Raw genomic sequence first — 72,089 nt, 5'->3', positions numbered from 1 at the left:
TCCTTGAGATTGCAGGTAATTTATGTTAAGAATACAATAAAAAAGACAAACCATTAAGATATAATGTTTTTGTATTTGTGTAGAGTCTGTCTGATACAAAGGAGCATCAATCTCTCGGCACCCTTTGGGCCTTACTTTGATGCAGACAATAAAACAAAATACTCCGCTTTTGAGTGTAATAGCAGGAAATAAAAATTGCCTTTGGATAAAAATAGTTCCTTTTGATTGTGCATTTTGTCCTCGTGTGTTGCCTTCAGGCAACCTGTAACAATTTTGGGACCATTTAAACCCCCCTCGGGTGCTGTTATCTAGATGTTCACCTTTCTGCCAGTCAATATTTGTAATTATCTGTCTATCCATTTGCCCTGAGTCTCAGAAAAGTGAATACAGGAGCAGGCAATCACTGGCAAGACTTTTCCTTGCAAGCCCCACCTGAGTTAGGGTCTTCAGACAGAGTGATGAGTTGGCATTACCAGGGCCTTTAGGAGTGATATTTTCTTCTGAACTTTTGTATTTCACTCTCATTTTTTACAAACTAAAGCTACTGCTTAATAGATCTGCTTTTTTATTCATTTAGATTTGTTTCCTGCTCTAGGCAGATTACTATAGATATCTGCAGATACAACTATAGACATGATGTACATATAATCTACCTTCCCTCCCTCCCAGGAGCCACTTCATCTATCACCTGTAGGTAAAATATTAAATTGATGAACAGATGTTTGAAAGCACACACACCATATTTTGAGTAAGCTGTACTAGGCCTATTTATAGAACTTACATTTCACCTGTACTTTTTTAAAAAAGACCGTATTGTAAACTGCTTTTTGACATCTATGGTGAAAAGCTCAATAAATATTGGAGGGGAAATATGCGTAAACTTGCTGAGCAACTGTGATGCACTAAATCTCCCTGTGGAATGTGCACTTGGTGGCAAACCTCAGTGAAATATATGCAGATCACCCCGATTTATCACCAACATAGCCATGCGTAATATGGTTGGATGAGAGATGGTGACTTGCTTTCAGTCATCCAGTAGTTTTTGTGAATGAAGGACCAAAAGCATGGTTCCCTACGAGGCCAGCTCAAGACATTTTGCTGCCTGAGGTGCATCAGCAGATGCCCTTCGCCCTCCTGCCAGAGTCCGTAGTACCCAATGCCAGCCAAGTTGTTTTGTCTTCTGAGGTAGACAATCCCACACATGCCTCTTCCTCTCTGTGACATAAAAAAAACACAACAATACAGTGGTACCTCAGGTTAAGTACTTAATTCTTTCCGGAGGTCCGTACTTAACCTGAACCTGTTCTTAACCTGAAGCACCAGTTTAGCTAATGGGGCCTCCTGCTGCTGCTGCGCCGCCGGAGCACAATTTCTGTTCTCATCCTGAAGCAAAGTTCTTAACCTGAGGTACTATTTCTGGGTTAGCAGAGTCTGTAACCTGAAGCGTATGTAACCTGAGGTACCACTGTAAATGAAACAACTTAACAAATGGCTACCCTTTCATGACACCCAAAACCAGCTGCCCAAGTCTTCTGCCTAATGGTAGGGTGGCCCTGACTCTTCTGTATCCAAAGCCCGGAGTTTCCTAAAAGCTGCTCCACAGCTCATAATGCCAATTCTTTTGGGTCTCACTGTGCTGTTGGAGGCAATTACCTGGATTCAGCATCCGTTTCAGATATAGGGGCTCAGTTGTGCACTTCATGCACTCTTACCCACCAGGGCTTTTTCATTGCTTCCCTTCCTCAGGGAGGGGGCAGCCCTGCTATCATAAATAGATTTGTGGTGGTAGGCGCTCTGTTTAGTGAAGTGAATGGGGTACATACTTGAGATAAATGGGCATTCTGTGATGCAAACCCCGGGATTCTAGATCAAAGTGTTAACTGAGTCACTTGAATGTAGCTGTACTACATAAACCACTTGTAGTTCTCAATTAATTCTTCCTGACCTTAGTGAAGACCCTGCTGAGTCAATCATTTTTTTAATGAGCATGGCAAAATACGGTATTTTAGGTATGCTACTCAGACCACAACTTTTGTGACTGGGAGATCCAAGAACACGTAAGGAGTACTGTCCCGTATTTTCTTTCCTTGTTAGCATCTTCTGTTCTTAGCCGGCAAATATATTTTGAGAGAGGTAGAAATCTTCTCATGCGAAATGTGTTATAAATGGGACTCTGCCTAGCTCCTCTAATCTGCAAGCTGGTGGCTGTGGAGCTGACACAAAGAGGCAGGAGAGGGCACAGCTGCCTTGCAAAACTCTGTTATTAGCATGCCTGCATCAGCAGAATGTGCTCAGAGCAGGTCACCCAGCTGGATTTTAACACTACTGTGAGCTCTTGTTTCCGAAACTGGTATTTTTCTTCCCTTTATAAAGGAGGCGTGCAAAATAACAGAGCCAAGGAAAATGTAAATGTTTAGGGGTGGTACAGGGCGAGGAGAAATTTTAGACCAATTGGCCTTGGCACCAGCCCCGTGGGAAAAAAATTACTGGTGGTTTCTGTTTTCAAAAGACCTTCAGTCAGCCAAAGGCAGAACGGCCAAGACTGTTAATGGAATGGGCTAATCCAGGAAGTCCTGAGTGCTTCATATTAAGGGGCCTAATCCCTTGGTTCCCACTGAGAGCTGTTTATAGAAAGCAAGACAACGCATTGCTATTTAAACTCAGATGCATTTTATTCAAATGGCCCCCTTCGTTATATGTTTCCACCGACCCCCAAAGGAAACAATCAGACCTAAGAGGCATGGCCACAGTGTCGTGATATTTTGCGTCAGTACCCAGAATGCACATTGCTTCTGCTCAAGAGATTCTGCAACATGGTGTCATATTCTCAAGATCAAACGGCCACTGAAAATCATGAAGAGTGTGGGGAAAGCAGAGAGAATGACACTGATTCTTGTACTCGGGGACACCCAATAAAGCTGTCCGATGGTACATCCAAGACAAACACAAGAGCACAGAAAGAGCCCTGCTGGGTCAGGCCAAAGGCCCACCTGGTCCAACATTCTCTTCTCCTGGTGGCCAAACCAGAGTCTTGTGAGAAGCCCACAAATAGGAAATGAACTCTCGCTCACACTCCCCAGCTAACACAGCTCACACAGAGCTGCTGATGGATAAGAAAGGGCCAGGATTTATCTAACCACTACATAATACTGTCTCTTTGCATGTCACAGAGGAAGGCCACCACCTGCATAATCTACTTGTGAGTGCCCTGGGGGCATCTAGTCAGCTTTTGGGGGGGAACACTAGATATAGACTTTGGTCTGATATTGTCCTCTAAGGCAGGGCCTGTGGCTCAGCTGTGTGTTCACCTTTTTTGCATCCTCCTGCTAAGATTACTGAGTGCTTTAGGCCAGCTCTAACGCTGGGTGATGGTACATCCTTTTGAGATATGAGCCCATGATGGAGTGCTCACATGACCCTCATGACATTGTAATATGGAGACCCAAAATATATGTTTTGCCAGAGGTAGTAATGGGAACTGACCTTCATGGTGGTACAGGGTAAGTCTTAGTGCATTTCCCTCCCTATTCACCCCCTCCATGTTCCTCATTTGTCAGATGAAAATATGTGTGTGTTTTACATTATATACTTTAAATACCTTTGCTGGAGGTATTGAAGCAGATACTGGGCAGCACTTGGACATGGTGTGGTTGCATCCTGCACAGTAGATCCTATGTTGAGCAGAGAGTTGGACTAGATGACTTTTAAAACCCTCCCAAATTTGAAATTCTATTACTATATGAGAGAATTCTTCCTTTCCATAGTGAGGAAAATAGTGGCATGAACATCTTTTCTTGATTTTAGAAGATGGCCTTTTCCATTTAAAAATATAACCACATAACAACTCTTCACTTAGATACAGCTCCTTCCTTGGTATGCAAGACTGATGGATGGCAGTGGGAGAATCCCCTTCAGTTCACATTAAAAAGTGAACCTACCCTTTTCAATTTGCCCTTTTCAAAACAATATGCAAATCAAAACACAACCATTACACTTCTCTAAATTTTGCAATGTGGTTCTTCAGCCGATTAATGTGTGCAAAAAGTCCATATACTAAAGTGTGCCCATAAATGCATACTTTGGGAAAACAATGTGCCAAAATTCACTTTAATAAGGGGAAATGCTTTGCAAAAATGTATCTGTTTAGGAAAATTGCATACTACATGTACCCTAATATGCTGGTGAATTTTCATCAGGACTCTTTTTTAGTAGAAAATCACAAACTAATGTGGAAGATTGAATTTAAGATTGAAAAAATGGGAAACTGAGAGAAACCACAGTTGACATCGTTGCTCATCCCTATGCAAGAATCATTATTTTAGTAAGCCGTAACGATTCTATCCCCCACATAGTACGATTTCCAACCTTTCAAAGTCAGGCTGCAGTCATAAGCATAGTTAATTGGAAGGAAATCCACACATACATGCCCTGTCAGCTTTTACTAGCAACATTGCTATGTTCAGTCCTGAAGGTGAGGGAAGGAAAGGGTATTCAACCAGTCCAATATGTACATTTGCTTGATAGACTTCAATTGTAGATGCAGATTTGAGACACACCAGTCACTGGTATATACATAGGTGGTGAGGACAGAACAGGTACTGTAGATTATCTAATTTTGAGTTAAGATCCTCCTGCACTCCCACTGAACTGGTCTTGCATTTAAATTCTAGCAGCTTATTTCCTCAACACATCATCCAAAGGATAGTTAATGGGTTGTTGCTTTTTTGTGACATAGAATTGATGGAACTGCGTAGGCAGATGGTTTGTTTCTTTGCACTTGCTAGGACTCTGTACATGAGATAAGTATGCCAATGTTTTGCCCAGAGATCAGTCTTCTGAAGTTTTCCATGAGGGGCTGGGGAGGAAAGGAACTCAGCTGTCCCAGTAATCATGAGATTAGAGTGACAATGTTCTCTTTTCAAATAGATTCTTCTTCTGATCAATTCTTCTTATTTTCTTTCTTGGGAATTATGGCTATTTCTCCTTTTTTAGCCCAAACTCAGTGTAAAGCAGTAGTTAAATTAACATGTGGATACATTATAGAAATCAACATCAGAAAATGAGCGCTGGTTAAGACTTTTGGCCTCTAGATAAATCAGCATGATAGAGGCAGAGTTGAATGAAGCATAGAGCTGGTTCAGAAGGTCTAATCCAGGTGTGAACAATCTCTTCATCCTGAAAGGGCCACATGCTCTCTTTCTGGGGCCACTTGCCAGCAGCTGCACAGACAAAAGTGTTCTGGATTAACTAATCTGGAATAAAGATCGCCCTGCTTTGAGTTAGGATTAAATTCCCCATCCTATGCAGGTCTACTCAGAAGTTAGCACCGCTTGGTTTGCTGGGGCTAGTCTTAGATGCAGAGAAGGAATATGATAATGATCATTAATTTGCAACAGGCTAATACAGCTAGCTACTGTTCTGGAAAGTAAGTGACAAGTAATTCCTTTTTTTACTTTAGTGTGCGACACACGCACATGGCAGAAGCCTACCAATTTATTCTCAGACAGCTGTGGAAGGGGGGGAGGTGATTTTCTTTTCCCTAAGCCAAAAAAAAGAAAGAAAGAAGTTTTTAAACCATCAATTTATTTCTGTCAAATCAAATACTGCCCCTTCCAATTGTTCTGAAACTATTGGAAGAGGGGAAATGCATTTAAAATAACTCTGAAAAATATGAAGCAAAGGTACTCCTGTGAAATGGGGGGGTAGACTACTTAAAATTGAGGCTGGGGGCTGCCTGTGACCCCTGGAATGCTGATCGGCCTAATCTCTGGATTCTTTGTGGAGAATATCTATCTATCTATCATCTATCTATCTATCTAATCATCTATCTATCTATCATCTATCTATCATCATCTATCTATCTATCTATCTATCTATCTATCTATCTATCTATCATCTATCTCTATCTATCTATCTATCTATCTATCATCATCTATCTATCTATCTATCTATCTATCTATCTATCTATCTATCATCTATCTCTATCTATCTATCTATCTATCTATCTATCTATCTATCTATCTATCATCTATCTATAATCTATCTATCTACCTATCTACAGCTGCACTAGTTGTGTCATTTGTGCACTGAATCCATACAGCAGAAGCACACAGGCTGGAGACAAAACAGCATTTTCAAAGAGCGTTGTCTGAGAGGTACGCTGCTTCCCTTGGTGTACACACATGCGCAAACACTTTTCTAATGGCCCCATTTATCCAAGGCGAATATGGAATTGAGTGTACACTTCACAAGCACCAATCTCTCCTTTAAATTGCTTCCAACTCTCTGGCGGAGGGCAGGGAAAGATAATCTGTCTCATGCTCCGGAGCCTCTTCTCAGGAACTGTAAGCAACTGTCCTCTAGAAATTCCAGGAGGAAGCACTCCTGAGATTGACCAGTAACTTGCCCCTATATGGAGGTGATTACTTAAATATAAATATAAACCAGCTTTCCATACAAAATGTACTCCCCGCAACATGCACACTGTTTGAAGTTTAAGCTATTCACTCTGGTTAAATGGAGCAGTTTTAGCTGACTGCCCTACAGAAATATGTCAGCTTGCCAAGCATTGTGTAAACATTTGGGTTGTTAGTCCTTGGAGCAACAAGTATCTCCCCATATGTGTTAGCAGCGCACTGGCAATGAGGTCCCAAGTGAGCCACCGGAATGCTATATTCTGCAGACAATTAAGCTAATGTTTTGCTCTTTGCGGAAGTTATACACTATAGGAAATCTATGACCTAAATGCAGAGGCCAACATCCATTACATCATCTCTCTGGTTTGTTTGAGAAACTTGATTATAATGGACAATTGCTGGACCTCATTAACCTATTAATACAAGGAAGCCTCGCCCTGTTCTCTACAGAGGATGCAGAACTTCCATTACCCTTCAGTTTTGTCTTTTTGTTCCCCCACTGGTACTTGGTTTTAGAGGAATTGTGATTATAATAATAATGCTATAATAAGCCATGCACAACAACATAAATGCTTCCCTTCAGGTTTAATTTTTATCCTCAGGGCAGTGGAGGTTCATCTGTTGGGCAAAGCATGGTGCAACATCCTCCTACGATTCTGAGCCCCTCAAAACCTCCAAGGCCATACATAGTCCAGTCTTCCTCCTAGCACTGACAGTCATTATTAATACATTTTTCACTGGCTGCGCAGCATCCTAGATGCTTCTGCCAATCTCATCTGCTTAGCCAATCAAAATGTTTAGGTTGGCAGCCCCCCATGTCTGCATCTGGTCCCAATCACTGCTAGCACACAGCCCCTAGAGAAGGTTGCATGGGCTGAGGAAAGGCTCCTCACTTGTGGACTAGAGGGACAAGACTAGAAAACCAGGGAGGAGTCTGTTGGTTGTGGAGGAGCAAACAAGACAAGGCTAAGGTGATTCAGATGAGGAACTTCAAACCCTTTGGAAGCTGTGGTCCAAGCCAGACTGGAGCTGAAGGGACACAATCACGGCCCCTCAAAATATTAGTGATGTTAGCTAAATTATTAAGATGAAGTTCTATTTTTGTTTTGCACTTCGCCAGCTGTCCTGAAAGAACCATTATCAATGAGTTTGTTTTTGTTTCCAGGCATAAACACCCAGGCTATTGAAAATTAGAATATTATGTGTTCCTCAATTCCTAGTACTGTTTGTTCACTCAAGTCGCTTACAGTATTCAAAGTACTTTTAGGTTTTTTGGGAAGTTAATGGGAAGGAAAATTGTCTTTCTGTCAATAGAATGAAAGCAATTGGTTTCCATCTGGGTAATACTTACTTGCAAGAGCCGTGCGCCTGTGACATTAGGAACATGGGATGCCACCTTGTGCAGAATCAGTCCATGTTACCATCTAGCTTCTCTATACTGACTGGCAACAGCTCTCCAGGGTTTCAGGCAGGACTATGAAAGGCAGCTTCCATGTTCTGCTACTGTTTTCAAATCCAAACAAATAGTTCCAATAACTCTAAGACTTTCAAATGAGCATTTGCCTGTTTCCAGGGAACACCCCTCTCCCCAGTCTTTATTGTTTTTAATAACCACTCTCATACCAAACCCTTTATCTAATTCCCATAATGTTTATTATCAAGGTGCATAAAGCTCCAGAAAACCACCAGCAATATTCTGTACTTCTCTAAATAAAATACTTGTCCTATGACTGGCTCCAAAAGCAGACTTGCAGTGCAATTCTATGCATGCCTAGCCTAAGAGGGTGGAGGTTTTGTCCTAGGCCCTGTGCTATTCAAGGTTGTTGTGGTTTTTTTTAATAAAAAACAAAAAATGTGGATGAGGGTATAGAGCAGGGGTGGGGAGCCTTTTCTGGTTGCAGGGCCGGATCTTTATTTCCCACCCTGCTGGGTCAAATTTGAAAGGTGGACAAGCCCATGAACTTGTCAATCACTGGGCATCACTATGGCACCCAGCAAAGCTGTGCTTTGAAGCTCCAATTGCCAGGACTTCAAAGTGCAGCACAGGGTCTTTGAAAGCCCTTTTACAAGCAGCCTCATGCTGCTCTTTGAACCTCTGTTTTTCAGAGGTTCAAGGAGCAGCTTTGGGAGGAAGAAGCGGTTTGTATTGAATAGAAGCTGCTTCCCCTTCGTAGAATAAAGTGTGTTCCCACAACCCATCAGTCCTTGTGTAGTGGGAGCATGCAAAGGAACAATTAGGAGTTGACTTTCAATTCTCAGTTGTTCCTTTCAAGACTCGCCCTTACCTGCTCCACACATGACATCATCAAAAGCCTTCAACAAAATACCAAACTTACCTGAGTAAGTTTGACAGTCATGGAATAAGAGGAAAGGTCTTCTTGGGATCAGGAATGTGTCAAGGAACAGGAAGCAGAGAGTAGGACTAAATGGGCAGTTCTCCCAGTGGGTGAGCAATAAGTCAGCCAAACAAAGCAAAACAAGATTGCAAAGAGCTCTTATCTTAAAGGACCTCTCCCAACTGAGTGAACCGGTAAAAAAATGGCAAATGCAATTCAGTGTAAACAAGGGTAAAGTGATGCATGTCAGGGCATTAAAAATATTCATTTCACATATTCACTCATAGCAGCTCACCAGGAGAGAGAACTTGGGGGCATAGTGAAAAGTTTGATGATAGTGTTGACCCAGTGTGTGGCTGCTGTAAAAAAGGGAAATTTTATGCTACGGATCATTAGGAAATGAACTGAAAATAAAACTGCCAAAATAATAATGCTGCTATATGAAGCTGTGGTGTGACCACACTTGGAGTACTGTGGTCGGTTCTGGTCATCTCGCTGCAAAAAGGATATTGTAAAGTTGGAAAAAGTTCAGAAAAGTCACAATCAAGGTCTGATGAAGGGATGCAGCAACTTCCCTATAAGGAATCATTGTAGCATTTGAGGCTTTTAAGTTTGGAGAAAAAGGCAACATGATAGAAGTATATCAAATTATACACAGCATGGAGAAAGCATGGAGTAAAGGTTTTGTCCTTGTCTCATAATACTAGAAATCATGAACATGGAATGAAGCTAAATGTCGGAAGAATCAGAACAGACAAAAAACAAACAACCCCCCCCCAAAAAACCTGACTTCTTCCCAGAGTGCATGTTAAATTCTCTCTCACAAGGAGAAGTAGAGCTTTCAAGTCATGACATCCACAGAGAAAATACAGAGCAAAACAGGCGTGTCCTGTTTGTTACAATGATGGGCATGGGGGGGAAAACAATGCAATTTTTACCAGATCTCTCTCCCTGCTCCCATCAGTAATCCTATTACCCATATGAATCAGAACTGTGGGTGCTTCCAGACAACCTTTCTATTGAGCATTCATCCAGATTTGAGCCCGGCCTTGGCTGGGGAGGTCGGGGTATAAATAAAAAATTATTATTATTATTATTATTATTATTATTATTATTATTATTATTATTATTATTATTATTATTATTTGATGTTGCATCAAACCAATGTATTCCTTATCCTAAAGAACCTGGTTCTTTGGGTAGGTTGCCCAAGAGCTAGAAATCAGCTTTAACTACACAACCTGAATTTGCCATTACGTAGTTGAATCTCACCTGAAAAAAACGACAGTCCGGAAGTGTCCCATGAAGCTCTTGCGGCTGCTGCTGAATACTGATTACATTATAAAATTTATCCATCCACAAAATGGTTGGCTTATATAGGAAAATATGTTACTGAACCTACTGAACCTAGACCTCTGCTTGGAGCCTAGAGTGACTGTTCCTGCTTCATTAAACAGACTCCTTGCCTTACATACACTTTGGCGTTGGTGCTTTTTGATCCCTTCTGCCTCTCTGCTTGAGGCCTTCCGGAATCTGCATGCTCATGGGGGCGCTTAACCCCCTCTCCTCCTTAAATATCCTATATTTATATGTCTCAACTGTTTTCCTGGGTGTGCAATTAATTTATCTCAAAGTCACATAATACAAAGAAGCACAAAGGTTTTTAAGCAATTTTAGGAGGCGGAGAGTGAAAAAGGCAAAACAAAGAGTTCGGTATAAAGATATGCTAATGATTTCTAAATAAAAGCTGTGAGATGATCTGAAGGGATCTGCAACAACAAAACTGCTTCCTCCCGGCTTCTGATAATTCCCTAGAAAACTAGGTGTGCAGAAAATAACTGGGCAGCTTCTGTTAACTGATAGCACTACATTTTCATGGGTAAATACACAGATCTCTAAACACTATTTCATGCCTTGTACATCCTTCTGAAAACAGCCAGCTTCTCCCCTCAAATGCACAGTGGCAAGCATCTTAGTATACATTAGCTGGTCAAAATTATTGGCCTGTGAGATGCTGAATGTTTGGCCCATTGTACATTTTTAAGATCAGCATGTGGGCCTCTTATTATTGATCTGCTGAGTTATTCAGTACATCCCTTTGTTGGTGTTGCCTTTCACTAGATATTTTAAGTATTTGATTAAAATACACAGAGACCCTATGCAGAACCATATGATAAGGCCCCATTGCCTTCTGATTAATACAGAGCCGGTCGGTCTTAAACACTCGGAAATGAGCAAAGGTCCTGCCTTGCCTGCTGCCTTTTAGCATGTGTGGTCATTCTGCTCTGCAGAGCACGATTGGCACATGCTCCACAGAGAGGTGCTCTCAGATAATCGCTCTCCAGCAGAGGCCATTATAACTGAAGCTCTGTTCTGCTCTATGGCATTCTTAGCATACTGATTAACCCAAATCTGTTTTCTTGTGCTCTGTCCAAGGAGTGTTAAAAGCCTTTAGTGCCATAGGCCCAGAAGATGGACACAAACCGTTGCTGTAAGAATGTGCTTGGGGTTATTTCCAGTCAAAACCTTTTGCTTCCACTGGCTTTTCTGCTTTGTAAATCATTAAGGCTGTAATTCTGTATCTGCTTACAACTCAACAGGAATTACATTTTGGTAGACATTTATAAGTTTGTGCTGTAAACATTGCAGATAGATGTTGAATTTGTTCCAATCAGTTCTCCCTCACCACCCAAATGCCTTTTCTTCTTCTTTTTAAAGTCTTATTTCTGTGAAATTAGCTAGTGTAAATAAAGTATGGCCAGCATTTTTGGCATTCATGGCTAGAAAACTTCATAATTTATTGTTATTATGTGTCCTACTCATAATAGAAACAAGAAAACTTATTCTCTTGCATCACTTTATATGTTTTTATTGCTGGCAAGTATGTTGTATTTATGCATTAGTTCCATAAAATGAGTATATTGGGCCCTTTATTCCAACCTTGACTTTGCTATACGTATCCTGGACAAAATCTTTGTTAACTTGGCCAGTTTAGATTAAGTATTTTGGCAAAAGAAACAAAACGAGAGTACATTCTGGTGTCAGCACAACCTACAAAAGTTAAAAAATGTGTGGGAGGTTTTTTTTAAGGCTATCATCCTCCATGGCTGGTGGAATGTTGAAAGTGCTGGGGGTGCCAACAGTGGCAGACGTACATTTTGGGGGGCACTGAACTGTAATGGGGGCTCCTTCGCAACCAGCAACGTGATCTGAATACAGGGCTGTTCCATGACAGATCAACACACGTTTACAACATCTGTGCTACTCTCAAACTTTGATTTTTTTGTTGTATGTATTTCAGCTATCCCAATCAATTTGAGTCGGGTCAAAATGATAGGTGGGTCCATGAGCTGGGTGGAATCATCTGAATTGCTGATAGTAGGGTCTATTGAGAAACTGTGATGATCTGTTTCTAAATGTACCTGTATTCAATTAACCCAAGGCTCTCTCTGAAGCCAGTGCAAGGTTACCTGCTAGATTAATGGGGCTTTCCTCCATAAGATGTAGGTCTTTATTCCCTCTTGTTCCTGACGTACATCTTCACTCACCACCCCTTCTTCGCTGGCAGGGGAGGCCCCACCATTTTATTGTTCGCCTCAGGTGCTGAAATGTCTTGGGCCGGCCCTGTCCATTTGGCCAGCAGAGGTATTGGCGCTACACTGAAGTCCGCACTGTATGCTTATCTCCCCTCCCCGGTGTAAGAGTTTTCTAATTAACTTTTGAAAGCACTGGTCTGCTGGGCTTGAAATCAGTGTTCTACTTTCACAAGAGAGAAATACATTCCCTCAACACAATGCACACATCAGCTGAAAATGCCACTGGGTTCCCCCCTACTTGGAAATACGGAAGCTGCCTTTTTTTGCATTTTGTGCTTTTTATCATATTTTTATGTTGTGAACTGCCCTGAGATCTGCGGATGAAAAGCAGCATACAAATTTAATGAACAAAATAAATTAAAAAATGCAATTCCCAGTCCTACCTGGAGCTGATGCGGATTGAACTTGGGACCTTCAGCATGCAAAGAAGATATTCTACCACTGAGCTATGGCTCTGCCCTTAACTTACCTCCACCCGCCCCCCCTCCACCTCATCCTACAATGTTTTTTATCCTTCCTTTCCTCCTGAGATCTCTACAGTGCAAGATCTGTGCGGCCATTCACCATGATACATGGTAGGGATGACAGTGTCATGTTTAGCTACACATTTGAATGCGAGGGGGCAGCTCAATCTTCCCATGTTTCTTGTGGGTTTCTTGTACGCAGCTGTGTACCGTTTCCTGCAGATGTCCACTCGTAAGCTTCAACACAGTGATGACAAGTCAAGGCAGAATGTGCAAGCAGAGACTGCAGGAGGATGTGTGTTTTGGAAATGCCAGGACACATTCAGCCCATAAAGCACAGGTGCATCCTCTTGTCTGTGTGAGTCAGTATCTTTTAAGGTAGACAGGAGACAGAGTACATCATGCACAGAGGTTGATGTGGTAGCAGCCAGTCTTGGGTATCTCTCTTGGGGCCATGAGCCTATAAGACAGAAGGAAGACAGGCAGACTACATTTGTAGCTTCTATCAAGCTGGGCCTGCCGCAAAGTCTGCATCACTTGCCCTACATTTAATCAGGGCAGAGTTAAGCCAGTCTCTCCCTTTCTATCTTGGGCCCATTAAGGGCTCAGTAGCTCTCCTGGCTCTAGGGAGAGGAAAAGAACAATACTGAGCTAAATTTGTGATGCAACACTCAACCAGACACACACCCAGCACAATTTTTCACTCTGCAGCTCTGCATAGGTAGTAGCTCTTAACATGATCACAAGCCTTTTTGATGTGCGAGAGAAACATGGTATGTGGCATGGCTGTCGCACTGCAGATTTTGCCCCTTGAGCACTAGTCCAGGCAGTTTCTGCTTGTGACAAGCAATTATAAGGATGGCTGGGCAGCATGAGTGACACCCAAGGCTGTTCAATGAACACTAAGGTCAAGCAAGGATTACCACGTTCAGTCTCAGAAGTTTCTCCACAGTTGTGCCACATTAGCTGCCCACAAACACCTAATCCAGGGATGAGGAACCTCAAGCTCTGGGGGTGAATGTGCTTTTTCCAGGAATCTTTCTGGTCTTTGTGACCACCCCCAGGCCATACCTCTTCTCTCCAGGCCACACCTAGTGAGTACCAGCCCTGCTATGTGGGCAACTGAGTGTTTCTGCCCTGCTGGAATCTGTTCTTGAACGCTGATCATGCTTCTTGGTTGCCTGGATGAGGGACAGAGAGAGTAGGGGAGGTGTAAATTAACATTTGTTGCTCCACCCACCTTTGCTTCTGTCCACCACTGGCATGTGGCCCCTGCAAGGTTGCCTAGAAGGGAATGTGGCCCTTGAGCTGTAAAAGATTCCTCACCCTTGATCTAGCCCAAGCAATGCACTTTCAGTCATGGATGAGCCAGAAGGCAACTTGGGACCCCTGAGTGTCAGTGACTTTTGAATGTGCATAACATTCCCCCCAAATTTTACCTGATAGCAGGCTTCACCAACCTGGTACTTTCCAGATGTTTTGGACCACTGCTTGGGAGAACAGACTGTGGCCCAGTGGCAAAACATCTGCTATGTATATGAAAGTTCCCAGAGGTTCCATTCCGAACATCTACAAGTGGGTCTGGGAGAGACCTGGAAAGCCACTGCCAGTCAGTTGATAGATCACACTATTAGACAGCTTTCTGTGTGCCTAACTCCATTCTGCTCCTTCCAGCAGAACCAGTGTACAGGGACAATGTGAGTTGTAGTCAGAAACATCTGGAAATCACCAGATTAGAGAAGACTGCCTTAGATGGTGCTATCCTAAACAAGGAGAAGGTTGAGAGCAGAAATCTTGCTTTCAAAGAGCACTGACCTACTCCTGAGAAACCTAGACTTCAAAAGTAAAAATAAAATAAAATAGTAAGTGTCTTGGTAAAGCATCTGGTCCCAGGTCCTCAGCATCTCCAGGAAGAGCTGCGAAAGACCCCTGTCTGCAACCTTGGAGAGCAGCTGCCCATCAGGAGACACAATACCGAGTTACATAGACCAATGGCCTGACTCACTATAAGGTAGTCCCATGTACCTACAAAAGAAAGAATGTCACCCTGTCCCTCCACATGACCAGTGACTCCAGGAGCATCGGTGCCACTGTTTTGAGAGCCTCCCCATCCAAAGTGTCACAATTTAAATTACAGTAGTGGGTTTTTATGAAAGCAATAGCGAGTGAGGTTCTTTGTATATAATTCTCACCCACATTGTGTATTTGCATGCAGTCAAAAATGTACTGAGCCTGTAATGTAATTGTACACAGTTGAAGAGTGCTGAAGATTGACTGTGAAAGGTCATGTTTCCCCCGCCTGACATAATGGGGGGAAAGAGCCTTTTCAGGGAGGAGGAGGAGGGGGGGGGTCTATTTTCTATGCAGTTGTACAGACAAGCTGTGCTTATTAGACTAGCGCACCTTCATATAATTTGGCCTTGACAATGATTCTTCACAGAGCAACACTGGAAGACTGAACGAAATCATAACAAAAGCAGCAGCAGCAAAATATCCTGCTTTTTTCTGTACTTTCTACTCAAGGACTTCAGAGTGCTATACCATTATTGTTAATCTCATTCTTCTGTAAACCCAAAGGATTTATTCACACATCATTTATATTTGTATTTATTTGTTTAAACAATGTTTATGCAACTTAAGTCTTGTAATCCAAAGATACAAAAAATAAAAATAAGTTAAAATGATAAAATCAAACTACAATTAAAATAAAAAGTCTCCTGAGGTGCTAAAAGTTCAGTAGGGAGGGAGCCTGTCTAACTTCAACTGGAAGGAGTTCCATGAAATTGACACACACACCCCGTACTAATAGTTTATAGTATTCTGGAGGAAAGCATGGCTGGCTGGCTGGCTAGGACCCTGCAGAGTAACATTTTCATTAGGAGGCAAGACTCTATTGCATGTTTTGTTGCCGGTCCCACTTGTCCTACCTATATTCCTTCCTAACACACCAAGAACTTTAGAGATACAGTGGTACCTCGCAAGACGAAATTAATTCGTTCCGCGAGTTTTTTCTTCTTGCGAGTTTTTTGTCTTGCGAAGCACGGTTTCCCATAGGAATGCATTGAAAATCAATTAATGCGTTCCTATGGAAACCGCTTGCCGGGCTGGCGGTGCGGAGAAGGGCTTTTCTCCCCACCGCAAGCCTTCAGGACAGGTCCGGGAACAGAGGGGAAGGCGCGCTGCGCTTCTCCTCTGTTCCCGGAGCTTGCGGGGCTTGCGGTGAGGAGAAGGGCTTTCCTCCCCACCGCCAACATTCAGAACAGCATTCTGAATGTTGGCGGTGGGAAGGAAAACCCTCCTCCCACCGCAAGTCTTCAGGACAGGTCCGGGAACAGAGGGGAAGGCGCGTTGCGCTTCTCCTCTGTCCCCGGACCTGTTCTGAAGGCTGGCGGTCCACCGCCAGCCTTCAGAACAGCCATCCAAAGGCTGGCGTGGGGAGAAGGGCTCTCCGCCCCACCGCCAGCCTTCGGAGGAGGTCCGAGGACAGTGGGGAAGACGCGCTGCGCTTCCCCGCTGTCCCCGGAGATTTCCCTATGGGCTTTCGTCTTGCGAAGGAAGCCCATAGGGAAATTCGTCTGGCGAAGCACCTCGAAAAACGGAAAACTCTTTCTTCTTGCGAGTTTTCCGTCTTGCGAGGCATTCGTCTTGCGAAGTACCACTGTAACGAAGAATCCTGGGGTGGAATAGCAATCACCCAGCACCTCACTCTGCAAAAGCAGACTCATGGCAATTCCAGTAACCTTGCAGCCCACCAAGCCAAACTAAACCCACAGCCCATTAAAGAAAGGGCAAAAGAAACCTCCTCTTTTTGCCATCTAACTGAGGCAGGGAAAAGGAGATGGTCAAAAACCTGGCAAATCACAATAGGCGATTGGTGGCTCTACCCCTTGGTGAGCTACAGAGTAGTAAAACCGCTAGTACAAAATCAAGGGTAGGCCTCCCTTGTTCGTCATCAATCACTGCTACATCAGGGGCAGGGTGCTGTTGGACTCAGACTCCCATCTGCTCCAGTTAGCTTAGCCAGTGTGGAAGGGTGATGGCAACTGTAGTCCAACAACACCTTAAAAGTCCCTCTCCCTGCACTAGGTCAATGGGATGTTGTGAGGCTGCAGCAATAGCCTCCTGGCTTACTGGGAGGCAGAGAGGCAAAGTGCTGGCAAGGCTGGGGCTGTGCGGATGCACCAGTGGAGCTCATACACCCCTGGATAGCTCAGTTGGTTAGAGGATGGTGCTGATAATTCCAAAAGTCACAAGTTCAATTCCCGTATTGGATAGCTGCATATTCCTGCAGTGCAGGGGATTGGACCAGGTGGTCCACAGGATCCCTTCCAACTCTATGATTCTATGATTTGGCACTCCATCAGGTGCCTTTTCAATGCTTCGCTCCTCACCCTCCTTCTTCTGGTAAGTGGCAGCACAGCTGCTGCCTGGAGGCTATTGTTGTGGCTCTGCCTTACTGAGCAAGCTACTCCCTATAAGAGCCTGAGCCTGGAATGAAAGAAGCAAAGCTGGAGCCATTGTCCTCTCAATAACCTTTCCTAGGAACTAGGTTAGAGAGCAACCAGTAATTAGATTGATCCCTTGCCTCCAGCTATAGTTGTCTGATTGACTGACATACTTCTCAGTGCAGTAAGCATCTCCCAACATCCTACGAAACACTGACCCAAATTTATCCCTCTGTCCTTAGTCAGCCATGACGGCCAAGAATGATTCTTGTGAGGAGGTCTAAATAGAATCAGGATTTGGTGTGAGACAGACCAAGATACACAAAGGGCTCATTTGACTCTTGAGAACTGTTTTGGGGACCATTTGGCAGCAAAACTCTTCTGGGTTTTCTTTCCTCCACAAAAGAAGGCAGAAAGGAATAATCAAGCAACGAGCAATGGAATATTCTAATGGTGTTTTCAAACTGTCCTCCTCAGTCAGACTTCAAACGCACTGAAATATTTTCCATGCCCATTTCTTTGCATGATTAATAGCCAAAGCCAAAATTACCTTCTTCGTTCGTCTGTATACTCTCATAAAGCAAATAAAAGATAAGCAAGGCCATCATTCTGTAAAAAGAATTCTACCAGCATCTCTTGCCTTAATGTTTCATACCTTAAAGATTATCTGGTAACCAAGGTGACCTGTAAGGATAACCAGCAGATGTGAGATGCCTAAGAGCTGCATCATCAAAAATAGCAGAGCGCATCCAATTCAATCTTGTGGTCCTAGCAAGATGACCACTGTTGCTGTACAGTATCCATTTGTAGGAGCCAAATCATGCCCAAGATCAAAACTTGATGTTACAAGGTATATGCAGCTGCCACTGACCTGTCATCTGGTTAAAGATGATGTCTGTCATGATGTCAACATGCTCATGGTTTTTCTGCATTGGCTGGCATTTGCACACACACAAAATGCATCCTAAATCTGTTCTTGGGTTCATCCATCCCTTATATTTGTTATAGCTCTTACTTGTGTCCTCTAATGTCAGCATTAAAAAAAAAAAAAGGAATTGGAATGCTAGGTTGTAAAACAAACAGCAATAATAGTAAATGATATTGCTTATTTTGTTTTGATAACCTGCCTTTCCATCAAATAATTCTCAAGGTGACTTGTAATCGGTTGTAATAATACAAAACAAAAACACCCCAAACAAACACTCTCTCACACACAAGCCAATAGCCCTTAGGCTAATAGATGGAGCTCCCTTCTGCTTTGCAGTCTCAGGGCAATTGGTTGTTGTTGTTTTGGTTTCAAAAGAGAAAGAAAAATTTCCTGCAGCTGCTCCTTCTCTGGCCAGGTCTTCCCCTTGCCATAATATTCTTCCTGGAAGGCAGGGGGTGAACCCTTGGTCCTCTAGCAGGGACTGGAGTGTGCCCCCCCCCGGGCACACTTCATAAAGCCTTATTTCCTGTTAACTTCTGGGGCTTTTGCTTGCTAACTGCTTCACTCTGTTATTCTGTTCTCAGTCCATATTTGTTCATTGGCATAATTGATCATGTCAACAATAACATAAATAACTAAAAACTATTATAGTGAACATAATCAAGTTTATTGTTTTGCAGCCTGACAATGGACTAAGGCCATTGTGGCACATGCATTTGCCATAAACCAGGTAATTTTCATCCATGCAGCAACAATTCAAGGTGCTAGCTCAGCTAAGGTGTGCGGAAGAGAGACAGATACAAATTATTTCCATCTGAGAAATTGGTATTGAGGGTTGTCTTCATGCATACAAAGAACAAGGAAAGCAAATGTGAAGAATAACCAACAGAAACGAAACCATGGTGTGTGCATATTTATAACAAAATAAATCTACATTAGAGTTGTTGTTTTAGTTGCAGGATACATTTTCCCCCTTTTTTGTGGTTTTGGGTGATCTATATCCATACCTTTGAATTGATAAACATGTCTTAAGTTTGCTTCAGAAAATGAAGAATTCACAGCTCCCCAAACCCATTTGGGAAATTTCTTGATACTGATGTTTATGTAGTCATGAGGCGCAGTTTAGATACATTCTGGGGGAGGGGGGTTTTTTGCTGTACAAATTTTATGAAAAAATGATCTACACGCAGCACTCTTCTCTGGTGCTCAGTGATGGAGGGGAGAAACACATGTTAACAAAGGGGAGGAAAAACGCTTCTCAGTCAGCTCATAATGTCCCCTGCTGTTCAATTGGGATTGTGAAGGGTATGCCTTAATGAAGGCAGGTGAGAAGGTGAAAAAAACTAATGAGGGTGTTCCCTCTGCATTGAAAGATCACTTAGGAGCTGCAGGAACTTCTTTTGTGTTAGGAGAATGCACAAATTAGGTCTGAAATCATCACACGCACACCGAGGTCACAAAGGCCTGACTCTTGGTGCAGCAGAGTCCCTTTCTCTCCCTCATAACCAATTTTGCACCTTGTGCCATTATTATTTTTTGTTCCTCAAGGTTTGAATTTATGGCGATCTAGTGAAAAGGGACCTAATTTTATTGTCCCTTTTTTTGGTTTGCTTAGTGCATAAGGAATGTGGGAGAGAAAGTGTTCTCTACTGCATGCTTTGTTAAAGGAGTAGCTCTGACTAGCCAGTAGCCTGTGCAATTTTTAAACTCCTGGAACAGTCCCCAGGGTGAGTCACACCGATACACCGATTTAAGATACAACTTAAGATACCTTAAAAAGCAGTTTAATTGGCTTTGGCCACAGTGCAGAAGTTTCTGTTCTTTAAATGGCTCATAAGAACAGTGTAGGGGCTCTCCCTACCCACCACACTCACAGATTCCAAAATAGAAAACATATAGAAAATCAGTTTTTCATGAACATTGACTTTATACAGGCAGTGACTGCTTTGCCCTGCGGTTACGTTCCTGACCTCCATGTACATTAGCAGTGCATGCATAAGCCCGCCTTGCCTCCTTCTCTGGCCACTTCCCTGTCACACACAGTTGCGCATCACTTGAACATGCGTAAATCAGTCACTGCCTGTACAGTGGTACCTCGGTTTACGAACTTAATCCGTTCCGGAAGTCTGTTCTTAAACTGAAACCATTCTGAAACCGAGACACGCTTTCCCTAATGAGGCCTCCCGCCACCGGTGCCCTTCTACCGTTTGGATTCCGTTCTTAGACCGAGGTAAAATTCTCAAACCAAGACTCTATTTCTGGTTTTGTGGAGTTCGTAAACCAAATTGTTCTTAAACCAGACTGTTCTTAAATTTAGGTACCACTGTACTGAATACTGTTTTCCCCTATATATATTGAAACTCATGGAACATGGAGGGAATGAAGAGGAGCAGACAGCAGCACTGCCTCAGAGAGAAAATTTGACAACAGTTTCCTCCTCAGAATCAGGCACCCTCTGAAATATTCCAGATAAAAATGTTCCAAGTGGCAACCTTTTCATTGTTATAAGAATCAATCCTAATTCCTCTGTCTGTCACTTGCCTTCAGATATACTTTCTCCTGTGTCAAAGAATGGGGCATTTGAGGAGAGCGGTAAAAAGAAGAGAAGAAACGATTAGCCTCGCCATCAAAACAGCAAAAGCAAAAACAAAACAAGCCACTCGTAACCTCTAATGCCACCCATTTAAAAAGTAATAACTAAATACAATAAATACATTGACAGATGATTATTCCCAACACAATTGGATCAGCTTACCTGTTAACAGTTCTGCCAAGAATAGATTAAAAAAAAATATCAGTTAACTATACTCCATGTCTTACTCATCTTGGTTTCAGTGAATGCACAACCCAAATTATCAAGAATTGCGGCTAAATTGGTGTACTGTCACTCAGGTCCAATTTAAAAGGACAAAGCAGAAAAAGAAGACAGGAGAGAGGAATATTGGGGGGACGGGATAGCTTCAGGGTATAGTTAATGATAGGAAAGAAAGGCTTTAATGCCTGCATCACTGGTTTTAATTTGTTTCAGGTCAGTAGCGGTAGGAAGTCATTAACATATGATAGCTATTCCTTTTCCTGTGAGTTTACTGTCTCAGCCTTTGTCCTAATAAACTGATATCCACATTACAAAAATCGCCAGCCTAATTGGCACCTTTGTGACAGCAACAGTACTCAAACCACTAGATATGTAGGCAATCCACCTCAGTATGTGCTGCTTTTGTACCAACCCTGCTAAAAAGAATATGAATAGCAGGTGCTTTGTGGATTTCAACCTTGAACTACATCCCTCCCCACCCGTAATCTGAGGAGCATTGGGTAGGTTGGAATGGCACGAGAAATCCCTCTGAAACACTGGTTGGGTATTTATCTCAGGGTTCAACAAATTAATGGAGCACTTTCAACAAAAAATAAACTTGTGCAAGGCAGCACAGAGCACTTCAAAACACTTTACAAAATGCAAATGGTTCCTTATTGTCCAGCTCTTTGTGCAATTAAGTTAGGCAATTAAATTATTCATCAGGGCAACGTGGGGTCACTCTTTTTTCCTTCTTCATTTTGCGGGTGTGCTTCTGGCACAATGGATGACAGCGGAGTTAGCTCTCAACAGATCTGTTTGGTAATGGCTTCTTCCAACTCTTTCTATTGCAAAACGCTGTTCAAGATAACACCCAAGAATATAGTACTGAAGCAGGAACAAGAAACAAAGAGTCCAGATTCTAAAGAGACAAAAGACTAGGAGGAAGAAAGTGTATGGTAGGATTATTTCTGATTTTCAGACATTAAGCAAAAGCAGCTTCTCCAGTCTTAAGCATATTTATTCAGAAGTCCCATTGATTCCAAGCATGCATGCTTAGGATTGTGGCAAATTCTCAGTAGACCCAACCGGTTTCTTAGAAGGGGTTCTGAGCACTGCATTGTGAGCATGGAAAACACAATGCCATTGGGCAGAGTTTGTTGAGAATGTTTCTTATTGCAATCCCCAGGGAAGGTTCACAAAATCATTACTCCGCTATGTTCATTTGAGCGGGGGCAAGTGCTGGAGAACTGCCTAATGGATTTTCTTTGGGAAGGAGCTAGAGGGGAAACCAACCTGTCATGAAAAGGTGTCTGGGAGTAAGGTGCAAGGCATTCTCGCCTACATTCCCACATGAAATCAGTACCAGGAAGAAAAGTGTTACAGGGCAAATGTACGAAGGGGAAAAGTAGACTACCTAGAACCAACACATACCTCACCGTCTCTTGCTGTCTGTTGCCATGACAGTTGCAGTTGTCAGCCCAGATACTGAAGAAGCTAACTGTTCACTGTTTAATGAAGCGAAATATTCCTAGTAATTTTCCTTCGAAGGACATTAACCCCGGGGTCCAAACTCTGACTAGATTCAGCAGAGCTTGTGTTTGCTGGCAAATGGATCACTGAAAAACATTGTTCCATTCAGTTGACTTGGAAGAATCTCTTCATATATATGACAGCTAGTTTCTCTATATATAACTCCCCAATGGCTTCTACCACTGGATCAGTAGTAGCATGAATACTTTGGGAAGTGGAACTTTTAAGAGTATATGACATACACTTTAACTGACGGCTACAATGTGCACTCACTAGTCTTAGAAACAGAAGTTGGTAGCCTGAATAAAAATGAGTGGAATAAACCAACTAAACACTAATCCTATGGACATTTGTTTGCAAACTAATCTCCTTGAGATTAAGAATGATTTGCTTCTGAGGAAGTATCCACAGGATGTTCAATATAGGTAAGGAAGGGTCTGGTGCTGAGAACCACAAGGGTTGTGTCTGCACCAATGTTAACTCTTACATTGTATGAGTACTGGCATACAGTAACCCCCAGACTGGTGTTGGAACAGCACAACTATCTGCACTGCTGCAAACGTGCACTGTATTCAGGCATTGTGCACTTCCCCGGTTAGGTACAACCAAGCTTCCAGCCTCCTCGCTTCTTCTCTTTTCTTAGCCTAGGAAAAACACTGCTGCAGGCCTGTGTTAAGAGCCCGGCAGGGCAGCTGTACAGATTCCTGAAAAGAAACCAGCTACCAATGTGGAGCTTGAACTCAGTGGCCAAGTTTCAACAGTTGAGGAAGAGACAATGCAAAGCTGTCCCAGGCCACAGGGTTCAATCTTTCCTACCTGAAGACGGACTATTTTTTCTCAATCAGGGGTGCCAATCGAGCCGATGATGTGGTACATGCATACCATTTGGATGGCAGTGCCTATTAACTTGAGGGGGGCGCTCAAATGTTTTATTGGGGAAACCGAAGAGACCTTGCCTCCTAGGAGTTGACTTATGCTTTCAATGTGCTAACAACAGTATCTAGTAATACTTTGCCTCTTTTAGAATTATCTCCTGTGACTGTGTTATGCTAAACTAATAAACAAATTCAGCTGTTAAGGGGGGAGAAACTGCTGAGATGATAGATTTCTGCATTGAAAAGCCCTTTGTTGATGTATCGTTATTTAGAAGTGGGGGGGGGGAGAGAGATAATTATCCTGCTGTTGGAATCTGTTCTACTAGTTGAGGCTAAGCTTGTTTAACAAGCAGTAAACATGGAGGAGGGTGGGCCAGCGAAGGAGAGAAGCACCCTAGAGCATTCTGTGGGCTGGTTCTGGTCTGTTGGCATTTACACAGAGCATGTTTTACCTTAGGAAGGGGGAAAGGTGGCCTTTGGTGAGGAAAGCAGGGCCTAACGGGTTTTAAATTAAATTAACAACAACAACAAACCCCGCAGGTGAAAACAAACCGGTCCCTTTAGGAAAAGAAATGTAAAAACCAAGGAAATCTGTTATGATTTACTGCAGTATAAAATGAAGGGTGTTTGTTTGTTTGTGTTTTGTTTGCACAGCAGCTTCACTGAATTTTCAGATATACAGCAGATACTCTTCTTGGGCACAAATGAGGTAACGCTCCTCTTTCCTCCAGGTAGCGAAGCCATTTCTAAAATAAATATGCTTCTCTCTTCATTGCACTTTTAATAATTGGATTACCATCAGCAAGAGGCTTGGTGGGTAAGAAATACATGTAGAAAGCTAGGATCAAATAGACTTAGCAAGCATCTCAGAGTCAGTACTAGGAAGTCTCCAGCACAGTTAGTCTTCTTGATTCTGAATTGCTGTCAATCTCAAAGGTGTTAATGTATTAAAAGGGAGGGGGAGGCAGAACAGGCAGTTTTGGTCTCTTTCTTCTTTGAGAACGTAGTTGTTTTCAGAGGGCAACCATTTCATGCAAAAGGATACATTTCTGGCTGCTGTAGTAAGTGCCAAATTCTCCTTGACCTCAATGTTATAAATATGAATGATTAATAATGATTTTATAATATGAATCCCCAATTGGAATAGGAAAAACTTAGCCATCTTTCTCTTTGTTTGCCCTTCCACAAAATTTACTGCTGCTGGGGCACATTTCTTGAAATTTATCAGTGAAAAAGAAATTGCTAGATTAATGATATCGTCTAGGGTACCAATGAAAGCTGTCTATCATTATCATTATTTAATAAATTTATATACCACCCGATACCTGCAGGTCTCAGGGCAGAAGTTCCATTCAATGCAAGGTGAATCCTAACCCACATTTATATCTCTGACACAGTGATGTGCATATTTACAGTGGTACAACAGTGGCTTCAAGCACTCTTGCCATTAAGAGCCAGGGCTTTTTCAACTAGAGCCAGGGCTTTTTCGGCTGTGGCTCCGACCTGGTGGAACACTCTGTCACAAGAGACTAGGGCCCTGCGGGACTTGACATCTTTCCGCAGGGCCTGCAAGACAGAGCTGTTCCACCAGGCCTTTGGCCAGGGCACAGCCTGACTCCCTCCCTCGGCAATCTTCGCGGAGCTCTGGCCCAATGGTGGCCAGTGGCTTGAATTTAATTAATTTTATAATGAATGATTTTAGAGTGTTGTTTGTGTTGTACTTTTGTATTTTTTATTGTTGTTAGCCACCCTGAGCCCGGCTTCGGCTGGGGAGGGCGGGATATAAATAAAATTTATTATTATTATAAATTTATTAAGAATGTAACAATAGTTTCACTGGATCAGGCTAGTGGCCCATCTAGTCCAGCATCCCGTTCAGTGGGCAGGCAGATGCCTTTGGGAAGCCCACAGGCAGGACCTGAACAGAACAGCACTTTCCGCTCCTGCAATTTCCAGCAACAGGTATTCAGAAGCATACTATATCCGACCATGGAGGCAGAGTAGAGCCAGTTAGTCTCAACCTCTATGAATTTGTCTAAAGCCATCCAAGTTGGTGGCCATCCCTGACTGCTGCGGGAGTGAATTCCATAGTTTAGCTATGCTCTGTGTGAAGAACTGCTCTCTCTTCTTTGTCTGTCCTGGTACATTACTCATCTAGGCATCTGTGCAACTTGCCGCTAGTGGTGTCTGGTAAGGTGGAAGGCAGGGAGGTGAACAGTAGGTGGCGCCAGAGCCAACGACAGGCAGAACCAACTAATTACAGTGGTACCTCTGGCTGCAAACAGAATCCTTTCTGGAGTCCCGTTTGCAACATGAGCAGAACGCAACCCGCGTCTGCGGGTCGCAATTCGTCACTTCTGTGCATGCATGTGAGGTCATTTTGAGCGTCTGTGCATGCGCAAGTGGCGAAACACAGAAGTAACCCTTTCCGGTACTTCCAGGACGCAACCTGAAAAGATTTAACCTGAAGCAAACGTAACAAGAGGTATGACTGTATTGTGTTGTCCTCATCATTCTCCCTACAAAGTCAAAACTGAGACTAAGGAGGAGAAAGCTGCTCCCAGGATTGGTAGCTGTAAGAAAGAAGGCAGGTGGGGATTAACAGAGGACAGACTGAGGTTGTTGGGGACAGTGCCTTATTTGCCCTAATGCACTAGTCTCCACTGCTGCTACTTCCTGGACAACCAACCCTTACTATCAGAAAAGCCTGGCACAAAGTTGCATACGATAAGCTTACCTACATCTGCCAGGGGCAGAATGGCCTTAGGAAACTGACCGAGAGGACCTGCCTTTTCCCCATCCCTGGAAGTGTTGTACACATAGAATCATATTGTAGAGTTGGAAGGGACCCTGAGGATCATCTAGTCCAACCCCCTGCAATGCAGTGATATGCAAGTGTCCCATACAGGAATTGAACCTGCAACTTTGGCATTATCAGCACCATGCTCTAACCAACTGAGCTACCCAGACTTGGAATTCCCCAATACAGCCTTGTGCCTTCATAGCAATTCCAGGCACTCTAGTGATAGGTCAGATAGATCCATGTGACCAGACCGCAAATCCAATGTTTATTTAACACTGTTTAGCATTATCACTCATTAAATCATTGTGTAATATTGCCATTATTATAGAATGGCATGCATGAGAAAAGCACTGCAGCATTTATAACATTCCATGTATTTATTTTCATTTCAAAAGCTCTGTGTTGGTTCCATTGGGTTCCCAGTGGCTACTGGTTGTCTGCACTCGCTTCCCTTCAACAATGCAAATTACATTAAGAGCTAGTGCAGCATAATGCTAATACTAAGAGACCTGAGCTGCAGACCTGGAAGTCTTCTTCCAAAACGTGCCTCTGACATAATATGATTTTGTTATTTCTTAAGGCCATTGGAGAAAGCAAGATGCTGCCCAGTGTAAAACAGAATGAACAATGACAATGCCAGCGTGTTGTTTAAATAAATGAAAGGAAGGAAGGAGGAGGTAAGGAAAGACAACGGAGGAGGCTTATTTGGGAATAAGCCCTACTGAACACAGTGGGAGTTACCTCCAAGAAAACATGCATACCAATTGCATTGCATATTAAAATCTCAGCAGGCCAGGGAAAACAGAGATGTTTTAAGGCGACACTTAAAGAAGTGTGTGGACCAAATGCTGTCACTAATATGAGAAAAATGATACAGCCTTGCCAGGTTATTGGAAAGAATTATTGAAATCTGCCTGCAAAATGTTTTGCACGGAGAACTCTAGAAGCACCATATAAATACGGCCTGTCACGTGCTTCCCAGTCTATTCCCTGCATAACAGATCATACGGGACTGGAATATGCGCCAAAGTGTGGGAGGAGGATTCAGTCTAAATGCGTTGCAGTTATAGCTGTAGTATTGATCACTGAAATGGGGGTGGAGAAGGGGGGGGGGAGACGCTGCCGGAGACAAACATAAAAACACCACCACCTACTCTGCGCTCCTCTCGCCCCCTCGCGAAGAAGGGCAGCCAGATCTGCGCACATGGAGAGCAGCAGAGGCCCGGCGGCGGCAACTGCGCCCGGCGGCTTTCCTTCGCGCCTTTCCCGCGCCCCTCCTTGCTCCGGCTGCTGCAACAGCCTGCTCGTGCGCTCCCAGAAGGCGCTGGGAGAGGAAAGGAGCCGGGTCCTCTCCCGGGCATATCATCCCAGTCAGAAAACTGAGCAATGGTGGGGTGACAAAACCCACCGAGCCTGATTTGTTTGTTTATGGGGTGGGTAAGAGGGCCGCGAATAACCTCGCCCCGAGGGGTGGCTGGGCAGGGCGGGAAAACGCGCTCCCTGAGGAGCCACCCGTGTTATGCAGGGGCCGGGAGAGAAAAATAATAATTTGTAATTCCAAAGAGAAACCTGCCGAGATGATGAGGGGAGTCAAATTAGTATGAATAATGCAAAGCCCCTCACTGGATGGGTGGGGAGAGCGGCTGGGCAAAGGAGAGGAGGGGGCCGGAGTCGTTGCTAGGCTGTTGCCGGTGGCTCCGAGCAGAGGTCTCGCCCTCGGCACGAGGAGCCTCAGGTCACCTTTCAAGATTGAAATAAAGCAGGTCTCTCGTGAAAGGCCTCCCTCGCAGCTTAACTTTCCTTCAACTCCCCGCCCCTCCAGCGCCCTTGGTGCCTCGAGCCGGAGGGCATCCGCCTCAGCCCGCCCGCTGTGCCCCGCGCCCCACGAGCTGCGCTGGGGCGCCCCACTGCGCCGACCCCCTCCGGCGCTCACGAGCGCGGCTTCGAAGCCCCCTTGCCCAGTCCATTCCGCCTTCGCCAACCAACGCACGCAGTGGCAGCAACCGGTATCTTTGCGCCGGTGCCAGCCATCGAAACGGCCTCCCGAGAGTGCGAGCGCGGGCGAAACGAGCCGCACGCTTTGCTTTCCAAGGAGAGCAGCCGAGGCACGAATGCCCTCGCCGGCCACCTCGCCCCACAGGGGGCTTCAGCCCCTTAGCAAGAACAGCAGCGTGTCCCTCAGCACTCCAGAAACGGCCCCTTTCCACTGACCCCCACTCCCCCTGCGCAGTCCCAGGAAAGAGCCCTGTTTTCTCGCCCCGCCGTCCCTCCACACGCGCGCGCACAACTCAGCGCGCCTCCCTGCCCGCCTCATGCGTCGCACTCGCGAAGTTCGGCGCTCTTGCTTGGTCCCCCACCCCCCACGCCGTCCTTCCTTCCCTCCCTCCCTCCTTGCCTGCCTCCCTCCCTCCGCGCTAGTTACTGTTGCCGCGCTTCTGCTGCCGCTGCTGCCAGCGACAGGACAAAGGCACATTAACACGTGATGGCAACTGAGCTTCATAAATGGGACCAGGAGGGAAAGAAGGGGTGTGCGGCGAGGCAAGCTGTTGAGGAGGGGAGACGTCGGGCAACAAGCCGCAGCAGCCGAGGAGGAGGAAGAGGAGGACGGGGCTTCGGGGAGGGCGCTGGGCACAGTTCCTTTTCCTCTCAGAGCTCCAGGAGCAGCGCAGAAGAGAAGCACATGGCGAGCGGCGCGGGAGACCGAGGCCGGCGCCAGACCTGAGGGGCCGAGAGGAACGCGGAGCTTCTCCCCTCTCCTCTCCCTTTCCTCCTACCTTCGCGCCGCCTTCTCTCCCCCCACCCCTCCCTGTCCAGCCCTCCGCTCCCCTCCCCTCAGTCAGTGCCGCCGGGCGGAAAAGCTCGCCCCGCTCGCTGCCCGCCGAGGGTCAGCCTTGGAGCAGCAGCGCGCCTCCACCGCGAAGGGAGCGCGAGGCGCGAAGACCCAGCGCGCGCTCTCCGGACCACCCCTGCCGCGCCGCCTCCCCTCACCCGAGGGAGCTGCGAGAGACAGGGCCATGTGAACGTGGGGAAAGGTAAGGACGTGGGGGGGGGCAGCTGCTCTTTGGGCAAGGAGACCCGGGTGGGCAATGGCTATAGGTCAGCCAGGGGGAGCGGGGGGCGCCGTGCTGCTGCCCGCTTCGCCGCGCGCGCAGGGCTGAATGGAGAACCCCGCCTGGAACTCAGACCCGTCCGCCCAGGATAGTTGCGTGTGGAGTCGCGCGGTGCTCCGAATTTCAGGGGCGAGCTCCTTGAAAGGCGAGGACCTCGCTGGACTCGCCTCAAGGTGCCGGTTTCAAGGTGTTCCTCTGGGTAGACGCAAGCCCTTTGAGAGTTCAGTCCTCAGAGCAAAATCTCCACTGATTCCTCTGTCCGGACTGCACCTTTGGATCCCGGTCATCAGCAGACGAATCGGTGGAAGTTGCTGCCAAGTAGCATTCTCCGAAATGCCAATTAATGCGTGATCTGTTTCCCCAGGGGATGGATTTTTGGAAAGCTTTACTTTAGGAAGATCAAGTAGTTTATGTGTCACAGATAGGTAGCTCACTCTGTGTGTGTGTGTGTGTGTGTGTGAGAGAGAGAGAGAGAGAGAGAGCGCGCGAGAGCGCATATGTTTATATACATATATCCCACTCAACCGCTTTCTAATTATTGTTTGTATAGTATCTGTATTGTTGTAACTATGATTCTTTTGAGAGCCGCCTACAGCAATTCAGGTATAGTACCAGATGCATAAATGCTCTTCACTCTCAAACTGGGCAATTTTCCTACATAGGATCAGTGTAGGCATCTGTTTAAAAAATGGTCTGAAACGGAAAATCATAACAATTCATTGGGGCTTCTATGAAATCCACAGCACCTGATGAACCAGGAAAGTTTTTATTTATGTATTTGCGGCCCCAGAATATAAATGTCCACTCTAATGCCCTTTGTTAGGGAAAGAAAATAACCAGTCTGGAATTACACAGGAGCATAAAAAGGCAGAAGGTGACCTCAATTAACAGTCATTGAATGAATTAGTGCATTAAAGGAGAGTCATTTGTGGACACTGAACCTGAGATCTCAGCCTAGACTTTGTTGCGCTTCACCCATTTGAGGTTAAAACTGCAAAGCGGTGTTCAGGTGGCTTTGCTAGATTTTGGCGTGTCTTATTTGTCGTTCCATTGTGTGATAGCACCATTGCTGGATACAAGAGCCATAATCAAAATCAATGGATTCTTAAAAGCAACCAGAAATTTGCAGATGCTGTGTTGTGTTAATAAAGGTCCTTTGCATATGGCAAATGGTGCACTGCTCTCTTATTTCCTTCGTGTTACAGGTATAATTGATCTGATCCAGAAGAGATCAGGGCAGAGTGACTATGTAATGAGGCAAGATTGAGTGAATGGAAAATATATTTTCTCCGGGTTCATTTCTTCTGTTAATGGATATGATCTTAACGGGGATGGGGGGGCACAGGGGGGTGGAGGGATGTGAGATCTGACAAGAGGCAGCTTTGTAGAAGCTAAAGACTGGTAGTTTTATGGCTAATATGCATTCATTCTTCTCCATACAGAACCTTTCAGAGCAGTCAACCTCTAGGTTCCCATAGGACTTTGTCTGACATAGAGGGTTTCGTCTTTAATCCTAACCCTTTGGTGATTAATAATGGAAGACATTCTTATTGATTTTTCCTGTATTATCTCTTCTCTCGCCTCTCCCCTTCCCTCCCGCCCCAACTCCCAACAGTTAAGGTTCTAAACAGCAGGAAAAGGCAACTATAGGGGTTTTGTTTTTTTGTACACTGGTGGTTATCCTGGATGCAGAGATGCTCAGTGAGGTATAAACAAAACACTGAGCATCCAATAGCCTCTAAATATTTGATGATTCCTCCCCACCATCCAATCTAGTAGAATTATCTACAGCAAGTAAGAAATGGTTAAATCTTTGGTGTTAAGCATCAGGTATTTTGACAAACAAACTCTTCTTTGGGTGGGCTTCTATCAAAAGTACAAGCTACAGTGAAAAGCTTCCAGGGCGAGGTATGTCTCAAGCCTTGGGTGAAACGGTGATTTCTGACATCACTTTACTAATATATATATATTTAACTATATAACAACATTAGATGATAAGTGCTATTATCTTGCTTTGAAGAATGCTATGAATTTTACTTTTAAGGAAAAAATATGCCTTCAGCATGCAATATGGCTTGGTTGCCTATTGTGTGGTTACTTTGAAAACATCTAGGAAAATAAATTCAATTAATCAGATTTTTTGGGGGGGGCTCTTTGGAGGTTTATTTGTACATGCTAAGCCATAATGATGCAAAGTTTTATTTGTATTATGATGGTTATGATTTTAAAGGCTTAAATATGGTGGTGGGTCGTTCTCACTCTTCCTGTATGTTCCTCTAGTGTTATTGTTCTTCCTTGCCTTAAAGAACAAGCACCTCTCTGTCTGCTGGTATTATTGCTGTTGTTGTCTGGCCTAAAGAACCCAGCCAGAGCAGCATTTTTAAAAAATGCATTTTAAGTAATAAGATGGTTAACACTGCAGCAATTAGCGGAGCTTATTTTTACACAGACTGCACATAATAGAAATTACAGAGATGTTGCCTCTTCTACTCAGTAAGAAGAAGAAGAAGAAATAGCAGTCATTATGGTGATAGGTCATGTTATGCAGCAAGTGTAAATTTACAATGAGAGAGAAAGCAGGAGTGTCTAATTAGTTTAAGCCAAATATGCACATGTAAAATTGCATTAACTCAAAATTGGCTTTGCAGCAAAAACACACACAGAGTCACCTTTTAGAATATATTGGGATGAAATATAGAACTTACCTGAATAAAATGATCTTGAGCTGAATTTATAAAACCAATAATTTAATTTCAAAACTAATGAGCAAGGCAAAAGAGAGAAGTCTTCAAGGAATGTAAGATATGTTTTCTATTAATATACATCATCAGCCTCCTGTAACACCTCAAATTGGAAAGTAATGGAAAAATAACAAACCTGGAAAAAATCCAAGATCATGAGTAATATCCAACATTAATCATACTCAGTTTATACCTATAGAATCAAGGAATTTAAGTGCATTAATTGATTTCAGTGGGTCTACTCTTGAGTATGACCAACATTGGATGTCACCTGTGCTCCTAAACATGTTTGCTTGGGAATAAATTCCATTTCAAATAAAAATGCAGCGTATTGCCCTGCAAGAGTGTAATGTCTTTGACTTTATTAGCTGTTGTTCTTTAAATAATTACATTGGTTCCATTGCATAAAGGACATCCTTGCAAGTTGTGTTTTTTTTTAATGCTTTGCTAAATGGATGATGTGTCCTGGGCAAACTTTGCCGTTGTGTTTCTGAATTCAAATTTCTAATCGAATTCTTCCTACTTTCATATATAAACATACCGTAGTTTTGATTAAGAAGGCTCAGAGACTGAGATCGAATAGAAATTTTCAGTGCTGCTTTCATAACTGAAACTTTGAGTACTAGTCTCTATTTGTCACTGAAGCAGTTTAGTCAAGAGATTAAAATGAAGCAAAATCCTAGACAGCATATAAAACAGCATATCATACAGAGATATGGTCTAAAGGCTGTCGCCCTTTCTGAAGTGAAGCAGGTCTGGATCTGGTCAGTGCCTGGATGGGAAACCTGGTTCACTGATGAAGGAAAGGGGTGATATAAATGAATTCTTAAAAAATAAATATAAAATAGCTAAGAATTTTAAAGTTAACCCCCCCTTCAACTGTACAATTCTATTTCATCCACTCACTCCCACGCATCTCACTAATTTCTTATGGGGAAAGGTGGGTTTTTTTATAATACCCTAAAAGATTCATGTCCTTTTCAAAGCAACTGATTCTATGAATTTTCTCCACCAAATCAATCATACTTCAAAGCATCTTCAGAATTCATTTTTGTCTCTTGTTAAGGTGTGGGCCTTTTTCCGACTCTCCTTTGTTCGTGGCTATATTATTAGTTTTCAAAAACGTTCGCTTTCAGAAGGATGCCATTTGGAGCAATTCCTCCATATTTCAGAGTTGCATCCCCCCCCCCAAAAAAGTCATCCCCAAAAAATTCCTATGTATTCATTGTGAAAAGTTGAATATTTTACCTTTTTTGAAACTCAAGCATTGTACGGTCAACTGCTGCCAACAATCCTAACACTGGGACTTGTCCAGGATTAAAGCAACTGTACAAATGGACACAGAAGACAGAGAGAAATTGGCCCTTAATTGCAACAATGCTGTTCTTGTTTTCTTACTTGTAGGGGACTAAACGTCTAGTTCAGAGCAGTTTTGCCAAAGCAGGCCTAAAATGATATTATGTTAATAAATTTGAATAGAAGCTGTGATAAAATTTAAGCTGTTCTGTTCTTATACTGCTAGCACATTTGATGTTAGAACTAAGAGTTTGCTAAGGCTGCAGTCCTATACTCACCTGGGAATAACCTTCACTGGACTCAATGCAACTCATAGCTGAGTAGACGTAGTTAGGCATGTGCTGTAAGGCTGCAGTCCTATAATAACTTACCTGGGAGTAAGCTCAAGTGAACTCAGGGGGACTTGCTTCTAAGTAGACAAGAACGTAATTGCTCTCTCAGTGTGCATTTGGGGTTATAGTTGTGTGTATATAGTTGTGTTTCAAAGAACGCTTGATCTCAATAGAATAAAATATGTGAAGTGATATTGTTACCGAAATCCAAAAGCTAAACACATCTATTTGCATGGAATTATTTGGGAATCAAGTCTAATCTGGAAGAACATTTTGTAAACTTTTTTCTTGAATTAAAAGAATACAGTTACAAATTGTAGCATAGCCTTCTGTTTCTTTCTATGTAATAAAAGTAGCCTTTATTTTGCTACATTCCCAAATGGACCAGGTCCATGTTTTTCTAGTATGTTACCCTATTGCAGGCCAACCAGATATAGTAGAGATCCAGACATCTCTGTCTTTATTGATTATGTAGGAAACTTCAAATGTGCAGCACCTACCTAAATCCCCCTTCTTACGCAACAATTAAAGGTTCATGAACCCTGTTGTCTTTTGCATCTGATCTTCTGGCATCTGATCTCTTGGCAGGCCCCTGCAGAGCTTGTCTGAGGCCTGGGGTGGGAGTCTTATAAGAATAAAGTTATAACCTCAAACAAAAAGCAGCTGGTCCAGCTTAGCCATCCAAGACCCTGGGCAAGAATATCTGGCTGCTCCCCCCCAGCACAGACCCGTCTGTTGATAATGAACAAATTAGGTACTTCTGTATATCAATTTTATTCACTGAAAATGTACGAGGAAAAGGCCGTACCAAATCTGTAATATTTTACATGATCTCGAGATGACCTTATCTGAAGCAATCATGTGTATTGAGTTAGTCATGTTTACTAGAAAGACTTGAGTAGACGATGCTGATTAAGTAACACTATAAAAATCTTATTTTAGCCCAGCTGGAGTAAATTTTCACACCTGCATTTTAGGAAAGCTTGCAAAGCTTTTCTCTCCTTGATGACTATGTTAAATTAGTACGGAATCGTTATTTTTAGTCACGTCTGCCTGTTTTTAACATAGTGTGCAGATAGGTTAGATCTACTGTATCCACCATGAGCTAGAAAAGGGGAGAAGGTGATATTTGCAGATGCAAAGATCTTCCCTCTGCATTTCCCCATGCAGAACAGCTTGGGAGTGAGGGCATGGGCCCCAGGGGTAGAGAGAACCCTCTTCCACTCAATCCAGGGGAACCTGCTTCGGGATCTCAGTCCCTCATGTGGACAGAATGAGCTTTTCCACTTGCAGAAGAGCAGCTCTGGATCCAACTTGGTGTGCGGAGAGCAAATTAAACATATTAGTATAATCTCAGTGGAGCCCTTCCACCCCATCCCTACTTCTGTATCCCCTCTTTTCAGAAAGCCTTTTTGTATGAATTTCACATATGATAGATATTCCACATGACGTGTCTCTGGCATGTATTAAAACACATTGGATATTTCTGAGCTTCATTGTTTGCACTTCAGCATAAACAATTTTCATTTGCTGATACCAAGAACTACCTCAATATCTGTAAGCTTTTCATTGCTCAAGTGAGCTGACATAATAGTTGTTGTTTATATGTGTGCAGAGTGAGTTAATCTACTCCCTTTAGCATATGGAAATGCATTTTTACATTAAACATATTTTTTTTGCAGTTGAGGCTTGCAGATGTGACATCACCCACGTTTTGTTGTTCTGAATAGTATTAGCCACTATAATTCTTTCTTTTTACATAAGCAGAAGCATCTGCACGTTTTCAATGTATGCTGCATGGCCCAACAATCTGGTGTGATATCTTGAAACGCTAGGAAGTATCTGTTTCACCAGCTATTTGTTTCCCTTAGGGTATGTATCTGAATACCTACTTAACTTGAATTCAGCATTGAAGAGAGGCATAAAACATCATCTTGAGAAGTGTTCATCACTTAAGCTGATGACAGAGTATGTTTTCTTTCTTTCTTAACAGCAGAGTTTTACCAAGCATGATAATGCATCAATGATTTCCTCCATCAGTTTAATGTTAAGAAAATGTGTTTGCAGTTGCGTTCATCACTACTTGTAGTCTAAAAAAACAAGATCGCAACTGGAGGTTCTTGGATTAAATTCCAGTTACCAAAGAGGTGGCACCTGTCCCTACACTTGCCAGTCTAGAAGCAAAAGAGGTGAAGAGGTTTGGATAAGATGGCATCTGTGGTAACTGCCTCTTTGACAGACGTGCACTAGGGTATGTGGCTTGAAATATTGTCCCAAAACCCTTTTCAGAGTTGATATTGGGTCTATGAAACTTTTACATTACAGTATTGCCTCATGGCCCATTCATGTCTCACATATAAACTTGTATATTTAATCATTCTATGAATAATTTAACTTCCCATTGTGGATTGAGTTCTGGATTGTCTCCAAAATCATAAAACACCAACAATTTCCTTAATGAGTAGTTTGTGCTCTTTCAAAATCAGCTCTTTCTTTGAGAAAACTGACAATTATTTCTCAGCTTTTTCTTGGTGCTATTACATCAGATTCCATTTCACGCCTCTCATCAGACCAATCTGCATTTATCATTTGACAGTATACTGCAGTGGTTCTCAAACTTTTTTCTAGGCCACAGTTTCAGAATGAAAACTTGCTCACACCACAACTGAATTTTTAATTGATCAGAAATGCAGTGGAAAACAACAAGAAACAACTCTCGGCAGTGCTTGATTTATATCACAGAACACAGTCACTTTATAATATGATCACGGGACATCCAGATAGTATAAAACAATAGCTTTGTAGGAACATGACTCATTCCCAAATATAATACTGATTGCCTTTGAATCTTCCAATTATATTTGCCACCCTCTCCTGCAAAACCAGTGCAACACACCACACCCTTTGAAAAACCACTGGTACACTGCAAACCTATTACATTGAAAATACTTGTCTCCATGTCAAATCTGGCTGGGAAATCAATGATACTCATTATAGTTTTGCTGATACTTTATATCAAATATGTTAACCATTCTACAAATGGACTTCTGAAGTATACGCTTAAAATAAGGCATGTAGTCAATACTTTTTACCTCAGTTTTATTTTTGGTAGAAAATGGCTGTTGTTTCCAAAATTCATGATGTGTTTCTTGCCTCTTCTTCCGTCCATAACCCTGCCACCATCCATCATGCTGGCTCTCCCTTTCCTCCCACATAAAACAATTCACTACTTCATCTGCAACATTACCTTAGGCCTCCAGCATCTCATTTGTACTGTCTGATGAAATCCATATCCATACTCCAAACATTATTGTCCAGAAAAAGGGTCATTTCTTAAATATAATTATACATGAATGAAATACAGTGGTTTATGGTTTCCCTCAAGCTTTAACTCTAATCTTTAAGCATGTTTAGTTGGGTCAAAGGTTCAACTTTCGATCATTACCACCTTTCCATATTACTTGTCTTGTGTCTTTTTATATTACATTTTTAATATTTGCAAGGTATTGTAACCCCCTTGAGCCCCTGAGATAGGATATAGCTTAGATCTAAATAAATAAATGAGAAGACATATCCTCAAAAACCTTCAAATACTCAGTATTCTTTATAAAATTCAATTAAAAAGTGCCCTTTTTAAAGTCGTCTGTCAACCTACTTTAAGCTAGCTCAGGACTCTTCCCTCTTTTTTTCCTTCAACAGCTTGATTAGAGATGTAAAATATCTGGAATTTTTTAAACCATGGGGGATCTTTTTTCTGGAAGAAAGCAAATTTTTCAGAAATTTCTTTAAAAATTGAATATTTCATTAAAGCACTACATATCAAAGGCCACTTCATTACTTAAGGAACATAAAATGCATCATGTATAACTTGGTTTGCCATAGAATGATCCTGTCTGGTACATTAAAAGTACAGTTAATTCAGACAGTGATTACAAATTGAATTTATTCTTTACATTTTTTGTTACAAAAGTAGCTACAAGTTGATGAGCACTAAGGAAGCTAGAATCTCTTTGATTTTGTCAGTTTACGAGGTACAGGCAAAAACCCAAGAAAAATATAAACCAACAGTGTTAAAGTAAAACAAATTATTATTCATTCTTCAAATTACTTTGTCTCTTTCCAGTCCTTCACAGTATCAAATCATTCATTTTCATAAAAGGAAGGGAGGGGAGGGAAAACAATACTAAATGACCACTGCATGAAATTCAATCAGCGTCTTTTTTTAAGCTAGCATTATTCATATCCCTTTCTTCATAACTGTCATCATATTTATCATGAATTACTGAAAACTGAAGGTTTGCCCAATTTCAAAAAGTTTCCTACCTTTTCACATTTTTGTTTACTTTTTGATTTAGTGTTAGTATTTCCAAACATAGATCATTTTCTTTAACATAATGCAGAAGAAGATGGAGGAACCTAAAGTAGGTAAGAAGCAAGGGGATTTGGGAGGCTGTGTTGTGCAAAGGCCTTGCCGCCATGTTGCAGGACGAATATGCTTGGCAGAATCTCAGACTACATTCCTTGGCCAAATACTTGAAGATGTTCTGCAGTCTGCAACATTTGAAAGTCCCTTTCCAGCATCAAGCCCTAAGCGTGCTGCTTGTTTTGTAATCCAGTCAAATGCAGAAATAGTGCTATGATCACTTACATTTCTGCTTTTGAATCTTGCATCCAACAGATTTACAGCAGCATGAAGTAGATGGCAACAAAATTAATTGCTTTGTACTGTCTCCCAGTCCTTTAAGGCCTAGTCAAAAAGACAGAAACAGATCCACCAGCTATGCCAACAAGACGAAGACCACAAGCACGGAATCCTTCCTTCTCTTGTGACAATGGCAGTGCCCTGCAAGAGGAAGAAATGCATCTTGCTCCAGAATTTAGAAGTTGTACTCTTAGTGTACAACTCAGGACTTGCTTGTCCCCAATGTTCAGGAATTGTAATGACCTGATACTATACATACTTCCTGTTAAAAAGTTTTTAAAATCATTTTGAGGACATAGATATATTTATGCTTTGCTTTAGACATTTTTTTTATTAATAAACATTTTTTAAAAAGGGGGGGGAGCAAAAACGGGAGAAAAGCCATTGCCCCATTATTCTTTTCTGGGTTCCCCCAGGCTTTCATACCTCTAAACCTTACTACAACTGTTGGACTAAGTTCTGTCTAGCCAGGTGCTATCTTTTTACTTTATCAGTTCTCATTAGATAGCCATCAACATTTTGATTTAATTGGGGGGGGGATCCTTTCTACTTGCTTCTCCCCATCAACTGTGTTGCCCTCGATCTGAACAGACAAATCCACATTATGGAACAGACTATGTAGCACTGAGATTCATACTAACATACTGATATCACTAGTCTTCGGATATTTGGTACCTGAGTTTTTAAAAAGTATTATTATTTAGTACATTTACACCCCACTTGTCTTCCATTATGGAACTCAACAAGTACACCATCAAGACTTCCAAGATATACAGCAGGGATGTCCAACTGGTCGACCACAATCAACTGGTCGATTCCTGGGAGGTGTTGGTCGATCGTGGTCGATTTTTCCTTTGCATGGGAAAAAAGGATCCGGCCCCACCCCATCCTCCATTCGCGCATGATCGTTAGAACGGAAGACATAGTTTTCGCTGTGAGGTCATTTGTTTCCTGATCGACAACTTTGACATGAACCGCCCCCCCCAAAAAAGGTCAACAACTTTGACCTCCCTCCCTAAAAAATGCTCAATAACTTTGACCTGAACCCCCCACCCAAAAAAGGGGTAGATCACTGCTAGTTTTTTATTCTGTGAGTAGATCACAGTCTCTTGGGAGTTGGACGTTCCTGATATACATGTACTAAATAATAATAATAAACTTTTTATCAGTTTTAAAGCCAGCAAACCCCCACCTTTTTATTTTAAAATATACAGTGCAGATGGGGTATAGCTATAGCAGAGAGGTTTTTTTTAATGGTCTCAGTGCAGCTTCTACAAACGTGGTGGGGTTTTTTTACATTTATATACATTTATTTACTTTTGCTGAAAAAAAAACGGGCCTGCTTCATTTTTGCGTGGAATATTTTTTGTTTGTTTGTTTGCATCAGCACAAAATCTGTGGAACTCACTTCTACCAACTTTGGTGCTCAGTAAATTTGTACAACAAATATGTTAGCAACTTTTAAAATGTCAGTCAAACTTTTTTAGTCAGCGATAAAGCAAATAGCTGAAGCTTGAGACTTCACCACTGCTTTAAATTTTGTTGAAAGAGTCCCCCCCACCCCAATAATAATAAACAGATGTTTTGTGACTAATATTAGGGCATTCTTAGGCAGTCTTACTTTGATTAACTCTGTGTGGGTGGGCATTTCTATTCCCATAATCCCACTATTAACTTCAACCATGCTCTCTGGGAGCATCAGAGTGCACAACCTCAGGACCAGTGTTCTATCCTTACACAGAGCTGATACATAGAACCACAGAATTGTGGAGTTGTAAGGGACCACAAGGATCATCTGGTCCAGGGGTCAGCAAACTTTTTCAGCAGGGGGCTGGTCCACTGTCCCTCAGACCTTGTGGGGTGCCGGACTATATTTTTTTGGGGGGGGGAATGAACAAATTCCTATGCCCCACAATAACCCAGAGATGCATTTTAAATAAAAGCACACATTCTACTCATGTAAAAACACCAGGCAGGCCCCACAGATAACCCAGAGATGCATTTTAAATAAAAGGACACATTCAACTCATGTAAAAACACACTGATTCTTGGACCATCTGTGGGCCGGATTTAGAAGGCGATTGGGCCAGATCCGCCCCCCGGGCCTTAGTTTGCCTACCCATGATCTAGTCCAACCCCGTGCAATGCAGGAATCTCAACACACGTTCTCTCATCCAATTTGAAACCATACCAGGCCCTGCTTAGCTTTGCAAATGTGCTAGCAGTTTTATTGCTACACCACTTCAACTTTTAAGTGCATGCTTGTTGCTTGTAATTGTTTTGCACCAGACTTTCTAAGGTCACATTTAACAGTGTCAAATGTGATGTGAAAGGACAGGTCTATAAGTGAAGACAAAACTTCAAGACAGAACAGTTTCTAAATCAGAAAACCTCCAGTTTTTGACTAAGCCTTCATTCCCCAGTACTAATAAGCAGTTGTAAGAGATTTAAATAAGACCCTAGTATTTTGAATGAGTTTGTACACACACACACACACACCCCACATAACACACACGGTGTGTGTGTGTGTGTGTGTGTGTGTGTGTGTGTCCAAATGCTCTATACTTTCCCCATGTGAAAAAGAAATGCAGAAAATAAGTAATAACAGTGTTTAATCTTATGAGTCACTGCAGGGATAATTGTGAAAAAGCCCATATCCATTCTGTGATGCTTTGTAGAGTTAGGTACCATAAGTAAAATTTCCCCAGATTATCTAGTTGATTTTATAGGTCTATAACAGCAAAGTGACTCATGGCAAATTTTATTACAGCTTATTTAGACTTTTGTTGGGTACAATCCCCTTTAGATACATGAATTGTTATCTTCAGTTGCAGGCCTATATTCAGGAAAAGTTTTTCTGCTTGATTCTCTTTGAAAAAGAAAGACTTGACACTAGATTATGGAAGAATAACACTGGAGATCTTTGAGGGACAGGCATCCTGCCTTGAACTCTTTGAATGAAGGGCAGAACAAAAACGCACTAAATAATATATAACGGTACCATATTTAAATAATACATCTGATGAATTATGCCATTGCCTGTGGGTGTTCATACCAGAAAAAGGTAAGAAAGACATGACCAAGCACTTAAGAGTGCAATCTTATGTGTGCACACTCAAAAGTAAGTCCAACTGAGTTTAATGGGGCTTACTCCCAGGTAAGTGGGTAAGCCACCAATATATACTAAATACTAAAAGGTAATGATAGGAAAACTTGGTGCAAAAAACCCAGTATTCTTAGGTAGTGACACTGAGTTTTAGGTGGCAGAGAGCCCATATGGGTGATTCTTTTAAGCCACACATTCTACCACAATTTTACTCATTTAATTTATTCAGCCTTTTTGGCATAATTTAGAAAATAAGACCATAAAAGAGGGGGGGAACCCATCCATAAAACATTGCTATCGTCCACTATAGGATGATAAGAGACACCCAAGCTACTCCTGGATAAGAGAACTCACACTGAGTTATTATTTATGAAATGTCTATTCTGCCCTTCATCCAATGATTACCAGGTGGTTTACAAAATAATTGTCTTCTGTGTCAGCCCACACAGGAAAAAGCTGACTTCCCATGTTGGGCATAAGATTACCAGGGGTGGTTGTCTCTCTAATTTTATATTATGCCACACCCCCTCCATGGTGGTCTCAAAATTAAAAATGTAACCACTAGACCAAAATGGTTGTCAGCCCCTAAAGAAACCCAGCAGATATGGTACACAAAGCAACACCTGCTACAGGTGTTTTCTTTTCATGAAAATGCTTTTCTGTGCCTTCAAAAGCTGCCTGTCAGTAATTCAGGCACTTTATACTTTGTCATTATTTAGAATTGTTCCCATGGGGCATTCTAGCTCCTGTTTTCAAAGGGAGCAGCGACCTGGTTGCTGTGCTGATGCTTTAAAAAAGAAAGGGAGGAACAAACTCCTCACCTCCCTCATCTAAATGTAAACACAGTCCATCTGAAACTACCTCCCCCAGATTACCGGTAATACAGTCTTCTAATTTCCAAGTAATTAGACTAATAAATTAATAGCAGGTCAAAGATTAATTAGATAATATACATGTGCATTAAACAACCATGTAAATATAGGCATTTGATAAATATTTTCAACTCTTCACCTCCGTTTATCAAGTTAGCTGTAAATGTTGATCTCTAAACATAAATACAGCATAGTCTACAGTCATCCACACTCTGCTGGCATGTTGCATTTCTAGATTTGTCCATCTGAATAGGGCTGAGGAAAGAAGGGAATCTGCACTTAAGAGATGGCAAGGAAAACTGGAGGGCTGAATCTACAGCCTGTTCCTGATCTCCAAATGAATAGGCTAGGATGACTACACCCTGCATTGGGAAGTGGCTCCAGAGATCATTAAATTTGGCCAGGGATCATTAAATTTGAATTGTTCACAAATTATTTACAGAGTACCCAAGAGAATCTTCCTGCACAACCACATGATAGTTAACTTGAGGGCTGATTTTGTGAAGTGCGGGAGAGATCCATTTCAACGTTTGGAAGTTTGCAGGATGTGAGGCATGCAGGAACAAGCCTTGATTGATCTACACAGGACCCTTTAGCCTCTCCAGGGGCGGACTTCAGTCTTTCACATTTCAGCAGCACTGAACTGGTCATGCTGCCTTAACCTACCTCTGAGCCTCTCCCAGCCAATGCTATTTGGGCAGCCATGCAGCTTACTATTGATAACAACTGTGGTGTTTAAGGCAATCATGAAAATTTCTGTTTTGCATACATTTTAGTTCACATTGTTCTGTCCGTCTACTGCACTCTTCCTCTCCACACATAGAAGTAAGAATGCTGACAGTGTTACATTTTTTAAAGTTGCATATCACACTCTCCCTTTTCCATGCACCCCCCCCCAAATCTTTCATTTCTTCTAATCTCACATTTTAAGTTTTCTGTCTCTCTCTGCTTTAGAGTTTGGAGCACTTTTTAATGCTGTACTGGTCAAAATGCTTAAGAGTTCAGGCATCCCTTTTTTCAAAAAAGCTTTCAACATAAGCTTCCCATCTCAACAGCAAAGGCTCACCATTTTGTAAGGCTTGGGCTGGATCCAGAAATGTGCAAGCAGAAGAAATTCTGGCGCTGAAGCTGTTCTGCAAACCTTTGCCCAAGAGCTAGTGAAAGGCATTGTTGAGCGCAAATGGTGGAAGCTTGTACCGCTAAGTAGACTTGGGCAAGAGATACACAATGCCTGCTAGATTTCATTTCCCTTTTTATTGTGTAAGTATCTTTTTTGTGTGTAAGTATTGTGTAAGGGACGCGGGTGGCGCTGTGGGTAAAAGCCTCCGCGCCTAGGGCTTGCCGATCGAAAGGTCGGTGGTTCGAATCCCCGCGGCGGGGTGCGCTCCCGTTGTTCGGTCCCAGCGCCTGCCAACCTAGCAGTTCGAAAGCACTCTCGGGTGCAAGTAGATAAATAGGAACCGCTTACTAGCGGGAAGGTAAACGGCGTTTCCGTGTGCTGCGCTGGCTCGCCAGATGCAGCTTTGTCACGCTGGCCACGTGACCCGGAAGTGTCTCTGGACAGCCTTGGCCCCTGGCCTCTTGAGTGAGATGGGCGCACAACCCTAGAGTCTGGCAAGACTGGCCCGTACGGGCAGGGGTACCTTTACCTTTACCTTTATCTTTTCTTTGTTGGGAAAAGGGTATTCTGCTCAGAGAGGAGAACTTCTGGATGTAACCCCCTTTGTTTATTTTATTTCTTTAATTATTTGAAGGCTATGCATGTTGTTTTTTGTTTGTTTGAAGTGACAAATGTCAAGTTTCCCCTTGATGCCCCCTTCTTATTGTCATCAAGTTTGAGATAGGATGAAGCGCTACTAGCACTTGAGTATGCTTGCATGAAGAAAGCACTAAGAAATGATTTATTTTTTAAAAAGTATTTTGAAGGCTCCCCAAGTCCAGTAATGGGTTGGTCTTATATTCTTCACATATCATAGTTTAAAGGCATATGTACCTAGGACTTCCGGGTTGGCGCCATCGCCGAATGGCGGACTCCCTCCGAGCTCCGGAGGGAGCCTGCTCGGCAGGGGCTGGGTCCTACCGCATCGGCGACGCGGGGACCCTTAAAAACCACGGCCACGGAGGCCGTGGACATGGAGACTCGGCTGGCACTGCTAGCGCCCTCCCGACTCGTGAAGGAGCCTTTTTAAAGGCTACGGATCGGGTGCCGGGGAGAAGCGTGGTGCTTTGAGTCCTCTGCTATCCCTGCCGAGCGAAGCCGCATGCCATCCGGCGGAGAGCGCTGACTTCTTCCATTGAGAATTCGGATTTGTAACAACAACCCGTGAGTAATTTGGAAACCGGGTTTAAAAGGAGAAAAAAAGAATTTTTTTTCGGATTTGATACGAGCGGGGGGGGGATCCAAAAAGGAAGTCAGTCCCCCTCCCTACTGTAAACCTTCCAAAACAAGGACTGGGAAACCAAGGTCCAAAAAGAATTGAATTGCTGATAAGAACTAAGAATTCCACGATGGGAAACTACAAGAACTGTGCTGGAGGAAGAATTGAGGGAGAAGGAAAACGTAACCCCCCCCCTGGGAACCGGGGTGATTGAGGAGAGAGCCTGGCGAAAAGCGAAGGAGATTTTGACAGCTGTCAAAGTAGCTGTCAAAGTCCGAAATTTAAAGAGGACTTGATTATGAGGACTTTGCTGGTTAATTTTGCTACAATTTGTTACAATTTGTCAAAACTTGGATATAAAATGGCGAAAACATGGATAACAATCGGACTTTTGGACTAGAGAAAACAAAGTTACAACAATCCCCCTAGAGGAGTTTCGGGACATTACAAAGAAGGTCGTAAGTGGAAAAATACCATTGGAATTCTACAGGACTGGTTATCTTCTGGGAAAGCTGCGAAACGGAAACAATATTGTGTCTACAGGGTGTTTAGCTAAACAATAGAATTTTCTATTGAAGAAAGGAAGGGACTGAACGTATGTTTTTGTTCCTGAATAACAATAATCCCTGCAGACCTACTAAACTTCTGAATTAGAACGTTTTGGCAGCGGAACAAGAGGAAACTGGACTACAACTTGGAAAGAACAATGGGGGGAGCTTTATTAAAGATTGGAAATTAAATGGTTTAAAAATAACTTTAAAAATAATTATAAAAAGAAAAAAGCCAGCAAGGAATCGGGGGGAAAATGTGATTTATGGACTTTAAGAATTCCAGGCAGACAATATGGATTAGTGGTCAGGGGGAAATTAAACCGGGGACGGGGGGGGGAGAACTAGAACCCAAAGGCTTGTCAACTATTTTTTGAATTGGCTTTTTTTCATTTACTATACTTTTTATTTCTTGCTTCTTATTTCTTTATTGTGTGAGGTGTCTTTATCACTAAAAAAAAGGGGAAATTGTGGAATGGAAAGGGGGTGGGCCCTGGGGAGAGAACTCTTGTCTTTTATTAAGGGTACTGGTGAGGACTGAATAATTTTAAATTTAAATTTGAATAATGGTTTAAACAAATTAAGTTTTAATTAGAACTGAGAACTTGTGGAGCCAACAATATGATAGGGGAATATGGTAGGGGTGGGGGAAGGAGGGAGTCCCGGAAAGAGGGTGTTTGAAAAGAAGGCTTTGAATGTATTCTATTCTTTTTCTTTCTGTATCTCTGAAAATCTTAATAAATATTATTTAAAAAAAAAAAAAATAAAGGCATATGTACCTAATTTATATTAATAACAAACCCCCAAATTCATTGTATAATTTGTTTTGATCCGGCTTTAATAAACTTTCCCTCCTATTTTAATAGGTGCATTTATACACATTGCTAGTGATTTGCAATTATGATAGTCCCAACAGCAAACAAAACAAAATTAATGTCAGCAGCATCCTCCAAAGTCTAAACTCTGTTCTAATGAACTCCCTGGTACTTGCAAATAAATTTCTGTCTGCAAATACAATAACTTGGAAATTACTGTAAAAATCTAAATGCACGGGTGTGGGGGGAATTGAAATGCAGGGTGGGATTTGCTTTTCATGATCCCATTAACTATGGTTCTGGCAAAGCATATGCATACAGAGTAGTACTTTGCTGAACGTTTGTTAAAGCATAAGAGTGTCTTATTAGCATTTTCAATAAACATACGATCTCACACACTCTTGTGCTTCAAAGGTGGGGAAAGAGGTATTTATTCTGAGTAGACTAACAAATCATACTCACTGCAGCTTATCACTGAATACTTAGGCTTCATGAAAAATTGAAAAATGTTTAAAAAACACTTTCCTAATTGTCTGCTACTGAATGATTTAAATAGCAATCCCTTGTGTTATAGAAATAAACATATTTAAGTAAAGTCACTTCTATAAATTTTTAAATGGTTAATTGAAACATTATGTACAACACTCTGCCTGTATTATAAATGAGTGAGGTTATTTTTGCTTTTTGTTTTTAACTGTGTGGCAGTTTAAGTCACCAGAAAACTATTTGTTTTCTAGCATTTCTGCACTACATGAAATATTGATACATTTTGCTTCAAGAATGGCTATAAATTATAGCAGTCAGGGAATTAAGTTTGATCACCTGTATAATCTGTCACGAACATATGTGGATAAATGCTACATTGATTCCAAATTCAGTCTCACATATTTTAAATCTGCTCTTTTAAAAGTTTACTTAGGTTTAAAAAGGGTTTATTTCTGCTTCCGTTCACATTATCAGGATTTTGTGTCATAAAAAGCAGACTTTGGGTAGAATCCAATTGACATGCCTAGTGCTGTTGCTAGGAGGCAGAATCGGCAAAAATGGCGTCGCCTCCTCCATTAGAAGATACCGTCTACTGGATCAAAAGCCCCTGGCACTTTATGCAAGGACACCAATGGTACAGAGCTTTTTTTGAAAAAAATATGTTACTTTGTTCTTGTAGTGATGAATGCTCCAGCACCAAATGGCTGAGCTCCTGTGATGACATAGCATGTTTGTGAACATTCTAGCTTCTCAAGAAACAACACTGTAAAAAGTGCTTTCTCATCAATTGAATTAAAATACAAACAATTGGAATAATACAAAATGCAGTTAACAACAGCATAATAAAAATACAGAGTGATAACTAGCTGAAGTGTCCATCTTAGCAGAGTCTATCCATAACAGTATTTCTGAGACGCTTCCATCTCTATATTTTGGAAGACTTCATTATGAACCAAGATTTGCTGAGCCAGCACTAAGTCATATGCAGGACTTCCCTGCTCATCATTAGCAACACTTACTGTTTTCTACCCTGATTTTTCTTTATTCTCCGTTGAATCCACTGTCATGTTGTATAGATTTTAAAATAACTTTCTGTCAAAATGACAGGTGGTACTATTCCATTTGCATCTTCCAAATGTATGTCCATATTGCTTTAGGACCCACACAATCTTTCCCCCCCCCATGCCTTAGAATTATAGAATTGTAGAGTTGGAAGGGAGCCCGAGGGTCATCTAGTCCAACCCTCTGCAATGCAGGAAGCTCAACTAAAGTACCCATGACAGAGGGCCAGCCAACCTCTGCTTAAAAACCTCCAAGGAAGGAGAGTCCACAACCTCCTTATGGGGCTAGGGAGCATTGGGCCTGGAGGCGGAATGTAGCCCTTCTGGCTCCCGGAATTCTCCACAAGCCACACCTCCTCCGTTTCCTCCTCAGGCCACACCCCTCTCTCCAGGCCACACCCCTTCCTGGCTCTGATCTGACTCTTCCTCAAGTACTTTTGCATGGTTGGTATGTGTCCTTGAACTATGTTAATACTCCTTGCTTGCCTAGAGGACGTTTAAAGAGGTGCGTGTACAGCTGGAATATAGCCTACCATGCAAAGGGTAAGAAGCACAACCTTTGCTCCACCCACATTTTGGCTCAGGCCCCACCCACTTTTGCCTTACCCCGCCTCCACTGGTATGTGGCCCCCAGAATGTTGCCCTTGAGGAAATGCTGCCCTTGGGCTGAAAAGGTTTTCCCACTCCAACTGCCCTGAGATTGACAGGTGTAGGGCGGTATACAAATGTAATAAATAATAATAAATAAATAGTACCTTACCCTGACAAATATCTGTCATAAAATTTGCACTGCAGCAAAGGGAAGGGAAGTTGCCAGTTTTGTTGGGATTAAGACATTACACAGGATCCAGAGAAAGGAGTTAGCTGTATGAAGTGTAAGAAAGCCCAGAGACTTTGGTAGGTAGAGTAAGGACTGACAGAGAAAGAGGAATCCAAGGAAAGTGTACGTTAAGGAGAAGGAAGATTGAGGAAATGAGCAAAGGTGACCCAAGAACACAGGCAAAAACAGACTAAGGGGTATCTACTACCAGACTTCCACATATTGATTCGAATAAGCTACAGGCTATCACCCCAGCTGGTGCCTCCCACCACTCCTGTACATCCAGCCCATGACATTGAATGGATTAGCTATTTTTATATATACTCTTGGCAATTAAAGGCAAATTCCCTATTTTGTTTACTGGCAGATCTATGGAGCGCATCGCAAATTACTGTATCTGGAAATGAAGCACAAGTAATTTGCTTCTGTTTTTCTCAGCTCCCCGTCCCCCCCCCATAATATTAATCCATGTTTTGTTGCTTTGATGTTTATTTATTTAATTTTTTTTATCTTGTTTTAAACAATTTGCTGAAGGCAGCTCATAGTCCAAACATAAAACATCAATAAAACCACAGTAAAAATGAGAGTTAAAATTACAATGACATTTACAACAACCATAAAATACCAATTTAAAACAGTAGAACCACAACGCAATACAATAAAAAATGCTTGTTAGAACAAATGAGTCTTACTTGCCTCCACCCGAAAAGCAGGCGGAGAGTCACAAGTACATCAATGGGGTGACAGTTCCTAAACCTTGGGACGATAAAGTAGAAGACTGTGTTCTTGCCTCTCAAATTTGACAAGACATAGGACATTTGTAATTGGATTTCCTAACATTTTCATTTTTGCCTAAATGCATCCAAGGGATAATCCCAAATGAGAGCAAGCAGAGACAGTAAAGGGAAAGGGAGGTTAACCTTACCCTGATACTACTTTCCCCATTTAAATTACCCCATGAAGTGTATGTGTTCTGCCGCAGGACTAATAGCAGCATCAGATTACATGGGAACACGATATGGTGGTTAGTTCCACCCCTTTCCACGCTGTTTTCATAAAACATGGAGTCCCCTATGGATGTTTTCCAGTAAAAATTAAGGTGTCATGAGATCCAATGAAGGATCTCCCCCATCTTGGCTGGCCTGTCTTCTTTGCCATGTTCTGTGACCAAACACCCTTTCTCACTAGATCTTTCAAGAATGGTGCCAGGACTGAACTACAGTTAGGCACTTGCACATGGGGCTGCCCTTGGAGATGGTCTGGAAGCTGCAGGTAAATCAGAATGTACCTTGTTGGTTTGATTGGGCTTCCTGCCCAATTCAAGGTGTTAGTACTAGCTTACTAAGCCCTAAACACCTTGGGAGCCAAGTACCTCAAAAAGTACCTCCCTCAGTATAAACAATCTCAGGCCCTATGATTGCTGGGGAGGCCCAGTTGGTATGCCACTGCTGGGCACAGACCACTTGGTTCTGACCCATAGCTGGGCCTTCTCAGTATAGATCTCCATTTTTTTCAATACATCTCCACCACCCCCGGCCCTAGAGGTACATATGTCATCCTCATTATTAACATCCAGGAGGAATTTTTTAAACTTTCCAGGCATTTTGATGACTCTTTCTGGAAACTGTGAAATTATTAGCTATAACAATATGTGACTGCTAAGAATTTTTATTCATTCATTTATTTTTTAAAAAAATTGTTTTGTTTTCCTCTTTTGTTGTTTGCTGTCCTGGGCTCCTTTGGGAGAGAAGGTGGGATAAAAAATGATTAAATCATTGTTCCGCTCTATTTGCTATAAAGCTGGTGCAGAAGGTCTACTGTTAATGTAAATATGGACATGTGGAAGAGGGGAGTGAAACCTAACCCCTCCCTTGTGTCATTTCACTGTTTTGGGGCACTTCTGAATACTTTCCTCCCACACAGCGCATTCCCCATATTGGAGCTGGGCTGAGTGAGAACATCTTAGAGCACCTGAGCAATAGCAAGAGCAGTAACAGGCAGCAAAACAGGACAGGCCGCCCCTGCCTGCAGGACCTCATGTGCTTAACTGATCTTGGATGTTTGGAATAGTAGAGACCCAGCTGTAACAAGTGTATTGGTGACATGTCATTCCAAAGTTCTGGATGATCTCATTCATTGGCTATAAATTGCATAGTATACATGTCAGTGTTTACCCACCGTGGAACTATGAACAAATGTCTCCCAAGATGCCCAGCAAGCATGTGCCAAGTCTACCCTCTGGGGATTTTTGCCTGAAAGAATGAAATAGAACCATTGAAGTCCTTTGAGGGCTATAGCTATTCTAAATAAGGCATCAGAACATTGCTATCAATAGTATCAAAAGTTGTGGAGCAATCATAGGTGATTCACATTTATTCTAGGGTGTAGCTAGAGTAAGTGATTGAACACAATTAATCACTCATTAGTGAGCCTACCCAATACTTCTCTACCATCGTCATGTATGCCCAACACTGCACAGTAGAGCTCTTCCCTGTGATTTGGGCCTTTTCCAACTTGGCCAGCATTGTGATACAACAGAACTCTCCGTGATCTGCTGTGATTAATTCACTAAGCATTTTAAGGATAAAAATGCTAACATCCTCCTTGATCTGATGTTACCACTTCTGCAATCTGGCTTGCAGATACCTAGTCCTGGTTTGTTGGATAATTTATTTGGTTGTGGCTTAAGGATTTGGACAAGATTTTTGGAGGTCTGCATGCTCGCATACCACTTCCCTGTCTAATCGATTTGGATGAAGGAGTTGAGGGGGCTCTCATCAAAGTTCCATTTAGAAAATGTATCCAGCAGAACTAGCTATAATAATTTAATAAAAATTAATATATTCTCTAATACTTCTCGTGCTCTACCTTCAGTCATTGCATTGCATAACCATGCCCAGCAGTCTAGACATTCTACATCTGAATGAATGTGCACTTGATGTAAAATATGAGACAGATCCACCATTAGGTAAAATAAGCTTTGCAGTATTGTTGGATGTTACTCAGCTAAGCTGTTTACAATACTTTTTGCCCTTTTCCTATAATTTGCATAGTTTGCATATAGCTAATTAAGTTTGGTCTTCTTCCCTCTCTACTAGGATTGCTGCCTTTTCCTGTCTTTCCCCCCCACAAGCCTGCATAACTGACACCTGGGGTTATGAAGTCAGTCCTAGATGGCCTCGCAGATACGACCTTCAGAACAATTACGACAGATCTTCTATACATGGGTTCCAGCGATATCCAGTACGAAGATTTCAAAAGTGACATGGCTTCCAAGTTAGGATACTACCCACAGAAATTCCCTCTGTCTTCTTTCCGAGGCGATTTCCGACCAAAAATGACTGCAGGAGAAGATGCCATCCTGGGTGGGCACCCACAGGATCAGATCAACCTTACAGATTTTTACAACAAGACCTTGACCACCTTCAAGGATAATGAGGATAATATACAATGTGGGGATAACTTCATGGATATGGAGTGCTTTATGATTCTGAACCCTAGCCAGCAGCTGGCCATTGCAGTACTGTCCCTTACTCTGGGCACCTTCACTGTTCTGGAAAACCTTCTGGTCTTGATTGTCATCCTGCAGTCCCGAAGCCTTCGCTGCAGGCCTTCCTACCATTTCATCAGCAGCCTGGCCGTAGCTGATCTCCTGGGCAGTGTAATCTTCGTCTACAGTTTTGTTGACTTCCATGTTTTCCATCGGAAAGACAGCCCTAATGTGTTCCTGTTCAAACTGGGTGGAGTTACAGCCTCGTTCACTGCCTCGGTGGGCAGCCTTTTCCTCACCGCAATAGACAGGTATATATCTATACACAGGCCCTTATCTTATAAGAGGATTGTCACCAGATCGAAGGCTGTTGTAGCATTCTGCGTGATGTGGACCATAGCTATTGTAATAGCTGTCCTTCCTCTGCTGGGCTGGAACTGCAAAATGCTCAATTCTGTTTGTTCAGATATATTTCCTCTAATAGACGAGAACTATCTGTTGTTCTGGATTGGGGTCACCACTGTACTCTTGCTTTTTATTGTGTATGCCTATATGTACATACTGTGGAAGGCTCATAGTCATGCTGTTAGGATGCTCCAGCGCGGCACTCAGAAGAGCATAATAATACATACTTCAGAGGATGGTAAAGTGCATCAGATTACTAGGCCGGAACAAACACGTATGGACATTAGGTTGGCCAAAACCTTGGTCCTCATTCTTGTGGTTTTGATCATCTGCTGGGGTCCTCTACTTGCAATTATGCTCTATGATGTCTTTGGGAAGATGAACAAGCTCGTGAAGACTATCTTTGCCTTCTGCAGCATGCTCTGCCTGCTGAACTCCACCGTGAATCCCATCATCTATGCTCTCAGGAGCAAGGACCTGAGACATGCTTTCAGGAGCATGTTTCCACCTTGCAATGGGACTGCACAGCCTCTTGATAACAGCTTGGAGTCTGACTGCCAGCACAGACATGCTAACAACCCAGGTAATGTCCACAAGGCTGCTGAAAGGTGTATTAAAAACACAGTTAAGATTGCCAAAGTGACCATGTCTGTCTCCTCAGACACAACTGCAGAGGCGCTGTAAAACAAAGACCTCTCGACACCGTAAGAGAACAGATTAAGAGAAAGCAAGAGAAATTCATGGCTTGTTTCCTCCAATGTAACCATTTTTTTTAAGCTTATCATTTATAAGTGACTGTTTTTATGAGTCTTGAGCAGTAGCCCCCTCTTTTGAGTTCTACAAATAAGAAGTCAACTGAAGTTTTTAAAAACAGATTTTTTTCCATTGGCAAAATGCTAATTTACTAATAATGGCTATACAAAAAAAAAATCACATTAATCAGTGAGCAAGATATACACACTTTAGGAAGCTTATTGAAAATTGAAACATACAACAGTTTAATTAGAACAAAAAAGTAAATTTTGTAATCATAGGTTTTTGTTTTTTTCTAGTGTGAACTATGTTAATTGTCTGTAAGTAGGTTTTCATCCTCCCCCACCCCCAAAGCGGCAGTACTGGATTGTAAGAAATTTTGTACCATGTCTTGTGAGATGTATGATGTTTTACTGTATGTTACTGATATTTGTCTAACCAAAGTGATTAGGTAGACTTGTGTGGATGTAATGTAAAGTATGTGGTGATGTAACCCCTCCCCACCCCCCACACCATGAAAATACTTCCTGTATTTTGAAGAATTCCTATAAGGTATTTTGAAATTTTTACATTCTTAGTGGTTTTTAGTGAACTTAAAAGGAAAGGCTTTGCATTTCTTCTGCTCACATTTGAAATCCCTATTAAGTTTTTTAAAACAAACAAACAAACATGTAAATATGGAAATAACAGAAACAAAGGAACATAGAATACCTTTGGGGAAAAAGGAAAAATACACTGGCTCAGACTGAAAAAGATCTGTGTGTCTCCCCCCTCTCAAAAAATGCCATCTTTTGTCTATAAGACTGTTGGCTTTTTATTGGAAATTGTGTGAATGCCAACATGACCCAAAAGAAAGTTATTAGGCAGTGATGTCTTTAATAGGCAACTGCTTTTTCATTGGTCTGTTGCTGGCATTGGATTTGCGAAGACAACATGTGTTCGGTTCCATGTACAAAGTTCAATCACTGTGACGTATACTTGAAAATGTGTTTCGTTCCTATGTCCCAGGTTTAAATAGATTTCAAACCTGAAATGCCAAAACATCAGTCTTCAGTAACAAGAGGATAAAGTGTTAGTATTAGATTAAAAAAATGAATGTGTATATATAATTAATTAATATCTATGTAGCTGTGTGTATCGTGTACGTATTCTAAATAACCGTGGTTACATTAATATTACTAAGATAAGAAACTGTGACCAAATGTTTTCTCTGTACTCCTTACTGCATTCTTTGCACATGAATTCTGTTTCTAAAAGTGAGTTCTTCCAACCAATCAGCAATGAGCTTGCAGGATCTATTGAGCACACTTGTAAAATCATACTGAAAACAACAACCCAATATGACAACCGAAGAGAAGTATTTTAATATATGTAGCTAGCAGCCTGATTAAGATGGCAGAAGTACTGTAGCGCTTTAAAAAATCGACTGGCTTAATGTGAATTCGGCCACAATAATGACAGGAATGATTGGAGGAAGCCAAGTGTCTCTGTGAACAAATGCAAGGAAATTTAAAACAGTCATCCATTCGTGTCAGAATCAAGCCCCCACTGCAACAAAATGAAGAACCCTCTCAAATTGGATGCTCCACATTTGTAGCTTCTTCTTTTTTTGCCAGAACTAAGAATGCAGGAGACAAAAATTGAAATGCCAACCATCTGAAAGGTAGCAACCTTAAATCACATTTATAGTAAGATAGTTGGCCTCCTGTTGCTAAAAGAAGGTTACTCTGATCCAGCAAAGGCAGCTCAAACAAAGAAGCAGACTGCTATATTAAGATTCCTCTTTTTGATCAGGTCCTATGAGTGTGTGTGGGGAACCAAACGTGGGTAGTTTTCTTTTTTAGATCCTTGCGTCTTGCACCGAGGATTGGGGGTGGGTTTCCAGTTGCTGGGCTGCAACTTGTAGCTTGCGTTCCAAGCACCAGATGGACAGCATTGTGTGAATCTAGTGCTGTCACACATCTGCGTGAAGGCAGATCACGAAGAGCTGTGGGGGCCAGTCAACAGTAGATAAAATGGACACTGAAATAATTAAAAACCAGGAACATGCAAACTTAATGCCATCGTCTAGCAGAATGTAAAGTGAAACTGAAGCTGTAGCTAGAATGTAGCCTGCCGAGAACTAAAGATCCCGAGTAACATGAGTTTGGAAGCTGACTAGGGCAAATCGTTTGCTTTTAGAAACCATACAAGTTGATCCTTTGATGCTCAAGAGAGGAAAGGCAACCCTATTCAGGGTTGGGAGCTGAGCAAGTTATCAAAGAGCAGTTCTGATATGAAAAACTTCTCCATCTCTAGTCTTCTTCCTCCCTGCTCCACATCTGAAGAGTTTTACTAGAATACGGCTCCTTTCAGAAAGAGAGTATATGGGGAAAGCCTGCCTATACTAGATATCAGTATGATTTCGATGTAAGATGGGGAAAGAGGTACAAGAACAAGTTTCAGGAGCATCTAGCAACGAAAGCAAGGAAACACCTCCTCGCTCACAGCTTGGGAGTTCTTTAGTAACATTGTACAGTAGGGAATTCCTAGCCTGCGGTGGCTCAGTGATTCTTGGAAGCCCCAATCTATTAGAAAGAAGGAAGGACTATAGAACAGGGAGAGAGATACTAGTTTGTGGCATGCTGCTTTTAAGTTCTATGACTAAAGGGGATCTAGCAAAGAAGAGAGCTATCATTCCTGGGTGAAGTGCTTGACATTTTACCACTGCTCACACTAGTTCTTTTCCAGAAATGAAAGTGTTACACCAGAAATGGCTCTGCCACCTCTATGGAGTGGGCAAGCTTTTTCATCTGAAGTGCCACAGTCCTTTCTGGACAATCTAGGGGCCACAGCGGTGGAGGTTTTAGCATGTTCATTGATTCAGCATTGTAAGTTAGGTGGTCACCTACAGAACGAATTCTATTTGATTTGATGTTTGTATTCTTCTCCAGCAACAGTGTTGATCTCAAAACAGCTCACAATAATCACAGTAGCGTTAAAAAGCAACAAGCATTGCAATCATTATAATATCAAACAGAGTAGCAAACCAGAATAACAAATTCATCAAAACAGTCAATGCAATTCAATGGAGGCGTGGTAATTCAAAATATCAGAAAGAGCTTCTGGGCCCTGTGCAATAAAACAATTCCATCCAGGGGAACAGCTTGCCAAAACCACCAGGCAAGTTGCTAAAAGGCAAGATGATGATGATAAAAATGCAAACCTTATTTGTTCATAACTATGTCAAAATACTGTACAAAATGTTGGACTTGGTGTAGAACAGATCTGTTCTATTCTACGCATGTTCCTGAGAGGTGTAGCTTGGCAATCAAAAGGGACTGGATTATTTCTGGTTTGCTTCAAGACATGCACAAGAGGGATATGCCATGACTTCTGCCAAGAGGGCAGCTGTGCATTTGTTACTTGTTTCATTTGCAGAGCTGCCCCCTCCACTGAAGCGAATTCGCAAGTCCTTGCAAGCAAGCATCCTCCATATGTGCATTGAAACTTCCCACACACACACTTGAAATAGCACACTTGATCAGGGTGTGTAACTTTCAGTAGCGGTGGAAAACTTTTATCGTCCTCTATTTAAAAAACAGGAAAGGAAAAGATAATTCTGGTAACTACTTGGGTACCTCCAGATAATGTTTACTGAATATTCTGAGCTCAGTGCAGGCCACCATGGATGCAGCACATGATCAGAGGTTTCTCTGAGGCATAAGCCTCATTTTCCCCTCCCCTGCAGCATGTACATTCAAGCAGTCCCATGTGGCAGGCCTTTCTGTGGAACTGGAGACTTGTGCTATATTTCCATATCCCTATATAGCACCTTGTCTTTCTGATTGGTTAAAGAATATGAGGGCCCTCCCCCATAATAGCATAGCCCATTCAATTGCTTGTGTGTACATACTGAAGGGGGAGATAAAATAGGCTCCTGTGCTGTAGGGATTCTTCGGTGTGCAGGTGCTGGGTCTATGATGGGCTGTAGTTTGAAACTACTTTCTTCCTTTGACAATACATCTTCAATCTGAAACAGTGTGGGAGGAAAGAAAACCCAGAGGAGAAGAAAAAAAGATAACTTTAAGAGCCATTTTTGAAACTATTCTTGTGGTTTTAATGCACACTGTATGGGTTTCTGTTTATGTACAAGATCTTAACTTCTATGTAATTAAAAAAACAAACTACGGGACAAAGGGGCTGTCTTGGCACTAAACATGGTGCTTCTTGATATAATAAGAAACAACATTCTGTGAAATAGTATGTATTCATCAGTATATTTCATTCCCATATGTAAGTTTAAAGAAAAGTGCTTCTAGCTGTGTGTATTGTCCTAACAACATTTTTCAACCGAGCTGGTGGTGATGTCCCTACAAAATGAGCGCAAAAATGCAACTGCTGCTAGATACGCTGCATAAATTAGCTGCACTTAAGCCATGTACTTCTTAAGGCTGGGAAGCTGCTTAGGGAAGGAAAGTTCATTCAGCCAAGGGAAGGTATAAACTCAACTCTGATCCCTCCTAGTGGGTGCCAGGAAACAAGCTAGTCAAATGCCACCCTCTCCCAACCAACACATTATTATTTCTATTTATTGGAACTAAAAGTATGTATAGACACTTCTGTCACTTCTGGGGACTGGTGCGACACCTTTTATTATGGCGAGTGTTTTTAAAACGATTCTGCATCACTGTTATCTGGGACCCTTAAAGCATATTGTGGCCAGTACGTCCTTTTGGGGACGTACTTTAAAGTATCTTTCTAGGCTGAGAAAAGCAAGCATTGCGGATGGAATGGTCAGAGTTCTGTGCACATTCCAGGGTGTACACAGAGCTCTTATGCAAAGAGGATTCTATTCCAGTGCAGGGTGCTTCTGTACATGCATGCCTCCACGTCTATGTCTGGAAGTACTTATGTACATGAAGAATCATCGCAGGTGATGGTGATGTTTTTCCTAATCCTGTTTGGGGAGATACAATACCTGTGACCCTTGGCACAGAGGTTTCATTTCGCTATAGATACCTAAATTCAGCAACAACCAGAAAGCAGTAGATGGGTGCCACCTCTGAATGGTAACCAAGAAGGGAAGATGCCCTGTAGCTTTTGCATGGTGTGTCTGGTGGAGGCAGCTGAGCCATGTGGAGGAACTCCACATGGTTAGAAGTGCCACTGATGACATTGACTCATAGCTGTGCCTGGCACTGCTGGCCATTCGCCAGCAGCCACCTGCATGGTGCTGTGCAAGCTACCCCTTCCCTCAAATGCCTTCAGCAGATACCCAAAGCATGACACCCCTGCTCGTCTTGGTCACCGGCTGCAATTTTCACAGCTCACCACTGCCTAAATCAAGGGTAGGAATTGGCCCTAGCCAGCATGGCCAACAACATCTGTTGGAGCCACTGGTTCCCACCTGGCCTAAATAGATCAACCAATTTTGAATATGAGTAATCTCAGCCAATCAGATGCTCAGCACAAGCAACAGGGATGACCAACACCTGTTAAGCGCTGCTTGTAACTTCTAGAGACATCTAGCTGGTCTCTTGCTGGAGACAGAGCAATAGACTCCATGGGTTTTAGTCTGAGCCACTAAAGCAATTGCCCTATTCTTAGGCAGCATGGACAGGCAGTTTTTGTCATTGAGGAAAGCTTATTTTGAAAATAAAGCTTCCTTTAGATCAGTGATGAGGAACCTACAGCCTCCCAGCTGCTGTTGGAGTCCTTTCAGTCCTGGCCATCATGCCCAGTGGTCAGAGATGATGGGATCTGTTGTACAGCAGGATTTGAAAGGGTCATAGATTCCCACCCTTGCTGCAGATAATGCCATTTTCAATTGTTCACATTCCCTTGGGAATAGCCTGGCAGCTTATCTTCACACTGTTTCACTACTCACATACCCACTCTCATGAAATGAGTAGCTCTGTGGTTTAACAGTTCTATGTATTTATTAACTTTAAATGTTGTGTATATCTGTACCAGAGACCATTTGTATTATGTGCATATTAGATTCTCAGCAGTCTTGATGTATATTTGTATATTACCTCCTCAATGCCGTGCAATCACTTATGGATTTCTTTTTCTTGCACTGATTAAAATGCCTCTTGTATCATAAATAAATCCTTTCTTGTGGTGATATAGGGTTGAATGTATGTAAATAAAATTAAAAACATTTAAAATGTCAGCTATACAAGCAGTGGCCTAAAATAATAATAATAATCAAGTCTGTACTTGTAGAATAGAACAATTAAGTTGCTGTGACATCTCAAAATGTTCCAGGGATGCAATGTCGGAGAAAGGAAAGTCTTTCCTTGTGATAATATGAAATTGCAAAATTGGATTTCTGTAGCTTTTTATTTTTATTGTTTCCGAGTGGAGAGCCTATCTCTTTTAATGTCTGTAAATCTAACATTATTACTTTTCACTTTGAAGTATATTGTATTGTTAGATGTTTGTTTGAGCTGGTAACATCCTTGCAACTGCTGCAATGTTTCTGTTGGCAACTTGTATATTACTTTGTACACAAGTGTACTGGTAAGACTGTCATTAAAAGTAGCTTCTACCATTAAACTACCTATAGCGGAATAGTACTTCTGTAATATTACCAATGTATTACTACCATACCATATTTTATTTCTTCAGTGTAATTAAACTGTTATTTATTCAAAGTAAAATTATGTTTATTTGAATCTGAAACTATGAAATTGTCATGTGGTGTCCCCGGGAGATTCCTTTTTAGATCTCATGTCTAATTTTTCTACTTCCATAACATTTTTCAAACCTCACAGATTTTTAAACGCCTGCCCAGATTTCTGAATTCTCATTCCACCAGCATTTCTTTAGGGTATCTTGTGGTATCATGGAGGCAAGATAACAATATCATTAAGAAAAACAAAGCAAGACTTTCTGCCCTTCTCCTGGTTTTAGGGATGTGTAAACCCTTTTCATTTTTTCTATAGCTATTTCAACTTCCCCTAAACTAAGACTGTGTGCTTATAGGACAAATCTACGAATCAGGCACGCAGTTTTCACATGGCTAGGATTGTCAAAATGCTAATTACTCCTCATGTTAAGTCTGGATCTGAGCATTATTGCACATTTATCTTATTTTAAAGGCACAGAGACTTGGCTTAATTGTGCATGGTTCCCAACTGAAAGACACAAAGATGAGCGATCCATTGTGTTTCCATCTGGTCTAAGTGGTACTCATCACATTCTCCATTCAAAGCAAAGGCCAGCTAGCTATTTTCTATCCAGCCAGTATAATTACAGCTCATCATAGTTCCAACTCAATTGCTAACCAGCTTGATATTGCTTCCCTGCGCTGTGCAATTGGCTTAATTACACAAAATCTTGCACAATACAACACGATCTTGGGCTGCTGCTGTTGCAGATCTGAGATAACTGGTTGGAAACCTGTTGCTACTTTAGTGGCATTCATCACGGGAATGTTTGCAGCAACCTTACTTAGTTTGAAAAGCTTTTTTGACTGTTGACTTTCAGACTTGTATGTTAATACATAATTGTAGAGTTTGCAAGGTCCATGAGGATCATCTAGTCCAATGCAGAGATCTTTTGTCCAACATGGGGCTCAAACCCACAACCCTGAGATTTAAGAGTCTCATGCTCTACCGACTGAGTTACAAAGGTTCCTCCACCTTGGAAAATGGAAGGATATGTATATAGGCAAGTTAATTATAATGTGCATGAAAAAGCCCTTTCCCCCCCCCCTATCCTTCAGCGAGAGCAATAGAAGAAACATGTCCCAAAGCAAGAACAAATGGCTTTTCGACACTAAAGTGCAGTATCAGGCAAAGGTCTCTTTGGCCAAGAACTCTAGCTAGTCCATAAGCATCTCCTGCTTGACTTGGGGAAACTGCAACACAGTAATAAATGCATTGAATCCATAGAGACACATGTCAGCAGCAGGGGAGATACACTGCTTAGAATACTTAAGTGGTATGCTATGCTTCAGGGGTTCCCAATTGGTTAAGTACAGTAGACCCCCTATTTTTCAAAAGCCAAGTCATGGACCCCTACTTTTGAAAATTCTGGTATCTCTATGGTAGTTTTGTTATGTGAATGGCACCACAGACCCCCTGGTGGGTTGTGCGGACACCCAATTGTGTTCTATATGCTGTAGTTTAATAGCATAGCCAGGTCCTTGCATGAGAGCTCTGTTCAGCAATTAGTAGAGACTTAATGGCTCTGGTTAGTCATTATCAGCTTATACAAAGTTTTTGGTGGAAAAGCATTGGTCTTCTTCAAATTACCTTTTTTGTGGAGTCTCCCGAATACCCATGATATCTAGGACTAAATGCAAATGATGAAGGAAGATAGCAACATACAGTAGCAAGAAAGCTTGTTACAACATCTGTCCAACAAGCACCTAGTATTTGATTTGCAAATTGTGCCTCCTGAGCCACGTTAACATGTTTAATCAGGACAGGTCATTTATGTAATTTGTTGGAGGACAATCCTATGAAATGGACTGGCCCACAAATCAGATTATCAGTTGACACGGCTGCCTTTGAGCAAGTAGCATAGTCTGAGCACTTCAATAGCTACCCTATAAGGCAAAATATTACCGTGGAATAGGGCCTTGATGTTGGCATGAATTAAAGCAATATTCTAAAATGCCATATTAAAGCAAAGTTTTAAAATTCACTGACCAGTCATGTGAGGAAATGATATTTTACAAGCTTGCTGCATTATATCTTCCAAGTGAGAGAGAATGTGCAATGGCAGATGCAGGAAATGTCAAAAATAAAATGTTAAGCAAGAAGATAGTGAGCCAGCTATTTTTTTCCTGACATATGTACTACACACATATTTCTGGGCTGAGAGTGTTTTGTACAGGAGAATATACATAATATTCAAAAAATGCAACTCTGTCCTCTTTGATCTTGTGGATTCTGCAGTAACCCTTGTGGCAATCTGCCACTTGGGCATCAGCACTGAATATTCACGTGTATTTGTAAGTTCATTTGTTGGCAACTTATGGCACTGGTCATGCTGGACTGGGGTGGGGGGGTGGGGAAATGATAAGACAACTGAGCATAGCTCAGTGTAGATCATGTGCTTTGCATCCAGAAGGTCTCAGGTTTTAACACACATCTCTTATTAAAAGGAACAAGTAGCAGATGAAAGACTTTTAGCCTGAGACCTTGGAGAGCCACTTCCAGGCAGAGTAGAAAACATTGGTGAGGAACCTTTGGCCTCCCAGATATTATGGAACTACAACTCCCATCAGCTCCAGTTTGCATGGTTGCCAGGGATGGTGGGAACTGTAATTCAGCAACATCTGGAGAACCAAAGGTTCCCCATACTTGCACTAGATGGATTATGATTTGAACCTGAAGGAAGGCAGCTTTCTATGCCGCACAATTCCTACATTCTTACAAGGATATACTAGGACAGACGAAATGAAGGAAATAATTCCGAAGAAAAACAACACCCTGTCATCTGAAAATAAATGAAAATGCCATCTGACACATGAAGAGACAAGCTGTAAAGCCATCAAAGACACTTTCTGCTTACTAGTGCCATAAAGAAAAACAGGGACTCTGGAAACACAACTTATTTTTAATCTTAGGGGCTGGGGTGGGGATGAAGAGCATTACTGAATCTGCATTAGCAATAATGGAAGCGCACAGAAAATTGTCTTAATCCATAAAACAAATGTGTTTTGCAAATGAAATATGCAGAGGGAAATGAACACCCTAATCCTATCAAACATATCACCGGCAGCAGAAGCCACAGAAGCAATGCAATCAACATTTCTGCAACTCAGGCCATGTAATCTAATCCACAATAATTTTCACGTCGAACTCAAAACAGTTAGCTGCTGGAAATCCAAAGTGGGGAAGAGGCACCCTCTCCTAAATCAAAGGGCCAAACCACATGTGATGGTAGTGCCTTTAAGTGCAGGACTTCAACAATCAGATATAAAGTGGGCAGGGATGGAGAAACAGTGACCCTCCATGTGTGGTTGGTCTCCAACTCTCATCAGCCCCAGCAAGCATGGCCAATGGTCAGGGATGGTGGGACTGCTGGTCCAACAGGATCTGGACAGCCACAGGTTCTCCATTCCTATGTGTGGATAGGAATTAAATCACCAGAAGGGTGCATGGTTGGGTCATGTGTGTTTGGATCCATCCCCCAAGTTCTTCTCTCCAAAGCTGGGCTCCTATAGCAAAAGGTAAACCCTGCTGGAAGAAAAGTAGCGGGGGTGGTGGTGGTGGTCATGTATGCAACAAGAAATACGGTACATGAAGGTCTGCCTCAGAGAAACATGCCCATTCTCCTTCAAGGCACTGGAGAAAAATTAGTGGGGCAAATGGCTTCAGCACAAGAAGAGAGGAAGAAAAGTAAAATGGCAGCCCAATCCAAAGCATGTCCCCCTCAAAATAAGCCCCAATGAATCTACTATTTATTTCTTGACATCCCACCTCTCTCCCAGTGCAGGGCCCAAGGTGGCTCACCACATAAGCTAAAGCAGATACAGCTCAAAGCATACATATTAAAAATTATACTTAAATAAGCAACCCTATTGAAAAGAGCACTGAAAACCATTTAAAAGCACCTAAACAAAAAGGAGCAGCACCCATGCTTAGAAGGCCTTGCTTCAAACCAGGCAGGTGCATATTGAATTTGAATTATCAGAGGCCACATCATCCTCGCCATCTATACACAGATCAGGGACTGCACCTGATGCCACCGAGGTAAGTTGCTGATCCAATACTTAATTCAGACAAGAATTTTCAGTCTTCAAGCTTGAGTTCCTCTAAGTGGAAGCTGAAGGTACTAAATAGCATCATTTCACAGATGGAAGGCCTTTATCCATTACCATATGTCAGAGATTTCTAGAGCTTCCTCTAACAACCAAGCAGGCGAGGATCCTTAGCCTTCTTCATATCTATATGAACACACACCCCTGATTCTACTGCAAAAGGAAGGGGGGAAGCAGCTTTCACATTCATGCGCTGTTCTTGCTCATTTACAATCTGTCCAAATCTTGCTGATTAGGAGAGGTTTTTAAATAGTTGCTTGTGGTATCTAATCTTAGACTCTAAATCAGCTGGCCTCTGCTTAACACTTGCTCCTTACTGCTGAATGTGAAATGATTGGGCAAATTCCTTGGAAATATGTCGTCTATCCCTAGGGCTGACATTTTATTTTTTATTTCTTTAGACAATGAACCACTGTAGAGCATGAGGAAATAGCAAAATATTTTTAGCTGAAATATGAAGCTGAAGTGCCCCCCTGGGGCATCTGTGTGTATGAAATACCCTTTGCAAGAAAAAACTGTTAAACTGACCACTAGCTTTTGTCTTTGGCATAATTTTGTCTGCTTCTGATGGGTCAATCTCACAAAGCTCTTTTTCCTCCTCCTTCTCCATCTGCTTCCCTGTTTATAATTTTCTCTCTTGATAAAGTGCATCATTTGAAGGGAGCACTCTCCTGATACTTGGGTTGCAGAAGCGGCCCAGAATATCTCATGTATCGGCTAAATACATTGTCCTCATTATCGTTGTTGTTATCATGCAATCCTTGATGCAAATTATTCTTGAAATTTAATGGCCTGCCTTCATATTATTGATGAGACAAACTGGTACCTTTTAGAGTAGGAGGAAATAGGAACTTAGGCTGGGAAACAAAAGGAAGTACTCCATCTGCCTAAAGCCATAATGGCTGAGCATCCAGCAAAACAGTCTCCATATAAAACCACATATTGCTAAAATTCCCCAAACAGCTGTTCAGAACCAGACAAACAATATAAAGGTTGCGCAGCATCTTTACACGTTATAATGTGCCACCAAAATGTTGTAGCAACAGTGGTAATAGGAATATAAAATCTCCACTTAAAAAAGAGCATAATCTCATAACTGGATCTGGCTAAACCACAAATGTTCGTACGCACTAGGGCATGCAAACACAACAAGACACAATAACCTTCCCAGGCAATGATCCCTGTATTAATTTCTAACCTGGTAGGTTTGCAAGCTCCTCGCCCAGAAATAGTGCTTATAACTTTTAAGGCTGCAAGCTTATGCACACTTACAGGTATTTATTATTTGTTTATTAGATTTCTTACCCGTCCTTCATCATAAAGCAGGTTACAAGAGCAAAGGTAATACAACTTTAAAGCAAAATTAAGCCAACCATTAATATGGAGTGTGGGGAAACAGGAGACAGACATCACATTTGTTTGCAATTTCAAGTAGGTCACAAAAACATGACCACTGTCATAGGCCAGGTAAGTGGGCAGAGGACCGCACCCTTAGTTATTTCACCGTTTCCTATACTAACTGGATGAGCTGATACTAAAAAGAATTGACTTACAAAATTTACGTTTATCAAGCAATGATTTCAGCTTGCCCATCAACGGCTGCAACTTTTACATCCCATTTATTTCTATGCCTGAGCTAGGACTCAAGAGTTGTAGGTTCAAATCCCCCCACAGCCACCAACTCATAGGCCAGTAATGAGCTTTCAGCCTAACCCACCTCACAGGGTATGTGTGAGGATAAAATAGAGGGGGCTGGAGATGTACATTACCTTGCGCTCCTTGAAGAAAAGTAGAGGTGCAAGAGGAGTAAATAAAAGAATAAGTCACTTGAAAATGCCTGTCAAGAAATTAGTCACTATTTGGCAATCCTTCTTATTGTACTGTACTGCCTTATCTTCCTGTCAAAAAGAAACATGCTTACTCACTGCTCTGTTTGCTTCATAGCTTTCCTATGCTGGATCCCCTTCAGGGGAAAAAAACATGATCCAGTGTGGAAATGTCTGAGCTTCAGGCCCCATACACTTTGTTTGCCACATCCAAATCTATTTCTATTATTATTATTATTATTATTATTATTATTATTATTATTATTATTATTTAATTGCCCCCCCTCCCAGCATGGCAGTGTTTAAAATCACGCACATGAGGAATTCCAGAGCAAATTTGTTACTGATAGTGCGTGTGCGACTGATATTGTGCGGGGGCCCCTCTGAACATTGAAGAGGTCTGGCCCCTTCAAAAAAAAAAAATAGTACCTTGGCCCCCAGGAACCAGCGCCCTTGCTGGCCATCAGCAAAGCACAGATATCATTTTTTAACTATTATTTTCCTCACATTGATGTCTTGCCTTTTTCCCATAAAATTCAAGGCCGTGTATACAGTATATAAAAGGTTCCAAGCAGTCTCTCACCTAGGCAAGCCAATCAGATGGGTGGGGTATTATTATTATTATTATTATTAGACCCAAACATGCTTAGCTTCAGCAATGACGATAAAGCATCCAAGCTCCTTCAAATCAAGACAAATATTTATTTATTTAATCTATCCTTCAAGCACAAGGATCAAAGGATTTCCCATAGAGCAAGGGTGGGGGACCTGAGGCCTGGGACCCAAATGTGGCCCGCCATGCCTCTCTATGCCACCCTTGGGGGACTCCATAGGCTGCATCCCTCTAGGCCACACCCCTCACTGGCTCTGCTCCACAACTTCCTCAGGTGGGTTTGCCTGACTAGAATCTGCCCTTGAACTGTAATACTGTTTCTTGGTTGCCTGGATGGAAGTGGGGGGGGGGGTTTGGAGGGGGGTTGTTCTGACTTTTGCATGGCTGAAATGTAGCCTACTGCTAAAGCAGAGGGTGCCAAACTGGTGCAGACAAATGTGTTCGCTGATGCCCTAGATTCTAAAATTTCATTAAAAAAAGAAACAAAGAAAGTCTCTAGCACTTCTTGAAAGGAAGTTACGGGGCAAAATGTGCAGGTACCTTCTAAGCGAGTTCTGTGAGGTTAGAGTGAATGTGGGGTTGTTCTGTATTTTTCCTGGTGCTGAGGAATGTTTCTGGTTGCTATTAGATAGCACCAGTAAAATCAGTATTGTGTGATCCCCAAGATCAGTTCCAGCAGGACGCAGCTGACTTGCCACGGCCAAGCATAAGGTTGTCGTGGGTGTCTGTCTCTCTTAATTTTGTGTTATGTCATCTACTCCATGGTAGCCATTTTAAATAATGCAATTCCCACCCCCTCCTCAAAGTAGGTAATTTTTTTACTGGCCTCCTCAGCACTCTCTCAAAATTCAAAATGTGCCCATTGTCCAAAAAAGTAAAAGCCACGCCCACTGCCCTGGCAACTTTTGCCTCTAGTCTTTTGCCTAACCACCACTTCTACGAAGGCCCTGGGAGGTACCCCATGAGGGGGGAAAGGGCGGGAAAATTCCTTCATCTCTGCCGTGGAGGCTTACAACCATATAAAATATTTCAGTCCATCGATATAGGATCAAAACACATCCATTGCAGCAACAGCACCACAAAAGCTGCACCACACACATGCAGAGCACAACCCTCTACCCCCAGCATAGCAAGACACATTGTCACTCATGGTGTGGCTATGGAGACTTTTACTCCAGTATTCAGTCAGCATGGGGTGACTGGCGTAGGGGGTGGGAATCACCATATGGCAAGAGAAAATGAGTTACGTGATTCCGTTCTGGGCATAGCTGTCCTACCTCAGGGAGTAGATGTCACATTTGAACTTTTAAGGTTATACCACAATGAAAGACACATCTTGTACATAAATACAGCTTGGAAAGGATACAGATTGTCTCTGAGGAAAAGCAAATGCAAATGGGCACGTGTTGATGACTCTTGGCTTGCACGAAGTACAGCAGAGTTTGTTATTATTATTATTTCCATCACAATTTGAGAAGTAGGCTGATTTTCCTCAACATGTGTTTGTGGGGGAGGCTGTAGACATTGCTTTCCATATATTTACTTCTGTCAAATCTGTTCAGTGCCCATAGCGTGGGGGATTTTGCCGTTCTTTTGATTCTAAAGGAAAATTGTGCTGGGTGACAAATTTGAGCTGCAAATGCTTTAGGGCTTTTAAACTGAGAGATATGGTCCTTCTGCCCACACTTTTGAGATCTGGAGCATGGGGATGTGATTATGGTGTCATTTAATAGGCAAATAGTTTTCCCCCTTCCACAGTCTCAAATCTTTAATGCAGGGGTGAGGAACCTGTGGCCCTCCAGATATGACTGGACTCTCCCATCAGCCCAGCCAGCATGGCCAGTGGTCAGGAATGGCAGGAGTTGTGATCCAAAAACATCAGGAAGACCACTGGTTCCCATCCCTGCTCTAATAATGCAAGAGAAGCCATAACAGAGCTCACCTGTTTTTCCCTCCTCTCCATTGAACACACCAGGAATGAGGACTGTCAGACCCAGGGGCTGAATACAGCCCTCTCTACCTGGCCCCTGAAACTCTCCCCAGGCCACCCACCTGACTGGACTCTGTTTTACACCCTGGGTGCTTTTGCTTGACTGAAATGTGTCCTTGAACTCTGATGATGCCTCTTGATTGTTGAAATGAAAGATAGAGAGAGGCCCACGAATGTGTGTAGAAACTAGCTCACTGTGCAAAAGTAGCATTTACATTTGTTGTTTTGCCGTCTCATCTGGCCCCACTCACCACTGACATATTACACCCCCAGAAGGTTACCCAAGTAAGAAATGCAGCTCCTGGGCAGAAAAGTGTTTCCCTCCTTAGGCTACACCAAATGGAACTCAGCGTTCTACAAGCTTCTGGTGGAGATACAATGGATCGAATGGCAGCTGCTAGACTTACTGTGATGGCAGGCTCTGGCAGATTGAGCAGATGAGACCAACAGTGGGTCCAATGGTCAAGAAGACAGTTTCTGCGCATGCCATAGAGGGAAGTGAGGAGCAGATGGGGCTTGTCAACCTGGAAAGGTAGCCCATCTAGGAGAAGAAAGACTCTGAATCTAAACCTCTGCTGCCCTGTGGGATATCTTCAGGAGAAGAAAAGGCTAAGGAATGAACCCTACACAAATCTGGAGTGCAGTCCCTAAAGCGATTGGGTGGTGCCTTGTACTGTTCCTTCTGGCAACTCCTGCAGCCAAGCTGGTGCCAAATGTATTGCTCACCTTTGCTTTGGACCACATCAGCGAGGCCGAGAGGGGGGTCTTGCCATCTGGGAAGCCCAGGACCAGCCTGCACACTGCCCAAGCTTGCACCCCAGGGAAGTCACTTCAGTGCTTCTAACACACCAGTTTGATTTCATCCCTGGAGGCGCACGCCATTGTTTCTCAAGACAGACGGATGCTAACAACAACTGGCAGCAATTGGCAAGTTACAATAAATGATGGCAGCTCCAGTAGTCTGCTACATATAAAGGTCACGATACTATTAATAATAAAAAATGCAATTAGAATTCACCAGGGGTTTATGTGTACCAACTGCCACTTCTATTGAAGCAAGTGCCATAAACCATATACAATATGCAAGAGTACAATTCACGTTACTCTGAATATAATCACTGCTTCCCTACAGAAGCTGAATATTTTAATAAGAATAAGAAGCAGGGTTAGAAGGTGAGCTTATCACATGGCTAGGAAAGGGGCAGAAAGCCAAATGACACTCATAAAATATAGACCTCACTGCTTTGTTCAATACACTCATTGCTTTCTGAGCCTTTAATGGATACTGAACAGGGCTATAAATGAAAAGGGATATTTAATCAGAGCTAGAAATGAGACGTTCAGTGAGCAAAACAAACACCTTGTTTGCAACAACTTCTACCACAGGTGGTCGCAGGCCTGTGTATACAACATATATTTGATATCTGTTCTGGACATCTTTATACAGTAAAATGAACCCAATCGCTATTTACCACCTTCAGGAACTAGACTGGTAACTAGGAAACTATAATAAATAATAATAATTTTATTATTTATACCCCATCCATCTGACTGGGTTGCCCCAACCAGTCTATATGGTTATTATTTTCAAAGGCTTAAAGGCATCTCCCCCCAAAAATATTTGTATGTTAATTTAAGAGAGTATGTATAAAACATCAACTAATGGCAGCAGCAGCAGTAGCAGCAATATCACAGTGACATACGCTAAAACCACTGAAATATCACACAATTCTAAAATAAAAATGACCAACACCAAATCAAATTAACAAAACACTTAGATTTAATAACTTAGATTTAATAATCATGCATTCTTCCTCTGGGTTATGCCTCTGGAGAACAAGCATGTCTTTATGTGTGCTGTAAGCTTTCCAGAGTGGCTGGAGAAACCCAGCCAGATGTGCAGAGTTGTTGTTGTTGTTGTTGTTGTTGTTGTCGTCGTCGTCGTCATCATCAGTGGTAAACTGGAAAGCCACCAGCAGGTAGCAAGAAAGACTAGGTTGAGGAAGCTGTTGAAGAATCTATAGTTGCCTGAATGTAAAAGAAAGCAGTTGAGTGGTGACAACTACCAGAGATAAGATATAGAATAAAATATTGTTGGCTTATGTCTCTCAAGAGTGCTGCGCATGTCACGCCAGGATATTTTGGAGGGCAGGAGATGAATGTGTGGGATCCCCCAGAACAGAATACGGACATGAAAAGAATAACTGAAATGAAGGGAAATAAAATAAATGTACCGTATGATACTGACATACAAAAGATAGACCAGGTAGAGTGTTTCTCTAGGCAAGGGTATGTGTGAAAGTACCCTCAGAGCCCGCTCCTACCTCTTACTGCCCAGGCAGGTTGGTGAGTCATAATTCCTAGCTTTGGAAAGGTTCACCATATTGATTCAAAATGGTGTGTGACAGTGTCCACACAGAGACCAAGAGGGTCTTGTTTCTTCCATAGCCTTGGATTCCAACAGAAATCAAGCATCGCTCTGCCTCTCTGCCTTCTTAGCCCACTGCTTCCAGCTTCCAGTTTCTCACTCATATAAGTGACTCTCAACTCTGGCCTTTGTCTTTCTAACTACCAGTGAGTTCAGGGAGAGGCCCCCACTCTGACACAGAGCCACTTCTTTTGTTACTTGAATGGCCCAATACCCCACCAAGAAGCTAGCCTGTCTATTCCATGAATCTGAATCCTTGCTTAGATTTTGACACTTGCTGGATCCAGGAATTAGAAGAGTATATAGCCTACTCCTCTCATTCCAAACTCATGACAATATCATTATTCAATGTATACATTGTATTTCTAATGAGATGAGAACAGGGAAGTGTGAATACTATTTTACAACCCGTGTTGGTGTTCAAGAAGAGTGCTTTCAATCTGAAACTAGTGCAAAGGCATGGGGAACAAGAACAGAGAGCTAAACGTATGGGCTGATTAATGTGAAAAAGAGCCGGGAGGACCATTCTTAACATCCTCAGTAGGGCTGCTTATGTACTTAAAGTTAAGCATGTGGTCAATTATCCAGTTAAATGAAGTGTTATTATAAAACAATTAAATTGCAATGAGAACCACAACACAAATGCCTCAAGATGTTAAAGCACAACATGGGATGGGAGAAATACAGAATGAGCTATTCTGAGAGAAGGGCTTCTTTGCACATTGTTCAGAAGAACATTGGACAGCCTCTTTGACAGAAAACCTGCTGTCTCACCCACACAACATTCTGACAGTTGTTTCCCCAGGGGCAACTGCACAAAAAAGCTAAACAAAAACAAGCTCCAACAGCCCTTATAGATCTCTCAGAAATTCACACACTTCTTTGCTAAAAGACTTCTGTTGGAATAAAATCCATAGAAATGAACAGATTTCCTGTGGGGTAGCTGTGTTTAGATTTAGGATCAGGGAGGATGGGAAATCAAAGTATCTGGCTCCCATGGCTTTATCTTTCCCTCAGAGTTGGGCATATTCAACTTGTCTGATCTCATGCTTCCCTATCTCTGGCCACAGAATTTGCTCCAAGAGAGACTGGCCTCATTCTGCATAAATCTGAGATAGAGAACAAGAGTATAAATGCTGAAAAGAGGATTGGTTCCAATGAGCAAATAGGAGTCAGTCAAGAAGATGAGAGACAATGCTAAAATTTACGCCCTTCAATTATTTTCCATATATTATATTGGTGCTCTGAATTCCCGCAGAAACTTGGACGATGAAGCCATAATTTAGGCTGGAGCTTTTCAAAAGAAGTGAATGTGTGTTTGGCAACTCTGTGATTGCAGTGATAAAACTGCATTAGCAATTA

The 72,089-nt window shown here is 42.3% G+C and overlaps 1 protein-coding gene across 2 annotated transcripts; it reads left to right on the top strand.

The window, feature by feature from the left end:
• Positions 1-28,348: 28,348 nt before the first annotated feature.
• CNR1 (cannabinoid receptor 1) lies at positions 28,349-56,295 on the top strand. 2 transcript variants are annotated; one of them, XM_053381438.1, is made up of 2 exons: positions 28,349-29,222; positions 51,556-56,295. In XM_053381438.1, the coding sequence occupies exon 2, from the start codon at positions 51,615-51,617 to the stop codon at positions 53,034-53,036; it is 1,422 nt and encodes a 473-aa protein (XP_053237413.1). In that variant the 5' UTR covers positions 28,349-29,222; positions 51,556-51,614; the 3' UTR covers positions 53,037-56,295. The 2 variants fall into 2 exon arrangements, with proteins under 2 accessions (XP_053237413.1, XP_053237414.1); XM_053381439.1 differs by lacking the exon at positions 28,349-29,222 and adding an exon at positions 47,075-47,210.
• The last annotated feature ends 15,794 nt before the right edge of the window (positions 56,296-72,089 follow it).

This window comes from Podarcis raffonei, chromosome 3, assembly GCF_027172205.1.
Source record: "Podarcis raffonei isolate rPodRaf1 chromosome 3, rPodRaf1.pri, whole genome shotgun sequence".
In the NCBI taxonomy this organism is placed as follows: Eukaryota; Metazoa; Chordata; class Lepidosauria; order Squamata; family Lacertidae; genus Podarcis; species Podarcis raffonei.
Note: the sequence above shows the minus strand (reverse complement) of the source record. Positions and strands in the feature narration are given on the sequence as shown.

Excerpts from the sequence above, each read along its gene's own strand:
- CNR1 (XM_053381438.1), top strand. The coding sequence starts at position 51,615 with ATGAAGTCAGTCCTAGATGGCCTCGCAGATACGACCTTCAGAACAATT.